General features: G+C 49.4%; 23 protein-coding genes across 23 annotated transcripts; 10 read left to right on the top strand and 13 right to left on the bottom strand.

The window, feature by feature from the left end:
- Window positions 1-4,328: 4,328 nt before the first annotated feature.
- FSUBG_5649 (Rho-GTPase-activating 8) lies at window positions 4,329-7,021 on the bottom strand (the record flags this gene model as incomplete). Its single annotated transcript, XM_036683767.1, has 3 exons — window positions 4,329-5,173; window positions 5,230-6,670; window positions 6,794-7,021. The coding sequence occupies 3 exons, from the start codon at window positions 7,019-7,021 to the stop codon at window positions 4,329-4,331; spliced, it is 2,514 nt and encodes an 837-aa protein (XP_036538783.1).
- Window positions 7,022-8,853: 1,832 nt separating this feature from the next.
- Window positions 8,854-10,374, bottom strand: FSUBG_5650 (uncharacterized protein; the record flags this gene model as incomplete). Its single annotated transcript, XM_036683769.1, has 1 exon — window positions 8,854-10,374. One exon carries the CDS (start codon window positions 10,372-10,374, stop codon window positions 8,854-8,856), a length of 1,521 nt encoding a protein of 506 aa, XP_036538784.1.
- Window positions 10,375-11,571: 1,197 nt separating this feature from the next.
- FSUBG_5651 (uncharacterized protein) lies at window positions 11,572-12,387 on the top strand (the record flags this gene model as incomplete). The annotated part of the gene is made up of 1 exon (XM_036683770.1): window positions 11,572-12,387. The coding sequence occupies one exon, from the start codon at window positions 11,572-11,574 to the stop codon at window positions 12,385-12,387; it is 816 nt and encodes a 271-aa protein (XP_036538785.1).
- A 311-nt stretch (window positions 12,388-12,698) lies between these two features.
- FSUBG_5652 (tyrosyl-tRNA synthetase) lies at window positions 12,699-14,061 on the bottom strand (the record flags this gene model as incomplete). The annotated part of the gene is made up of 4 exons (XM_036683771.1): window positions 12,699-12,971; window positions 13,037-13,272; window positions 13,327-13,393; window positions 13,444-14,061. 4 exons carry the CDS (start codon window positions 14,059-14,061, stop codon window positions 12,699-12,701), a joined length of 1,194 nt encoding a protein of 397 aa, XP_036538786.1.
- Window positions 14,062-15,289: 1,228 nt separating this feature from the next.
- Window positions 15,290-16,922, top strand: FSUBG_5653 (membrane dipeptidase; the record flags this gene model as incomplete). The annotated part of the gene is made up of 4 exons (XM_036683772.1): window positions 15,290-15,593; window positions 15,650-15,862; window positions 15,915-16,287; window positions 16,346-16,922. 4 exons carry the CDS (start codon window positions 15,290-15,292, stop codon window positions 16,920-16,922), a joined length of 1,467 nt encoding a protein of 488 aa, XP_036538787.1.
- A 217-nt stretch (window positions 16,923-17,139) lies between these two features.
- FSUBG_5654 (30S ribosomal S13 protein) lies at window positions 17,140-17,611 on the bottom strand (the record flags this gene model as incomplete). The annotated part of the gene is made up of 3 exons (XM_036683773.1): window positions 17,140-17,451; window positions 17,508-17,552; window positions 17,609-17,611. The coding sequence occupies 3 exons, from the start codon at window positions 17,609-17,611 to the stop codon at window positions 17,140-17,142; spliced, it is 360 nt and encodes a 119-aa protein (XP_036538788.1).
- Window positions 17,612-18,165: 554 nt separating this feature from the next.
- FSUBG_5655 (peptidyl-prolyl cis-trans isomerase B) lies at window positions 18,166-19,149 on the top strand (the record flags this gene model as incomplete). Its single annotated transcript, XM_036683774.1, has 4 exons — window positions 18,166-18,490; window positions 18,553-18,679; window positions 18,741-18,892; window positions 19,010-19,149. 4 exons carry the CDS (start codon window positions 18,166-18,168, stop codon window positions 19,147-19,149), a joined length of 744 nt encoding a protein of 247 aa, XP_036538789.1.
- Window positions 19,150-19,491: 342 nt separating this feature from the next.
- FSUBG_5656 (trm-112) lies at window positions 19,492-19,953 on the top strand (the record flags this gene model as incomplete). Its single annotated transcript, XM_036683775.1, has 2 exons — window positions 19,492-19,677; window positions 19,756-19,953. The coding sequence occupies 2 exons, from the start codon at window positions 19,492-19,494 to the stop codon at window positions 19,951-19,953; spliced, it is 384 nt and encodes a 127-aa protein (XP_036538790.1).
- Window positions 19,954-20,310: 357 nt separating this feature from the next.
- Window positions 20,311-21,300, bottom strand: FSUBG_5657 (ER BIG1; the record flags this gene model as incomplete). The annotated part of the gene is made up of 4 exons (XM_036683776.1): window positions 20,311-20,450; window positions 20,506-20,754; window positions 20,807-21,141; window positions 21,206-21,300. 4 exons carry the CDS (start codon window positions 21,298-21,300, stop codon window positions 20,311-20,313), a joined length of 819 nt encoding a protein of 272 aa, XP_036538791.1.
- A 328-nt stretch (window positions 21,301-21,628) lies between these two features.
- Window positions 21,629-22,334, top strand: FSUBG_5658 (nucleolar 12; the record flags this gene model as incomplete). Its single annotated transcript, XM_036683777.1, has 2 exons — window positions 21,629-21,841; window positions 21,909-22,334. The coding sequence occupies 2 exons, from the start codon at window positions 21,629-21,631 to the stop codon at window positions 22,332-22,334; spliced, it is 639 nt and encodes a 212-aa protein (XP_036538792.1).
- A 278-nt stretch (window positions 22,335-22,612) lies between these two features.
- FSUBG_5659 (TPM2-tropomyosin) lies at window positions 22,613-23,311 on the bottom strand (the record flags this gene model as incomplete). Its single annotated transcript, XM_036683778.1, has 3 exons — window positions 22,613-22,775; window positions 22,877-23,181; window positions 23,294-23,311. 3 exons carry the CDS (start codon window positions 23,309-23,311, stop codon window positions 22,613-22,615), a joined length of 486 nt encoding a protein of 161 aa, XP_036538793.1.
- Window positions 23,312-23,778: 467 nt separating this feature from the next.
- On the top strand, window positions 23,779-25,135 carry FSUBG_5660 (uncharacterized protein; the record flags this gene model as incomplete). The annotated part of the gene is made up of 2 exons (XM_036683780.1): window positions 23,779-23,992; window positions 24,051-25,135. 2 exons carry the CDS (start codon window positions 23,779-23,781, stop codon window positions 25,133-25,135), a joined length of 1,299 nt encoding a protein of 432 aa, XP_036538794.1.
- A 1,379-nt stretch (window positions 25,136-26,514) lies between these two features.
- FSUBG_5661 (histone-lysine n-methyltransferase H3 lysine-4 specific) lies at window positions 26,515-30,411 on the top strand (the record flags this gene model as incomplete). The annotated part of the gene is made up of 3 exons (XM_036683781.1): window positions 26,515-27,198; window positions 27,278-30,254; window positions 30,308-30,411. The coding sequence occupies 3 exons, from the start codon at window positions 26,515-26,517 to the stop codon at window positions 30,409-30,411; spliced, it is 3,765 nt and encodes a 1,254-aa protein (XP_036538795.1).
- Window positions 30,412-31,235: 824 nt separating this feature from the next.
- Window positions 31,236-31,919, bottom strand: FSUBG_5662 (apoptosis inhibitor ilp; the record flags this gene model as incomplete). The annotated part of the gene is made up of 2 exons (XM_036683782.1): window positions 31,236-31,841; window positions 31,899-31,919. The coding sequence occupies 2 exons, from the start codon at window positions 31,917-31,919 to the stop codon at window positions 31,236-31,238; spliced, it is 627 nt and encodes a 208-aa protein (XP_036538796.1).
- Window positions 31,920-38,096: 6,177 nt separating this feature from the next.
- On the bottom strand, window positions 38,097-38,775 carry FSUBG_5663 (glutamyl-trna synthetase; the record flags this gene model as incomplete). Its single annotated transcript, XM_036683783.1, has 2 exons — window positions 38,097-38,502; window positions 38,555-38,775. The coding sequence occupies 2 exons, from the start codon at window positions 38,773-38,775 to the stop codon at window positions 38,097-38,099; spliced, it is 627 nt and encodes a 208-aa protein (XP_036538797.1).
- A 1,611-nt stretch (window positions 38,776-40,386) lies between these two features.
- FSUBG_5664 (uncharacterized protein) lies at window positions 40,387-41,907 on the top strand (the record flags this gene model as incomplete). Its single annotated transcript, XM_036683784.1, has 1 exon — window positions 40,387-41,907. The coding sequence occupies one exon, from the start codon at window positions 40,387-40,389 to the stop codon at window positions 41,905-41,907; it is 1,521 nt and encodes a 506-aa protein (XP_036538798.1).
- A 1,096-nt stretch (window positions 41,908-43,003) lies between these two features.
- Window positions 43,004-43,924, bottom strand: FSUBG_5665 (uncharacterized protein; the record flags this gene model as incomplete). Its single annotated transcript, XM_036683785.1, has 1 exon — window positions 43,004-43,924. The coding sequence occupies one exon, from the start codon at window positions 43,922-43,924 to the stop codon at window positions 43,004-43,006; it is 921 nt and encodes a 306-aa protein (XP_036538799.1).
- Window positions 43,925-47,620: 3,696 nt separating this feature from the next.
- Window positions 47,621-50,902, bottom strand: FSUBG_5666 (SREBP cleavage activating; the record flags this gene model as incomplete). The annotated part of the gene is made up of 3 exons (XM_036683786.1): window positions 47,621-47,692; window positions 47,757-48,574; window positions 48,631-50,902. The coding sequence occupies 3 exons, from the start codon at window positions 50,900-50,902 to the stop codon at window positions 47,621-47,623; spliced, it is 3,162 nt and encodes a 1,053-aa protein (XP_036538800.1).
- Window positions 50,903-53,546: 2,644 nt separating this feature from the next.
- On the bottom strand, window positions 53,547-55,697 carry FSUBG_5667 (urease accessory protein; the record flags this gene model as incomplete). Its single annotated transcript, XM_036683787.1, has 3 exons — window positions 53,547-54,402; window positions 54,453-54,524; window positions 55,522-55,697. 3 exons carry the CDS (start codon window positions 55,695-55,697, stop codon window positions 53,547-53,549), a joined length of 1,104 nt encoding a protein of 367 aa, XP_036538801.1.
- Window positions 55,698-56,403: 706 nt separating this feature from the next.
- On the bottom strand, window positions 56,404-57,011 carry FSUBG_5668 (cyanate hydratase; the record flags this gene model as incomplete). Its single annotated transcript, XM_036683788.1, has 3 exons — window positions 56,404-56,425; window positions 56,482-56,921; window positions 56,979-57,011. The coding sequence occupies 3 exons, from the start codon at window positions 57,009-57,011 to the stop codon at window positions 56,404-56,406; spliced, it is 495 nt and encodes a 164-aa protein (XP_036538802.1).
- A 916-nt stretch (window positions 57,012-57,927) lies between these two features.
- FSUBG_5669 (uncharacterized protein) lies at window positions 57,928-58,962 on the top strand (the record flags this gene model as incomplete). The annotated part of the gene is made up of 2 exons (XM_036683789.1): window positions 57,928-58,013; window positions 58,062-58,962. The coding sequence occupies 2 exons, from the start codon at window positions 57,928-57,930 to the stop codon at window positions 58,960-58,962; spliced, it is 987 nt and encodes a 328-aa protein (XP_036538803.1).
- A 725-nt stretch (window positions 58,963-59,687) lies between these two features.
- FSUBG_5670 (rRNA processing EBP2) lies at window positions 59,688-61,045 on the top strand (the record flags this gene model as incomplete). Its single annotated transcript, XM_036683791.1, has 3 exons — window positions 59,688-59,912; window positions 59,962-60,670; window positions 60,729-61,045. The coding sequence occupies 3 exons, from the start codon at window positions 59,688-59,690 to the stop codon at window positions 61,043-61,045; spliced, it is 1,251 nt and encodes a 416-aa protein (XP_036538804.1).
- A 1,083-nt stretch (window positions 61,046-62,128) lies between these two features.
- Window positions 62,129-64,087, bottom strand: FSUBG_5671 (MYND domain protein; the record flags this gene model as incomplete). The annotated part of the gene is made up of 1 exon (XM_036683792.1): window positions 62,129-64,087. The coding sequence occupies one exon, from the start codon at window positions 64,085-64,087 to the stop codon at window positions 62,129-62,131; it is 1,959 nt and encodes a 652-aa protein (XP_036538805.1).
- Window positions 64,088-66,427: the final 2,340 nt, after the last annotated feature.

Consider the following 66,427-nt stretch of genomic DNA (forward strand, 5'->3'; position numbering starts at 1 on the left):
TGACTTGGTGCAGTACAGTGCAATCCGCTAAACTCGTAAGGTTAGGGGATGTGACCGCTGTAGACACTCCCCAGCTCGGGCCGTCCTGCTCGCCGAGCCAAGGGCGGTGGATGATTCCGTCATGCTCACTCAGTAAACTAAAGCCGCACATGCTGCACGTACAGTGCATAGGTAGGTAGTGCTTGTTAAGCCTAGTGCACCTAACTACCTTACCTATACCTTACTCTACACCAACCAACCATCTATCCCATCCACTCTCACCAGCACGCGACATCTACATCCGCTGCTGAACGAACCATCCTCCTCCTCACGATATTATACGAGATGCGCCGGTCGAACATACCCTCACGAAGCCCCTGAGACCACGTCCTACCACCTAAATAAGCATCTCCTCCAACGGTCGGCCCCACGCCCGCGGGGCAGCTTCTCACCATGTAGGCTAGGACATCCACCGAATCGACCTCTTGGGAGAGACATTGACCGTGTGCGCGCAGGTTCGAAAAGTCGCTCTACGACCTCATCCGGGGGCTACGGAACCACAAAGGCAATGAGAAGGAGTATATCCAGAAGAGCCTCAAGGAGTGCCGCGCCGAAGTTCGCAGCCAGGATATGGGTTAGTTCGATGCTATGTTTGGGAGAAGCTAGCTGTGCGAAAGATCTGACTTTGGCTGTTTAGATCTCAAGGCTACGGCGCTGCTGAAGCTCGTTTATCTGGAGATGGTCGGACATGACATGTCGTGGGCGTCGTTCCACGTCCTCGAGGTCATGTCGTCGCCCAAGTACCACCAGAAGCGAGTTGGATATTTAGGAGCTGTCCAGAGCTTTAGACCTGACACTGAGGTTCTGATGCTGGCTACTAATCTGCTGAAGAAGGTCTGTTGGCCACATACTGGGCTTCCTGATGCCTCCAGCTAACATCATGATAAGGATCTTGGTTCGACGACTCCAACGGTTATATCTCTCCCTATAGCCACTCTGCCCCATGTCATCACCCCCTCGTTAGCGCTCTCGACATTGCAGGACTTGCTACCGCGATTAAGCCACAGCCATTCCAACATTCGAAAGAAGACGCTAGTGACACTATATCGACTTGCTTTGGTATACCCCGAGGCTCTTCGTGCAGCATGGCCTAAGATCAAGGAGCGCCTCATGGACCCTGACGAGGATCCCAGTGTAACAGCAGCCATCGTCAATGTTGTCTGTGAGCTTGGTTGGCGAAGACCGAATGACTTTCTTCCTTTAGCTCCTCGACTGTTCGAGCTCTTGGTTGATGGTGGTAATAACTGGATGGCCATCAAACTCATCAAACTCGTAAGCTATCAGCACTTAAGCTCGTGCGCTGTTGTACTAATCTCTGTTCAGTTTGCCACTTTGACACCGCTGGAACCTCGACTTGTGAGAAAGCTGCTACCTCCTCTGACCAATATCATTAGGACCACACCTGCTATGTCGTTGCTCTATGAGTGCATCAATGGAATCATTCAAGGCGGCATCTTGGGTAGCTCTGATGACTCTGGTACTGATGAGATCGCAACGCTATGTGTTAACAAACTACGAGGCATGGTCATGATAGATGGCGATCCTAACCGTAAGTGCTCGTCTGTTGTTGCTTGAAAGCGGATGTAAACTGACCAGACATTAGTCAAATATGTTGCTCTACTAGCGTTCAACAAGATCGTTACCACACACCCGTACTTAGTATCTCAGCAGGAAGATGTTATTCTGGAATGTATCGACAGCCCCGATATCACTATCCGAATACAAGCACTCGACTTGGTCCAGGGCATGGTGACTGGCGACAATCTCGTGTCTATCGTGAGCCGCCTCATGAAGCAGCTCAAGTCGTCCATGCCAGCTCGTGACAAATCTCTACCTGGAACTCCTCCGAATGATCTTAACGAGTCTGAGGACGAATTTGCTGAGCCAGCCCCGAGGCCAAAGGCCGAATCCGCTCCTTTGCCCGACGACTATCGAATCGACGTCATTGGAAGGATTTTGGGAATGTGCTCCAAGGATAACTACTCGAGTGTCTTGGACTTTGATTGGTACATTGATGTCCTCACACAGCTTGTCCGTATGGCTCCCGCCTCTCGCAAGGTCGACGATGATCTAGGTCCAGTTGAAAAGGCCAGGGCCAATGTGTCCGAAAAGATTGGTGACGAGCTCCGCAGCGTGGCTGTCAAGGTTCGTGTGATGCGATCAACGGCTGTCAGGGCAGCCGAGATCATTCTCAGCCAGCTCAATACAGATACACCGCCAGGATACAAAATCACTTCAGGGGCACTCAAGTCAGTTGCGTGGGTCATGGGCGAATACGCCTCGCAATTGGCCGTACCAGATGAGGGTTTGAATGGCCTCTTGCAGCTCGTTCCCCGAACAAACAATCCTGAAGTTTTAACAACGACCCTACAAGCAGTCACAAAAGTGTTCGCCACTATAGTTGGGGATGAGAGTGAACCTTGGACCGCAGAGAGAAAGTCGAGGATATCGTTACTTATGGCGCGCATTATCCACGTCTTTGAGCCTCTGGCACTGCACCCTAGTCTTGAGGTTCAGGAACGAGCTGTCGAGTTCACAGAGTTACTGAAGCTCACGGCTGAAGCTGCTTCATCTCAACCGGCGTCGACAGACGATGTTGAGCAAGATCCTCCGTTGCTTCTCACTCAGGCTATCCCCTCGCTTTTCAACGGCTGGGAACTCAACTCGGTATCCAAGGGTGCTCAGCTGAACGTCCCAGTACCCGTGGGCCTAGACTTGGATGAACCCATTCATGCAAACCTGGCCAAACTACTATCAGAAGCCGACTCTATCACATTGGCAACAGACGACTCGGATGAGTTTGAGACATATTACCACCAGAAGCCACCACCTACAAGCATTGATTCATCTGCGCCAGCCATCAGCAGGATAGCTGAACCTACAGAGGAATACTCAGCTTCTTATCAGCAAGCTGATGAAGATACGTATCTGGATGCTGATATTGTTGCTCGAAGAAAAGCCGAGCGTCTCGAACGCAACAGAGATGACCCCTTTTATATTCCCAGCAGCAACGACACTCCTCGCACTTCGACCCCTATCCACAATATTCTCCAGAGCAGCAATGGGCCCGACTTGGATATCGACTCCATACCTATCATGCAACTAGAGCTATCAAGAGCCGGAACGCCGGCTGCACAGCCCTCAAGGCCACAGCCAAAGCCACGACAGAAAGTCATTATTGCTGCAGACGAGACACTCGAAGGCAGCGCTAGTGGCGGCCTTCGATCCTATGACTCGGAGAATAACTCTGACAGCTTCACAAAGTCCAAGGCTCGCAAGCCAAAGGCCAAGCAGACCCTACTAGGCGTAGACTCGAGCGGCATCGGCTCCTTCAGTCTTGAAGGCCAACCGTCAACTGGTTTCGACTATGAGCAGCAACAGCGTGAGGAAGTTGAGATGCAGCAAGCCATGAAAGAAGTCGAGCGACTCCGCCTCGAAATGCAGCGCGCGAACGAGCGCATTCAGGTGGCACAGGGCGTTGATGTGGAGGGCACAGTTGTCAAGAAGAAGAAAAAGAAGCCCAAGAAGGATGCTGATGCCGAGGGAGCAGAGGGCGAGGAAGTAAAGCCAAAGAAAAAGAAGAAGAGGGCTCCGCGGACTGCGGTCCTGGAGGAAGAAGGCGGTGATGATAGCAGTGCTCGTGGCGTTGAGTCTCCTGCTTCTGGTGGTGAAGTGGCTGTTGCCAAGAAGAAAAAGAAGAAGAAGCGCGTTGCTGAGATTCAAGACGAGTAGACGGACACAAGTGGTTTGGGAGTCAGTGAGCGAGCATCAGGCAGAAGGAGGAGGATCAAACAGATAATAATAAGTATCACAAAGTCTTTGAATCATTTCTCATATCTTGCCTTTTATGTGCTAGGCCGCTTTTCGCTCAATATTTACAACGTCTCAAGAAATTCATCAAGCCCAAACTGGGCCAATGTCCTGAAACAAGTCTCTTAACGAATAGGGAATCGCTGCCACATCATGATGTTGATACGGCATAAATACAAAAAATAGACTGGATCGTTCCAGTTCCAGTTCCACATCCAGATCCAGAAAAACGACAAGGAAAAAAGTACACCGATAGTTCTTTTTTGCTCATGTTCCATTAACACATACACATGACAAGGTAGATTAGACGGCCGAGTCAACCCGAGCCGCTCCCCTCTATTCCTGCAGTCCCGCTGTTAACCCAATCCCAACTCCGTTCAAGATCAAGATGAAGGCGAGGCTCTATTTGGACCTGTCATGGTTCAGAACCGAAACTCCGCCTCCAACCGCTGTCTAAAACTTGGCTCCGTGTCGTAAAACTAGTCCTCCATCGGAGCATCTTCAAGCTGCACGCCGCGGTTGGATTCTGAAGGGGGAGTCGATGGTACCACAGGAACTCGCTTGCCACCAACAAACTTGGTTGGTGTACGTCCTGTGCTGTCACGGCTGTCTCGCTTCTCCGAGTCGGCATCAGACTTATCCTTCTCAGCATCGCCATTTACAGGGGCAGTACCATCGGGCTCGGGAACTTCAAGACTCTGTCTCTTGATAACTCCACCGAGACTGGTGCGGTGTCGGTCGACAGCCGATGTTGGGCTGGCAATAGGGAATCGGGTCTCTGGTCCACCAGTGCTTCGGTCTCGGCGGTGACCACGGGGGCCTGGCGCAGGGCTCTTATCACGGCCGCGGCTTGCGTTGGCCTTTTCAAGCAGAGCTCTATTCCGCTCTTCCATAAGGGCCTTGCGGTTGCTTTCATCGGTACTGATAGCTCGAGGGCGGTTGTTGCTGCCAACAGAAGTGGAGTGTGTAACCATAGACATACGCTTCAGTGCACTGAAGATGGCGTCCTTGTGTGCAAACAGATCTCGGACCAGTCGGTACGCATGCTTCTCTTCCATGGTGAGCGAGGTCTCAGTTCGTGGCCGCAGGATGCAAGGTGCAAGTGCAGAGGCAAGAGATGCAACGTAAGCTTCATCCGCAGAAGTCAGGTCGATCAAGCGAGTGAAGTGGTTCATGCAAGCATCGAGAGTTGCAATATTGGTGAGGCGGAGTTGTGATAGAGTAGACTGGAGAGCAGCAATGCGAGAGGACTCATCAGCGTCAGTAGATGGTGTGGAGTAAATAGTTCGGATAATCTCATAAACGTGAGAGGAGACCAGAGAATCTATATGATGTTAGTTTACGTTATAGAGATGGGGTTCATGGAGCTTTTGCACTTACCAGGTAGCTCCAAGAGATAGACCTTGAGCAAACTGGCAACCGTGGGGATATCAAATTCATCAAACACATCAGGAGAAACAGGCTTGCCGTCATTGACCTTGGCGCGTAGACGGTGTGATTGTGATAGCGGAACTTCCAGCAACCACACACCTCGCCGAGCCTCGTCACCTTCAAGATCAGGGTAATGGTGGTCTAAATAGGTCAAGATAGTGGTAACAATCATGGGCACGCGCTTCTTGTCAGCCCTGGCGCGCGCCTCAAGATCGATACCAAATGTCTGCTCATCGACCTTATTATAATAGTTCTCATAGACGACCACCTTGGGCACGAAACTTCCAGTGCGGTAGGTCTCGAGAAGATAACGTAGATCGCTCTCGGGCTGGACGGTCTCCTGGAAAAGCATCATCTGGTCTACAGTAGACTGCAGGCTTGGGATAACGTTTCCAATGGTGCCTGAGAAGTCAAGGATGACTGTCTTGACAGCCTTTAGACGGTCAAGCTCGCAACGCTCAAGGAACTTGAGGTGAAGATGAATAGCCTCCTCAAGCTCGCATCGAAGCTGGTCAAGCTTGCGCACGCCCTCGCGGTACTTCTCATCGGCCTCGGAAGCCTCTCGCTTAAGCCGCTGGCTAGGGGTCTCGTTAGGGTGAGAGTTGTTGAGAACATTCCAGTTGGCAAGATATTCGCTGACAGTTCCAACCGGAGAATCAGCGCCCTCAGAACCGGTAGAAGCCAGTGAGAAAGTGCGGTTAATAGACTTCTTTTCAGGAACACCAGCCATTTGGAAAGCCTTGGGTCGCCATTGATAAAACATCTTGGAGCTGTTGGCGAATGTACTTCCCACATTACCGATGAGACGAAGGAACCCGTTGTTAACAAGATCTTGACCAATTCGCTCGGCATAAGCCACGCCGATGTTGCCCATGCTACGCTGCAAATATTCGACGATGTCGGAGCCGGAGGACGTGTTGAGATATGTTCCTAGAATTGGCACCTTGGTCTCGCCCATCTTGATGCTGGAAAGCATTTGGGAAAGAATCTTCTTCACTTGCTCGGGCTGATAAGTGTCGTCGCCAATTTCATATAGCTCTTCCTCCTCGGGCTCCTCCTCCTTATGAGGCTGAACCTTAATCTCGGGAATATTCTGATTGCCTTTGGGGCTGGTTTCAGGATCCTGGAAAGCAAGCTTATTTTCCTCTTCGAGGTCCTCGACTAGTCGGCATTTGTTGAAATAAACGGATCGGAGCTTCTTGACTACCTCAGCCTGGCGATCGTGAGCTTTGATGCGTACTTGCAGCTCATCTTGAGAGTCCTGAATACGAGCTTCGTGGGCGTCGCACCAGCGGGAGAAGGGGTTGACAACGAGGTCGCGGATGCTCTGGGCGATGCGACGGTGGTTGCGAGCAGCATCTTGCATCTCATTTCGCATGCCATCGAAGGCCTAGATTTTGTCAGTTGGTAAGCTCGACCCGGATATTGACGTTATCGCATAGTAAATCTCCACAAGTGACTGTGGCGCAGACTCTGGGCAGTTGGGAGAGGATTCAGAAGCATGGTATCGTACCTTGCGAACGGTAGCTCCGTCATCACGGCTGAAGCCACCAGTGATCTTGTCGGCCGATGGAGCAATATCACCAAGTCGCTGACCATACGTCTCCTCGGCTTCGGCGCGTAGGCGTGCGATGGTCAGAACCTGTCTGTTCTCATGAACACCTTGTTGAAGCTTGCTAAACAGGACACCGAGTCCCGCAGCGTAATCGCTCGACCAGAAGGAATCAGCGAACCCCGGCATGATGGTCTGCCTTATCCAGCCCCTTCGATTGATGTGGTGATTATGTGGTCCCTTTTTTCGATTCTATCGGAGGAGGAGTAAGAGCCAAAAGCTCGCTATAGCGGTGGAAGGATTGCCGGAGATCGACTAGCGATGTAGTGGGTGACGTAGGCGTAGACGTACGCAGGAACTCGTCGCGATCGTCGTGAAATAAGGGGGGAATTGGGCGAAAGGATGCCGCAGTTTGCGTTGTGCAGGTGATAATCTGTCGTCGTATCTGCTGCGTGTCTCTGTCTTGCGTAGACTAGTTCGGTGAGACGGCTGCTGCCGATGCAGGGGGAGCAAAGCAGTTGATTTATTGTTGTGCGAATTCCAGGGATCGAATGGGGAACGACAAGACACCTACGGAGTACGGAGTTGCAAGTCGAGACAGCTGTACAGTACTCTGTATCTTGGTTCGTCAAACTTTCTATCCCCTTGGCTGACACTCTCTGTGTGGGCAGGACAAGGCTGAATGGGGGAAAAGATCGGGCGTGCGTGTTGACTGGATCGGAAGCTTGCGAACTGGGGTCCGTCCGTGTGGGAGAATTTGGGACGAGATGATGGTTTGTTAGCTTGAAGGAGGCTGGCGCCGGCGCTTTGGTTGGCATCCGCTGTCTGACTGGCGACGTGGAGGGGGGAGGGGGGAGGGGACGGGTTTGTGCTAATTAACAGGGGACTTTGGATGTAGAATCACTCCTTTTGGGTGTCATAACATCAGATCAAAATATTTTGTTACTTGTGGTGATGATCTATCATAAAGAAAGAAGTTGGAAAGATCTAGCTTCATTGTTTGCTAATAGAGAACCTAGGTACAAGTAATAATTTATGACAGCCCAGCAATGGTCAGAATGGCAGGAGGTGGATCATGTCTTTCTTTCCTGTCTTCCATCCATCCATTCAATCATCAACAACCGAACCGAGCTTAGCGAATCCACCAAGATGAACCAGGAGGAAGGAACGATAGAACGGGCAACGTTCGTTGAACACGAGCGTCTTTGTGTTGCTTTAAAGCCGTTGATACTACCTAGGTACGTACGTTAACAAAGTTGCATTAATTCACTGATGAACTGTATAAAGGCAATTGAGAACTCTAAAAGAGATTCAGCATAAAGGAGTCGTACGCTTTCTAACTCTGACGGACTGGTATTTTTATTCTCCCCTGTCATCGCCAATCTGAAGTTCTGTTGCTATTGCTACAGGCTGTTGAGAGGAACATGACAGCCACAACCAGAGACGCAATCGGCATTTGTGGCCGCTTCAGAGGCCTCTCACTGGGCAACAGCTGTCGGTTGTTAGTGGATTCGACGCCCAGCCACTTGCTCAGGGCTGAGGTTAACCCCTGAGGATAGTCTCCTCGTAAGTTGTGGGGACGGTACCTAATTTTAGAGGCACGTTTCAGAAAGACATTCCTGGGTATCTTAGTTCAGGGGGGTCCGTGTCAATCAAAGCAGGATATTCTGGGCTCTCCTATGACGACGGAGACAAAGTCTAGGCCTGAAGATGCTGTTAATCTCGCAGCTTCATATGTGATTTTTCCATAAAATTTAACCATATTCGTGCTCTCTTGATTCACACATAATTCTCCAAGAATAAATGAACTAGCCAAGCACTTGTCGGATCTTGCCAGCTCTAGCTCAGTACCTATTCTGGAAGTAAGCCACAAGCTACCATAGTTGGAAGCTAAGAACCTAAGATAGAGTTCTATAAAACTGAGATCTTAGACTACAGCTATTGAACAGAGCCTCAGCATGTACGGAGTAGTGCTGCTTCTTTATTATTCCCGAGCTTTGCTATATCTATCTCAATCTTCTTCACAACCAAGCGGTAGGGAGGTCTTCACCATCTATGGACAGGCTACTGATGAACGGCGAAGCGACTAAACGTTCCCGATTATAAGCCCAGTCAGATCTTGGAAACTCCTTGTACTCAAGTACAATGCCAACCTGTGAGAGCAAATCTTCGGTATGGCTTTCATCGAACAATTTCTTGACGTCGCACGTCACTTGTTTCAGCCTAGGGAACCGACCCTGCTCTCTTCTGAGATTCGCAAGTCCATACAACCCCTTCTGTAGACGTTCTGGAGGTGAAGGGAAATCTGGCTCCACAAGAGTAAGAGACGTGACGCTGGGTGGGAGGAAACTTGTGAGGGACTTCTCATCAGGAAACTCCAAACTCTGAGTGTTGTACACTGCGTCGCTATTGAGGAACAGCTCTTGTAAGGCTGCGAAGTTCTCCAGGTGAGGCATCGGGTCTATCTTGGTGTCTCGGCTCATAAAAGCCCGTATACGAAGGTCAAGATGAAGCGACTCTAGACTTGTGCAGTGCTTCTCGAGGTGTCTGACAACATCGCTTGCCTGGACTTGCCAGTTGTAAAGCTCGTCAATGTGCAAGGAAGTAACATCTGTGGCTTCATATGTGAACGCCTTCAGAGTCCCGGTACACGAAGGGAGGATCTTGGCGAGCTGGTCGGGACTCAACCTGAAACCTCTGAGGTGAAGTGCCTTCAAGCTCGATATTTCAGGCAGTGGCAGCGATTTGTAGAGAGTCAGAGCTTCGAGACCTGGCGAAATAGGAATAAGTTGTGATGAAAGCCATTTCAAATCAAAGGCCCCACGGAGCTCGAGGTTTCTCAAGGGAAGACTGGCTACCCCAAGGACCTTCAATGCCTGCATTTGGTCATACAACTGATGAGTTGAAATGTCAAGAGCCAGGTGCGAGCATTTGGGCAACAAGGCAAGCATTATAAATAACAGCTCAGCTGACAGAGTACTCGCATGTAATTTTATGTTCTTCATTGCCTCTGGAGAATGAGCTTTGCCGAGAATGAGTCCTCGAAGGAATGCCTCACGGTAAGGTGAGGTATCCTTTCTTTGGTCCCAGATATCCGACAGCTCCAGTCCTCTCACCTTGGCTACTTGTCTGAAAGCCTCGTGGGCATGTTCAAAATCAATTGATGAGGCCCCTTGTGTGGAATAGAAGAGGACGGCTTTGGTAGATGAGGCGAGATGGCGTTGTGAGGCGATGGTCCTTATGAAGAGGGGCAAGGATATCTGGGTCAAAGACTTCCGTAAGGGCCAGAGAAATACATGATGAAGAATATCCTGACCGATGTCACGAAAGCGTCTTGAGACGAGACATAGCGACGCCAGTACCTGGCGATCTTGGCGGTAGTTGCTGTTGAGCTGTTGAGTGTTATCAGTCAGATATTCTTTCTTGCCGCGACAGTGTAAGCAGAAGTAGCCAAGGATTTGGCGTAGTAACTCTGGAGACAAGTTGGCAAGGTTGGGTATGTGTTGATGGTTCTGAGGGTCTTGGGTCTCCGTATGGCGCATTGTATCTACTATAGGTAACGTGTATGATGAGAACAAAGATGAACTAATGACTGTTGTGAAGGCCAAGACATTGAACTATTGGCAATGGAGAGGGGGTTGTATGTAGAACTTTAACCGCCAACTCATGGAGCAAGTACTAGTACAGGCTATCTGAAACATTTTAAGAATTATCCTCTCTTCTATGAGATAGCCTTGTACACTATCCCAAATAGATAGCACTTTATTTAGGGTCTATCTGATTTTCCATGCGTTCTGAAGTTTTGTTATAACTCTTCTTCCCTTTTACCGAAGTGGGAAAGGATTGACCTATTTTCAGGGTATCACAAAGACCAGCCAACGTCAAGGGGTCGATCAAAGACGAGAGAATTGGTCTGTTGATTTATTTATTAGTGCGGCTGTCACGTTGCGACTCAACAAAGACCAAATAACTTGATGGCCGTTGCCTTTTACAATGTACCTTAGGTATCATTCGACTTGGTTCAACCCTGTCGTTACGTAGTATCTGCTTGATTGCCTTGCACGGGTAAATCTACGATCTTCGGATGATCTACATCACGTGTATCGCTTCTTGCCGAGCCATCAACTCCATCTTCAGCTTCAGCTCGTAAACTTCCATACCTACCTACCCAGAGCAAAAGCAACCAAAAGGACCCTTGTTAATGCCAACGCAATAAGGACCATTTATTTCCGGTGACGTCGGCCAAAAACTTACGATGCTTCCTCTAAACGAACCGCCCTTAATTGGCGTCTCCTCCCCCTCCAAACCGATAATTGGTCACTCCCCTTCACTACTTAGCGCTCGGGGACCTGCGTCCCCCACTCACACCCTTCCTTAGGTTCTTTGACCATGTCCTGATGAAAGTGCTTTTCGTAGTTGAGGTTCCAAATGGGGACATCGTCTCTTTTCGCCAAGGGACCGGCCAACCTGAATTGGTCCCAGAATGGGCCCTGATATTCAATTTTGAGGGTTGGTCGGTCCCCTTATAAAGGAGCCTGCGTTCTGGAAAGGGTGAGGTCACTTCACTTCCTTTCTGGTGTAATTCATTGTTTGTCAGTTAGTTACCTTTGTTGTTACTATATAGAGAGCTTGCAGTTCACTCTTTTACTGCAACAAGACTCACTACCGCTCATTCATTCTTCCATTCTATTATATTCAATTCTCCTATACTAGGTATCCGTTACATTTCTTCTCTTACAATGCCTTCAGTCAACACTTTTATGACCGCCCTCGTGGCTGGTTTTGCCATCGGAGCTCAAGCCGGTCCTTGCAGACCTCATGCTTCAAGCTCTGTTATCCAGTATCCTGTTTCCACCACTCAACAGACCGATGCTAGAACTTCTGCTGCCTACACTGATGCTGTGAGCAAGTCTGAGACCAACACTTCTCCTTCTACTACCGCTGTGCAAGTCACCAGCACCACCAAGGACGAGTCTGAGCCTGCCACTGTCGCCGAGACGACTTCTGCTTCTGCTGAAACTCTTACGAATGGGTCTGCCTCTCCCACTTCCGAAGCTGAGACTACTGAGCCTGCCGCCAAAACTACTGCAACTGCTAAGGAGGACACAACCTCTGCTCCTTATACCACACAGGACTCTAGTGCTGCTCTTTACACTACAACATCAGTCCCAGAAACCACTTCAAAGCCAAAGACCACTCTCGACACCACTACCGTCGCCCCTACTACCATATCCAAGCCTATCACAACTACCTCAGAGGCTTACACATCCACCTCCGCTGCTGCTGCCTCCAGATGTCCTGCCCTCTCTGAGCTCACCTGCGCCAAGACTGGCTTTTTCAGCAACGCCGACAGCAATCTCATCCAAGTCTACTACGATTATACCCTTAGCCAATGTCAGGAGGAGTGTGACAAGACTGACAACTGCAAGACCATTGGTATCACCACTAGCAACCAGTGTGAGCTCTACGATGCCGCTGTTTCTGCCCTTGGGTTTGAGTTCAGAGAGGGCTGGTACTACTCCGTCTATGATGCATGCTGCTTCAATGGCGAGTAGATAGGAGACTGAGCAGGCATGCATCACATGCGCAGGTAAATATAATCACTATATATGGGTTGATATAGGGTGTTTAGGAACCTTTCTCAGCTGGAAAAAAACCAATATCTCACTCAGATAGTTTTAGCACTAATTTATAATTCTTTACATGTTTCAATATATCATTTCATCTTAGTCTTTCTACTTGGCTACTGAACGCTTTTGTTTATCTCAGACTCTTGCCTAACATCATTGAATCGCTAATCGTAAATGTGACCCTGTTTAAACTTTGGAATCTGTTTCTTCTCTTTGTTTCATTTTTGGGGTTTTTCTTATGCTGTAGGGTTGGCCTCAGTCGCCTGTACGTCTTTGATTGTCAAGTCTTCGGCTTTCTTTGTCACTTCGGCCTCGGCATTGTCACCGCCCTTGGCTCCGGGGAATCGGGTGCCCCTGTTCTTGACCTTCTTTTCCTTCTTGACGGGTGGGGGGTAGGCCTTCAGTGTGACCTCCTGCCACTCTTTCGAGGCCTCGAATTCAGCCTGGATAGGGCTCATAAGCTCGTGGAATCCCTTAGTCACAGCAGCCTTCAGGTCTTGGGGTGTCAACTAGAACGCATCGTGTCAGTAACCATCTCCAGTAACAACAAAATCATCCATTAAGGAGAGCATACCACATCGTTTCGGTAATCATCGTGAACCTTCTGGATATCGCTGTAGATCAGGGGTTCGCCTTCACGTCTCTCGACCTTGAACGATCGAGAACCAGCCTTCAAGCCAGAAACTGGTAGCAAGACGTACTCCACAAGTGCAAGTACACCGTTGCCCTCAACCTCCTTGGGGACACACTCTGCCTTGCGAATCTTCTTGGCCACAACGTCAGGGGGGTCAAGGAGGTCGATCTTGCTATCTAAAGTCATATATTAGCATGATTCAGATCAGAGGCATGCGGCGAAGCGCTTACTCTCATCGCTTGAGCTCATCTTGTTTCCGTTCAAGCCAGCAACCATGGGGTTCATGAGATGGGCACGCTTGTAAAGTCAGTATACTGTAATTTGACCAAAGAAGGGCACAACCGCACCTTTCGGTATCCGAGCTTGGGCAACCATTCAGTGGCAGCTGTGAAAAGCTTTCTCTGATCGACGCCACCAAACTGAACATCGCAATCGAGATACTGCTCATCCAACACCTGTAGTAGAGGGTACATAAGACCACTTAGAGGCGCATTGCCAGTCTGCTTGACGACCTCGGCACCAGCCTTCTTGGCATCGTGCTCGGACACCACCGAGGCGAGCTTGTAAAGATCCATCACATAGTCGGCGGTTTTTTGATAGGAGCTTCCAAGGACGAAACGCAGCTGATCGGTAGGGACTCCGCAGGCCTTGAGCATTTCAGTGATAACGAATTTGTAGTATTCGGCGCGCTTCTCCACGAGCTCAATCGGGGCCTTCAGGTTATCGAGGAAGCCATGGATGTCGGCAAGCAACACAGTGACTTCGCAGCCAGCAGCGAGGTACTGGGCGATCTTAACGGCGGGCACGAAATAACCACAGTGAGGGCGCCCAGTTGTAGCAGTACCCCAATAGATTTTGGGGTTTTTGCCCTCGGCCAGAATGGACTCGATGATCTCGGGATTGAGAACCTCGGCGAGGTTCTCCTTGATGAGGTTGAGCCTCTCTTCTGTTGACTGACTCGACATTTTGCGTACCTGAGGAATTGTACAGGAAAGACTGATTGACTTCAGGCGTACCCCTCCAAAAGTCGACGTTGGGAGTCACAACCACCCCGCCGGAATCGGAATCTGGCTTTTCCGATCATAAATTTAGACCATTTTAGACTGTAGGTACTAAGTTTGTCCATCTCATCATACCTAACTCTGAATACTCTGTAGATTGGTCTAAGTTTTGTAACATAGGCCAGATTTAATACAACCTTTAGAGCTTATCATAAAGCTTCTTCATTTCAGTTATCCCAAGAGAAATAAATTATTAATAGATGTACATCAGAATTGTACTCTCATCAGGAAGAGAACGACTTTCATGATACCTCCCTGCAACTGTGGAAAACGGTGTCTCCGTTTTGGTTACGGTGTCATAACGGACGAAAAATGGGGCTCAGAATTGCGCTTCTGCCTCTGGGGTTCTCCGTAGTAGCGTATCCTTAGTGGTTGCACAGCATTTGCATAACTAAGTAACATATGCATAATTACTAGGAATACCTTAACGGACATCTCGGAACGGCAGAGCAATGTAAGTACCTGCGAGCGCTGAGGCATCCTCTACCTTTCATTCGAAGCAGACAATTGTGTTCAAACCTTTCAAGTAGTTGAATTGAAACCTGACTACTCTGGCTATCCCGCAGTTTTTTTGTGATCTTTCTCTTGCTAAGTATTATGCAATCCCCGATGATCGGGAGACTGAGTGCATCAGAATGGTAGAAACGTAAGGCAATGAGAGCCAGTTGATGGAGTTTGTTGGCGATGTCTTCTCTCGTGGTTGATACATGAAGCTATGCCTTATGGAGTTAGTGTCCGCTGCTCCTCTACAGAAATGGTTAGCCTCTCCATGGCTTGGCCAGAGGCCATCCAAATCCAAAGGTTGCCAGTTCGAATCATATTTCGGGGAGTTCTTTTTCTTTCATTTTCTTAAATCAAGTGTAAAGAATCTTGCTTTATAGACTAAGTAACCTATAAATCTAATAACATGTCTCGTATTTAACTCAGCTGTCCTCTTCTTGTTCAAATTGAAACCCAGGACAACTGACAGATAGTCTGAGCGTGCCGTATTTGTCAGCCCGGGAGTTCAGGGCGTTACATCTTTATCCCTGTGCCCTTTAACTTTGACCAACTCAACGACTTCACATCACTTTGTTATTCACATCAACCTCTCCTTACATCGATTCATTATTCATTTCATTTTGTCATTACAATGGGGCGGCAGGAACCTCTCCTATCTTACAACACCACTCGGTCATCGAGAACCAGGGGCGCAAACAGATCAGTCAAGGGAGGATTATTATCCCAGCTTCATACAGGCTCACATCATGAAGCTCCCTCTACACCCAAATTGACACCCCGAAAGGCTATTATAGCTATCTTCTTGGCACTTTTAGGACTCAGCCTGTTGCATCGACCAGTCAGCAATCGTTACAATGGTGTTCCTCGCTATGGAAACGGATTGCGAACGCCCGAGGAGCGAGCACGACATATACTCAGCCATACCCCATTGATAGGTATGGAAATCTGCATCCTTGTCATAATCAGATGTGTATTGACTTAGTAATTCCAGATGGGCATGTTGACTTTCCAATCGTGCTGCGTTTCGCATATGGCAACCAAATTTATGATGACAACTTCACCCAACCATTCGAGCAGGGTGAGCTTCCTGGACATGTTGACTTGCACCGTCTTCGCCAGGGCCAGAGTGGCGGTGCATTTTGGAGTCTGTTTGCTCCATGTCCATCAAATGGCTCCGACTTCTCTGACAAGAACTATGCTTCGAGTAAGTTGTCATGGTTCTTGATTCTCATGTGGCTTGCTAATCACATGTATAGGCGTACAGTTCACATTGGACCAGATTGATGTCATGAGCAGGCTGCAGGCGGCCTATCCTAGCCACTTCTCTGATAAGGTCGACAGCTCCAATGCCTTTGAGGCCTTTAAGCAGGGCAAGCTCATCTCACCCTTTGGTATCGAGGGTCTACATCAAATTGGCAACAAGGTGTCTAACCTCCGTCGTTTCCATGAGCTTGGTGTGCGCTATGCTACCTTGACTCATAACTGTCACAACAAGTTTGCCGATGCTGCGATTTTGTCAGACCCTGACCGGAAGGCTGAGCCATTGTGGGGAGGCGTGAGCCCCCTGGGTCGCAAGCTTATCGCCGAGATGAACCGCATCGGCATGATTGTTGATCTTTCTCATGTTAGGTATGTTGGTGTTGGTCTCACTTCCCACCATGAACTTAATCCTAACCAAAACTGCCAGTGAGGATACTATGTTGGATGTACTAGGCGGCAAGGATGAATGGACTGGCTCTGAAGCCCCTATCATCTTCTCTCACAGCTCCGCCTGGAGCGTCTGCCCTCATCCTCGAAACGTCAAGGACAATGTTCTACAGCTCGTCAAGAAGCGGAATTCCCTAGTCATGGTCAACATCGCCCCTGATTTCATCTCTTGTGTTGACACCGGAAAGGAGAATGGTCTTCCTGAGTTTTACCCCCAGAACTCGACACTTGCACACGCAGCTCAACACATCATCTATATCGGTAACCTGATCGGTTACGATCATGTTGGTATCGGTACCGACTTTGACGGTATTCCATCTGTTCCTGAAGGCCTTGAAGATGTCACCAAATATCCTGATCTGATCGCCGAACTCCTTCGACAGGGTGTCAGCAATGTTGATGCAGCCAAGGTTGTTGGAGGTAATCTGCTGCGCGTTTGGAAAGATGTCGACACTGTTGCTGCTAAGTTGCAGGCCAAAGGACAGCTGCCGCTGGAGGATGATTTGCCAAAGATGAAGTTTGACGAAGCTCAGGAGGTCTCGTTTGAGCATGCGTAAGTTTGGTAATGCCGCGCTTGAACACGGCCATATAGAATTCATGTCCATTTGATCGTACATTATATATACAAGTCTTGTATGACAAGGAGATAGCCTGGCTTATCGTGTCTCCTCGGTATAATCTCTCTAGCATTTAGACATGCCATAACATCCTCTAGGGAGATATTTGCCAATATTCATACCCAATTCGAGGTAGCCCACTCTTCTAATGATGCGCTTAACCTCGTCGTTCCACCCTGTTGAGTCTGTTGGCCGTCGCCGTCTGTGTCCTTGTTCGTTGACCACGGACTGGCAGACCCATTGCGTGACGTCTACCCCGGTATGAGCCCATATCCTTTAGTCGTCGAATATTCTCCTGTAACAAGCGGCGTGCGTCCGTTTCGATGGTCATTTGTGATAATTCGGCCGTAATGTGAGTGACGGTTCTGGGAGCGAGGGATCCGACCTTGGCGAGCTTGTGAATCGAGTATTTCGCCATAATTCGGGCAGATATCGTGGGCCCAAGAGCGTAGAAGGACTCGAGGGCTTTCTGTCGGAGGGTATGGTGTGAGATGGATGAGAGCACTAGGTGACTGCCAGACTTACCTTGACGAGCTTCTGGTCGCCGAAGCTGACTCCTGCAAGGAAGACCTATTTACTGTTAAACTCCAATTGTTTGAGGGACAGAAAAGGATGTGCAAACGTACCATGGTGACGGTTTATCGTGGGTATCACAGTCGCATACCTAGATCTCCAAACCGAAGCCGACCAGAGGTACAGTTGGAAAAAGATGGACAATTCGGTAAAACTCGGGTTAATTGTTGTACAAGGCGGCCACCAGGGAACTCCAGCACGGCGGGGTCCACTGGGAGAAGTGAGCCGCGGCAGGGGAATGAGGCTCTGACTTAAAAGTTAGTGTAACACTATGTCGAAGCCCGTGTTCATCATGTCGAATCTTTTCTGTCGCCTCACGGCCCTAGATGGGCAGGGCACCAATGAAAGAACTCGCTCTTCTGGTGGCTTTAGCCGCTGAAACATGCTGGAACGCAGAGTGAGCTCTCCACTCCCAGTCCGGCAGCGGGGACCATCTGCAGGTAGTTTAGCGTTTAGGTCCCCCAATTGCGCACGCAGCGGGGACCAGCTCCCCCCGGTCAGTGGCTATCTCTGTGGTATAAGTGTCCCTTCCTGTCCCTAGGTCCTCTCCAACCTTTCCCTTTCTCTGCCTCTGCCTTTGTATTCTTTGATCATCAGAGAAACAACAATCATGTTCAATCTTCGTCGCCTTTTCGTGTCGGCCCTGGTCCTTGGGCTCGGCCTCCTCTTCCTCGCCCAGACAGCTGAGGCTGCCAAGGGCCCCAAGATCACCCACAAGGTCTTCTTCGACATTGAGCAGGGTGACCAGAAGCTCGGCCGTGTCGTTATGGGCCTCTACGGCAAGACTGTCCCCGAGACAGCTGAAAACTTCCGCGCTCTGGCTACTGGCGAGAAGGGCTTTGGTTATGAGGGTTCTGCTTTCCACCGTGTCATCAAGAACTTTATGATCCAGGGCGGTGACTTTACCAAGGGTGACGGCACTGGTGGCAAGTCTAGTATGTTGCGATAGCTTCGTCTCGGTCCAATCCATCCATCAATTGCTAACATTTGCCTTCAGTCTACGGTGACCGCTTCAAGGATGAGAACTTCAAGCTCAAGCACACCAAGAAGGGCCTCCTCTCCATGGCCAACGCCGGTCGCGACACCAACGGCTCCCAGTTCTTCATCACCACCGTTGTCACCTCGTAAGCGCAACTCCATCTCCAACGAAGCAATTACAATCACAATGCTAACAACCATGTCCAGGTGGCTCGATGGCAAGCACGTCGTCTTCGGTGAGGTCCTCGAGGGCTACGACATCATCGAGCAGATCGAGAACACCAAGACTGGCGGTGCCGACCGACCCGTTGAGGCGGTCAAGATCGCCAAGAGCGGCGAGCTTGATGTCCCCCCTGAAGGTATTCACGTTGAGCTCTAAGAGGCAACACTCTTGTTTTGCACTTGTCCGTTGCCTCGCCCTCATTGATAATCCTAAAAGGCCGGATTTGCTGATGCGTAGCCTTCGCCTCAATTAGACCTTTACGGCACATCTGAATTCGCTGCGGAGGAGGTTTCCGCTGGCTGGTCTCCTCTCCAGAAGGCTGGCCTCTTTGCCGTTGTTGCTGGTCTTGTCTTTGTTGGACTTCGCCACGCCCGTCAGCGCTCTCGATTCTAAGCGACTCGAGACTCAGTATTCAGTAAGAGACAATACAACACCGACCATATCAAGACCATATCTGTGTTTCGATCTATACCGACTACTACTCTTCCCTATCAATTGTAGAATTATAGCCTAAATTTATTGTGAATTGGCACTTACTCCATCTTGTTAAACATTGTAGCACGTAGCTCTAGAGAGAACATCCCTGTCACGTGGGGCTCACTTCACCACCAAGTCCCTCCCCCGCCATAGAAGAAAAAAAAGTTGTGTAAGTACAAGACAACATCAATTTTTCCATTCTCGATCTCGTACACGACTATTTAACAAACCTTCTGCTCATCTTTCTCCGAAACCAAGATGAAGGTCCTCAGCCTCAATTTCCTCACTTGCGCCGTCAAGGCCTGCAAGTCCTCTAAAGACTCATACCCTCTTCACCCAAAGGACGCTGAACTCGTCCAAGACGATATCGAGTTGAACCCTGACATGATCCTCAATGTGCTGCCCCGTCTTGACTGGACGGCTCTTTGCACAACGGCCTCTGAGGTGAGTCAGCGAAAACAAGGCGACCATGAAACTCGCCGTGTAGTGTTGAAACTAGTTTCTGACACTTTCATGTTACAGTTGGGTTTCCCTCAGCTCCCTGAACAGCCTCCCACAGCAGTTGAGCTTCGGGCTGATGAGAAGACCCTCAAGGATCTCCACCATCTTCTTCTCGAGACTCAAATGTCTGAGGGAAAGCTCGTTTGTGGCAACTGTGGACACGAGTATGCCGTCAAGGAGGGTATTGCCAACTTTTTGCTACCCAGCCACTTGGTGTGAAGATGACAATACGAACCAAAATTAGTTACGTTTGCAAGATTCCATTGGAGATGCATCACCACTAGAGAAGTCAGGTTATTATGACTAGAGGTATCATCACGGAGTTTGGCGTTGAATTCTTTAATAGCGTTGAATCGCATCTGGAAAAAGTACTCAATAAATTTGGGTCAAGACCCTTAATCTGGATCCCCGACCCTACGTCCTGTCTACAGCCGATGCTCGCAACATTACATGCCGATACTAACCCTCCCATCAAGTCGCACCAAAGGAACCCAAACTCCGTAATCTGATATACAAGTATCATTCCACATGGAAGACCGATACATGAACAGCGCTCGTTTATTCAGCACAAGTGGTTTACTGCTGCTTCTTTTGAGCAGCTGGGCCCATGTCCTTCTCAAAAGCGCCGTAGGAGACCTCGAGGCTAGCCAGAGCCCGCAGACCAACGCCAAGCAGGGAGAACAGCACAATGGCAGCAATGATTCCCATGAAGATACCTGCAGTTTATTAGTACGGGGTCAGGCATGCGCAGTTTATATTTAGGAAGCTTACCAGGAGTAAAGAACTGGTACTTCTCAAATAGACCACGGGTATCGCGTGTGGCGTTGCCAGGCTTCTCTGCATAGCCCGAGACATCACGCTTCAAGTCCATGTGCAGGGGCTCGATGAATTCGGGCTCGTAGATGGTCTTCTCGGACTTGGATGCGGCGGTCTTGGCCTTGGTGGATGGCGTGCCAACGAAAAGGACAGTGTATGAATCGTTCAACCATTGCTCACTCTCCTCCCACTGCTTGATAGCGTCTGTGATATGGTCAAAATTTGAACTCAAAGCGGCTTTCATTATATAACCGACCTTCCTCGTTCGTCAAGGCCTTGATTAGGGTGAAGTGAGGCGTAACCTTCTTTGCCTGCTCGTAACACGCCCTCTTAATGTAGTCCTGGATCGCAACCGCATCGATGGACTCGCCAACAACCTCGGGCACAATCAACTTGCCCTGGATTTCCTTGCGGCCGATAGCGTGGTGAATATTGGACATGGAGTTCGGTCGTCGAAGATCAGCGGCGTTGACACCCTCATGAGCAATCAAGAGGTAATTATCGGTCGGACATGAAGTCAAGAGGTCCTGAACCTGCTCGAGAGCTTGGGATCGCGTCTGGATGTGGTTGTTGCTGGGTGCATCGGAGAACCTTGATCATCATCATTAGTAGGGAGCTCCAAAGTATAGACAGGACACGAAGGCGCGCGTCATACTTGGAAGTAGAAAACATAACCAATGGCCACGAGTCTGAGAACGCGGCGGCGGAACTACTGAGCGCAAGGGCGCTGGCGAGAATCTGAAGACGCATCACGGATGATATTTGCTGGTTATGGGGCGTTGTGTCTGCCTATCGATTCCAGCTTGTGATGATACTGCTAGCATTGAGAGAGCTGATGCAGGAGTAGCCACCTTACGTAACTATACCGGTATATGCAAGCCCCCGCTACGTGCACACCTCGGTGAGAGCTAGGATCCATTCCGTTGTGGAGCTACCCTGGGAAAGTTTCGCGACAGTGGATTTTTCGATGTTCAAGATGCTGCTACCTATTCTTGCTATTGTAGCCAACAAAATAGTTTACTCGATACGTTCTCAATTTCTTACTCGCACTTCACGACTATCGTGCATATAAGCAATCATGTTCGCCAAACCAAGACCCAAAAAGAGCATTCTGCCTCCACCATCTAAGAAGCGAAAGATGACCTCTGCTGTCGAGGAGGTTAACTTCGACTTCGAGGCGCGACAGGAATATCTGACTGGTTTCCATAAGCGCAAGCAGCAGCGCATCAAGAATGCTCAAGAAGAGGCTGCTAAGAGGGCTCGCCAGGAGAAGCTGGAGTTACGAAAACAGGTACGCCCAAATTTTCAAGCGAGATTACGACTGTCAATATCGAATAGTACTAAATTATTCTACATAGATACGAGAAGAACGAAAACGCGATGTCGAAGAGCACGTCCAGACCGTAAACAGATTATTGAAAGAGTCGGAAGCTGCTGGAGCAGTTGAGCAGGAATCTGATGAGGAAGACGGGGAGTGGGACGGGTTTCCTGATCAGCCAGAACTGGATATTGTTGATCACGAAGAGGAGTACATCGACGAAGATCGTTATACCACTGTCACGGTTGAGTCTGTTTCTGTGACAAGGGATGGATTACACAAACCCCAAGTCGACGACAAGGACAATGAGGAGGATAAAAAGGTTGAAGAACCCAAGGATGATCAAAAAGGAAAGTCACGACGGGAACCCAAGAAGAAGAAGAAGAAGTTCCGTTACGAGACCAAGTTCGAGAGGCAGTTGACGGATAAGAAGCAGAGAATCAAGAAGGCAAAGAGGAGGGCATGATAAAGTACGTTGGAGCTCAATGGATTTGGACAACATAGAAGAATGTAGGAAGTGCACAATTGACAAAAGATACCCTTTGAGAAAAGCCAGCTTCAATCAGCTAGTAGTAGAAACGTAACATGACATGCGGCAACTGCTCCATTCGCTCATCTGGCCAACACCTGGAAATACCTGCAACCAAGGCATCATACAACTGGACGAGTATACTGATGTCTGCGGAGATGCTAACAAACATGGATCCTGCATCCTGCGCGAGTGCTTTAAAGGTTGAGGATAAATTAGATGTTGCCAATCTCGGCCTGGAGCTCCTCCAGCTCCTTCTGGAGAGCGTTGTACTTCTGCGACATCTCCTCGTACTTGGACTCCCACTGATCACGCTCGTTCTCAAGGGCTTGCACCTTTCGCTCGAAGTGTCCGGCCTTGACGTCGGTCTGTCGGAGCCTAGAGAATCGCTGTGTTAGCCGTTGTATCATTTATTGTGCTTAATTTGGATGGTTGTGGAAATGGCGGTAAGGGGGCTTTGCTAGGGGGGTTCGACGTACTTCTCGTTGGCCTCACGGAGTGTCTTGTCGGCATCCTCGGCCTCCTCCTCGAGAAGTTGCAGCCTTCGCTGAAGAGTTTCGTTCTGAGTGCCGTGCTGCTGGCCCTCGTCGGCGGCCTTCTTGAAATCCTTTACGGCATTCTCAAGCTTCTCGACCTCGCCCTCGAGGAGGTTGTTCTTGTGTTGGAGAGAGGTGATTTCCTGCTCCTTTGACAGGTTCTCTTGCTCGAGAACCTTGACCTTGCTCTGGAGCTCCTCAACCTTGCCACTGGCCTCGTCGGCCTCCAGACGGAGCTGGTTCATTTTCTATCCACCATCGCCATATTAGCATGGGTCGACCAACGATAGTTTACCCCTCCACAACGGTTCCTTTTAGGTTGCCATGGCGGGGTAGCAATGAACTTTTTGGACAACTAACCTCCTTGATGCGATCCATTTTTATAAGCGGCGAAAGGGTTGTTTAGGTTGAAGAAAAGGCTGAAGGAAAACCGGCGATGAAGACAGAGGTCGTGTTGTTCGGATGTAAGATGAAGCGGTTAAGTACCTATCAAGAAAGGGGAGGAGTGATGCCCCTCCACAGCTGCCCCGGTGGAGGCCGCGTCTGAGTATAGCCCCATTGGCTTGTGGCGGTCGTTGAGGTGTGGCGCTCACATGCCGGCACTTTCCACTGTAAACTCAGGGAACATGCACCCAAAGATAGCGGTTGCCCCGCCAGCCAGCACAGGCCGACCAAAACATCCCGGCCGCGAAGGTCCTGGCAGATGAGCAAATGACTCTTTCATCTTCCAACCGTAATTACCTCTTTTGATTAATGAATTCAATGACGGGATCAACATCTGCCTAATTCTATCCCGGAGACAGACAAAGATATACTGAATCCTTGATTCGCTCGTAGTAGTCATCATGTTGGCGGCGCATCGCGACCAAGAGAATCTGGTCGTTAGCCAGCAAGTTCCGACCAAACAGCAACACAATGCACGATTTCCAAAGACCCCATCTCGATTTCCTCAGCACGATGAGAATGCTCCCACAGCCTTTACTGGCAAGACCGGATTGGGTGGAGTGAAGACGCTGAACAAAGGCAATGGAACACGACAAGCCATGGTCACCCCAATGGGTACGCATGTTTCTTTCCAGGACAAAGAACAATATGCTAATCGGAGATGTGTTATTAGGCACCCAGAGTCGAGCTCCTCTGGGCAACAAGACCACCAATGCCAAGGCTAAGAACGGACAGCTTGGTGGTGTTAAGAACATCATCCAGGGTATTGAGCAAACGCAACTCAAGCCAACGGCACAGAAGCCCAAGCAGCGACCAGTGGATCTTGCACCTCTCGAGATTCGACTCAAGGAAGAACAGAAGCCCATCGAGCCACAGGAAGAAGAACCGGAATATGCCCCACCGAAGCCCAAGGATCTCCCATACGAATCGGACTGCTTCCCCAAGGACATGCTGACCCTCGAGGGCTTGAAGAAGGAAAATATTATGAAGGGATACTATCAGCATTTCTACAACCCAATCGATGATGATGGTGTTTCTCGACAAGACCGGGAGTTTGCAGAGACAATGAAGAATGTTGCTGCCAGAGCGGAGGAGACAAACAAGCAAGAGAGGGCTGCTCTGACCTTCAACATTGACGATCTTTCGGATACCGAAGTGCAGATCAAGGCGCCAGCACCAAAGGCTACTATTGCGGACTCGGAGCGGAAGGTCAAAGGTATCCGAACCAAGCAGCCTTCGAGTCTGGCATCAAGGCGCGCTGCCTCTGCTTTGTCCATTCACTCAGACGCCAGTAGCAACAGCAAGGCTTCGAGTGTGGCGCGAACAACAAAGATTCGGAAGCCTCTCACCTCTTTGTATCAGAGCAAGAAACCTGTCGTCAAAAGTGTGGTGCCTGCCAAGACATCGCCCGCAGAGAGTGCTACTGGCGTTGCTGCATCACGAACCACTATCGGCTACAACCGAGGTAGATCAACATCCTCAATGGTCAACGCTCAACGTCGCGGGCCTACGGCACCTGTTGGAACACAGCGTGCTGTCAAGCCCGTCCAGACACTCAGCTCTCTTCAGTCTGATCTTACTATTACCCCAGCTCGTCTCCGTCAGGTGGTAAAGCAGCAGCAGGAAACCAAGCCGAGACCTCAGTTCATGTCTATCTTCGATGAGGATGGAGATGATGATGATCTCCCACCTCTGAGCCAGCCGCTTGGCATCTCCGACGATGAAGAGGAGGAGTTTGAGCTGAAGCTGAACTTCTAACCCATCATCTTGTACTGTAAAAATATTCGGCGTTTGGGAAGAAGCTCGTCGTGGTATTAATATGGGCGACGAGATGGAGTTTGGAAGGTTCTGGATTGAGATGTCACAATAGCTATCCTTTTTCCTATGTCTACATGCCAGATGGTTCGAGTCAAAGTACTAGCTGCACCTGGCAAATATTGGCATGAATAAATTTGTTAATAATTTGACTTGACTAGGTACTTGGATGCGGTTTTTAAGGTAGGTTTTCTCATCTGTATAGAGTCTTGGCATGCATGTGAAATGGTACAGGTTAGGTCTGATGAAAACATTGTCTTGTGCCTCAGTAATTTGGCAAGCTGCATCTGGAATATCACGGAATTGATGCTATCTGCGTTGTTTCTCTTTATTTGGACTCGTAAGAAAAAAAAGTCTTGCCTTTGTTTATTGAGAAGAATCTCTTTCATCTTTGTTTTCGACCAGATGGAATCCTTGAACAAAGGCCTCGCTTTCATGCATGATGACATCTCCCTGGTTTTCAAATAAGGCACCTTTTTAAACGAATAGTTCGAACAAGGGCAAAGGGTGAACAAGATACAGATATATAAGAGGAGGCGCTGCATTGGTTATGACACACGGACACTGAAGCCCAATACCAAAGCACGAGGGAGTTTGCAGCAAAATAACGGACAAACCGATTCATCCAATACCACCCAAACCTGAGTCCACTGACGCGGTACCAGTGCCAGTCCAATACTTGAAGCCTTGTGGGACGCGTTAATTGGCAACCAAACACAGTAGCCCACCCACCAACCGTGTTGTATCAATCCAAACATAACATCCAATCAAAGTTACAAGAAACCTCCAAGCCACTCAAACTGTGGCTGGGCGATCCTCTCATTTGACACTGGACCTTACCGCTAGAAGTAACTCTACTCATCCCTGAACCAAAAGTCAAAGCAAAGCAAAGCAGACCGAAACGAACGTCAACTTCCTTGGTCGTCAGCCATTTTTTCTCATTCTCCCACCAATTTCCCCCCTCGTTTCGCTCGACACTCTGGACATTGCTATCCGTCATCGCGCCCACCTTTGTCGCGCGCATCAATCATTTGAGTCAGTCTGCTTGTTCACGCTCTGACGACTTTTTCTACTCCTTTACTGCTCGTAGAGTCGGTCGGTGACGCCGCTCCGCCACATTCAACCTCAGCATCCCTCGGTCGCGTGAAGCATTTCTCTCACTCCCAATTTCTTCAATTTCATCGCTACGTCTTTCAAAACAACCCGTCTGGAATCGCCGCGAGACAGACTTTGTCCCACCGTTAGGTGTACATTCAACGCTTCAGTTTAAGGATACCATGGTAAGAGCACGGGGGAAGAAGTAGGAAGAGCGCATCGTCACGATGACTCGCCCGCCAGGCGCGAGCTTCGCGCAATTCTTCCCCACAGCTCCAAAGGTAAAAGCACAGTCTCAGACTCGTCCAGACCTCAATAGAGATCGCGAACAATCCAAACCTGTGTCGACACCGGCCTCTATAACCGGCGCTTGCGACCCTACATCAACATCAGCTGTGCCAGACGCAGACGCGAATGCTGGCCAAAACGGCACTGTTTCATCGTCGGATACCATGCCCGTACAGCCCGAAGATACAGAATCACCATTCACAGACATTCCCAGCACTGTCGATTCGGCCAGCTCATACAGTAGCACGGCCTCATCAATATTTAGCACAACCGCCCGCCACGGTGCCGCGGCAACTTCAGCTTCGTCCCGTATTCCCACCTCGAGCCTTACTCCCATCGCTTCCAAAGATTCTCCCAACTCATTGGCTTCGGCCACCACAAAGCCAGACATGTCTACTTGTCTGACCGCCGATCGGGCCGCGAGACAGTCCTCCCGAAACTCACCCGCCGTTGGTCTTAATGGCTCGATATCAAACGGACTCCTTTCCAATGAGCGCATTCCGGCTCGAGATCCCATGCCCTCCGTGAAGGGCCTTAAGTGCACCTATGATCCGCTCCTCGATCGAGTACACAATAAGAGCGTCAGCAAGAACGCGAAGCCGACATACAAGGAGTTCGGTCGAGTATGTATAACTATAAATATCCCTCCCTAGGGGGGGCGTCATCTTTGGTGAAAGACTCATGGCTAATGAAAATGATTAGGACGATGACGCCCCCCCTAAAGACCCTCGACTGGCCAAGTCGGACGGCCGCCTCGGTTATATCAACACCGATTACTACCTCCCCAAATCGCGTTTGCGAACAGCACCCGAGAACATTAAGCCCTATCCCTATGATTCCAAGACCTCGATTGGTCCTGGTCCACCCACGCAGATTGTAGTGACGAGGTATAATCCGCTTGTTCCTTTTAGCAAAGTAACGGCCATTTTTGCTACCTTTGGTGAAATTGCCGAGAGCAGCAACAAGATGCACCCGGAAACAGGTAGCTATCTTGGCTTTGCGACAATTCGATACCGAGACTCTAAGCGACCCGACCGACCTCCCGTTTCTGCAATGGAGGCAGCTCGCCGAGCTGTACGGACTCGAGGTATCAAGGTTGACGCCGACATCGTCCGTGTAGAGTATGATGCGGAAGGACGCAGAAGCCGACGTATGCTTGAGGAGCATCTCAAGAGGGAAAAGGAAAAGTTTGAAAAGAAGGAACAAGAGCGGCTTGCTCTTGCAGCCAAAGCTCCCCCAACTGGTCCCAAGTCTGGAACTGCTCCTGTCTTCACTAGACCTCCCCCAACCGCTCCTAAGGGTCCCTCAGCACAGCGACAACCTGTAGTCCCGAGCGCACCACAACTTTCTCTAACCCCCTCGCAACAAAAAGGCCTCAATCTCGAATCTTCAAACCTTACCCAAAAACTCGCGGACGATCCATATATTTACGTTACAGGCGATAGTGTCCCAGTACTACCAAGTATTCTTCCACACATGAAGAAACGACTCAAGAATTACGGATTTGAAGAAATCCGAGTCGACAAGTCGGGCTATTTCATCGTGTTCCGCAACTCGTTCACCGGGAAGTCAGAAGCTGAACGATGTTTTCGCGCTGTTAACCACACCGAATTTTTCAATTATGACATGACTATGCAATTATGCTTACCTCGTCCCCATCGAGATGGCCCCTCGAGTCACCGACGATCCAGTGCAAGTCCAGAGCGAAAAGCAAATCCCCAGCCACGATATCGCGACGAGAAGGAAAGGCGGCGAAGAGAAGAGGAAGCAGATCTTGAAGAGGAGAAGAAGCAAAGAGCTAAGAACTTTGATCCGGTGATCGAGGCTGTGGAGGTTGTTAGACGTGAGATGACAGAGCATCTGATTCGACACATTCGCACCAAGGTCGCCGCACCTGCTCTCTCGGATTTCCTGGATCCTGCCAATCATGCCGCTAAGCGCCGGAAGTTGAACATTGAGCATCCTGATGATTTGCAGGAGATGGCCAGTATCGAAGATGGCAATGACAGCTCGCGTGTAGGAACTCCCAACTCCCGAGCTGATCCAATTGAGCGACAAACTGGTCGAATTGCACCCAAAGCCCTACCGAGAATTCGTAAAACCAAGGTCAAACAAAAGAACGCTTTTGTTGATCCCTTCGCGCGAAAACGACCGCCTGTTGCTCGAAATCCTTTCCGTTCGTTGCATCACCGTCTCAGAGGTCTCGACAGTGATGTCGAGTCCGATGACGACACGGACACTCGTACACTGTTGGCGCGTGAGACAGAAGAGGCTGAGTCGCGACCTCGTAGCCGGATGAGCACTGATGACGAGGCGTCCAAGGATGACTTTGTGCCATGGGAGCAAGGCGAGGACGATTCTATGACCGAAGCCAGCTTCGCAATAGCAGATTCTGCTCATTCCAGAAAACGGAAGCTGGCAGAATCCGTGGAATCGGCGTTCAAACGGCAAAAGAAGTCTGATGAGGAATTGTTTGGCGTTAGGCTTACAGCGCTTGGGTCGGGATTTGAGACGCGCGAAGGTTCTGCGGACATAATTCCAGAACCAGAAACAGGTGACGACATTGATAGTCGAATATCCCGCTCCGAAACGCCAGCTTCAGTAATCGGTAAACCTCTGAAGAAACAACCTGCCAGGGCAAAGAAGCCAAAGATTTTTGAGGAGCTCGAGGCTCAGGACGTTAAGACAGAGACAGACTCTCAACGTGACGAGGAGGAAGCTGTGGAACCTCCAAAGGCCAAGAAGACTGGACCGGACACCGAAAAGTTCACTGCAAAAGAAGTCGTCACGGACAAGTATGACGAGAAGCTCCTGTCAACAGAACCCTTGACTCCTGCACTGGCGCTGCCCGAAGGCGCCAAGCCTGATCTACCACTCTTTCAAGGACTGGGAATTGGTCAGAGCGACATACCTGACGTCTCCAAACTTTCCAGGAGGTTCACTGCAAAGGACATCGGCAACCCAGAGCTGTGGCTATGGACCCGTAACCGCATCAGGGAGCTCAACTCTGCCAACAGGACATTGAATTCTCCGGTCACCATCGGTGGCTACTATGTACCGAACCCTACTGGTTGCGCACGTACTGAGGGTGTCAAAAAGATTCTCAACTCTGAAAAGTCCAAGTACTTACCTCACCATATCAAGGTGCAGAAAGCAAGACAGGAGCTTGAAGCCCGCAACAAGTCGGGCAAGGATGCAACAAGAATCGCCATCGAGAAACAGGCTGCTACTGATAGTGAACGAAACAAACGCGCTTCTAATCGTCGCTACGTGCAAGACCTCAACGACCAAAAGAAGACACTCGGCCAAGACGCCGATATCTTCAAATTCAACCAGCTCAAGAAGCGGAAGAAGCCTGTCAAGTTCGAGCGCTCAGCCATTCACAATTGGGGTTTATATGCTATGGAGAACATTGCGAAGGATGACATGATTATCGAGTATGTCGGAGAGCAAGTTCGACAGCAGATTGCCGAGATCCGCGAGAACCGATACCTCAAAAGTGGCATTGGAAGCAGTTACCTATTTCGTATCGACGACAATACCGTCATTGACGCGACAAAGAAGGGTGGTATCGCGCGTTTCATCAACCACAGTTGTGACCCTAACTGCACTGCGAAGATCATCAAGGTCGAGGGAAGCAAGCGCATTGTCATCTATGCGCTGAAGGACATTGCCACGAGTACGTATTCCCCCTTAGCCGTAGCCATCGACACAATGCTAACAAACATATAGCCGATGAATTGACGTACGATTACAAATTTGAGCGTGAGATCGGCAGCCTAGATCGCATTCCTTGCCTCTGCGGCACGGCGAACTGCAAGGGCTTCCTCAACTGATACTATTATAATACCTTGAAATTTTGTTTTTTGCGAGTCTTTTTTTCGTAATGTCTTCTACTCTTGCATCATGCTACTACTATTGGCACCACACCGTCTTTGGGCGCACTACCCCTGAAAGCACAAAGACGTAAAATGTACATTGGGCCGGGATCCATTTCCATCATGGCGTTGGGAGAGAAATTGGGTGTGGTACTCGTAGCTCAGAGAAAGCTCGCTTGGTCAAACCATATGGGTTTTGGGGATGAAGATACTCACGTATAGTTGGGGAATGCTTTGAGCTGCTTTCGCAGTTTCGTTCTATCTTATAAAGTCGACGGAGAAAAGGGACATGGACTTTTGTTTGACCACCTGAAGATGAAAAGGAAAAGGGGGGTACTTGAGCTTTCGTGGGGCGTTCAACCGGCCAGTGCTAGGCTTTTCCACCTTGATCTTGGGTCGGTTAGGATCAGTGATTGCCGGGCTGATGCTACTGTATATACCGAGCCAACTCAACACAGATAGATGCGGAGTTCATGTAACTCTGGCGCAAGGAATGAAAGATGACAGCGGACTCAAGAGGGCCAGCATGTGAGAAGAGTCAAAAACTGTGAATTGGCATCGCTATGCTAGTAAGGGCTGAAGTGTAGGTGCTGATTCCCTACCTTGCCCCTTAATCAAAGTAATTCAACTATCTACTTTCTTTCTTCCTTCCTTCAAGGGTGAGTTTCATTCCATATGCTGAGTTTAGCATCGTACCCAGTCCATCTATCACATGCCCGGAGTGGTTGCCTTCTACCATGAGCCACTTGTAAGATATGTGCTTCTAAACACTCCTCGCATGATCAGTCACGTTCCTTCTTAACCGTGACAAAATGCTCGCTGAGATCCGGCGGAGCCCTCGGCCCAAGCATCCAGTCTTGCATTGCGAGCCATTCGCTCCAGTTGGATTCAGCGGCCTGTATCTCTTCCTCGGTAACGTTCTGCAGCGGTCTCAGAAATGGGACTGTTTGCCCATCGTCCATATCATATTGGGTTTTGACTCTCAGCCAGTTATCGCTCTTAGCGGCAAACATGTAGTTTCTGCGCTCACTTTCGTGAACCCGTCCAATTCCAAACACCCAATCGTCGCCAAAGAATCCATGGAGAACGGCAGGTGTATCGAATCCAGTCACTATGAGACGGCGAATGTAAGGAATGAGAGTGATTGAGGTAGATCCCAAGGGTAAACTTCCAGGGACTGACCCTCTGGAGGAAGATGAAGATGAAGGGGGCCCATTGCGGGTCGGCGTTAGAGGATGTAGGTTTCCTTTCTGGAAAGGGAGGAGAATGTTGACGCAGGCAGCGACAGTTTGAACTGCTGGGCTATACTGAGCATGGTCGATAAAGTATCGAAGACAAGACAGGAACTTGGGATGCCATTCGAAAATGTCAAACTGGTCTTGTTGGAACTACTAACATGTTAGTCTGGCACTAAGCTTTGGAGGCTTGGTAAGCAAACCACGTACGACTGGGAACTGCGTCGACATAATGGCCCAACGTAAGAGTTGTTTTATGACTTGTATGAGTGTAAGGCACCCGTTTTGCTGCAGACCTGGGAAGTGAGAAAATCCAGGGGGGCTCGAAAACGTGATGGTTGCAGATGATGAAGCGTCAAAGACGTAGCCAAAGCTAAGAGCGACTGTCTCGTACCCAAACTACCTCACACTGAAAAGGTCGACCCTCAGAAACACCAAGTCCTAGCCCTCACAAGAACTTCAGGGTCCAGAAGAAGATGATGACCCGATAGCGGGTACCTGAGTTCACTTGGCACCAATTCGTTGAATTGAACTGCGTTGAAACAGAAGGGCCCACGAGAGGATCGGCAGTATAGGTCTGGATTGGCAGAGACTAGAGAGAGTTCCACCAGTGGAAGTAATGACGAGAAGGCGGATATGACTTTGGTGGGGCGCGTAGTGTAATCTGAGATAGGTAGAATAGTCGAAAGAATAGATGAGCTAGAACTCCTAAGCTGGTGATTGGCCAGTTGAAGCACCGGGGTTCTTGAGTGGGTTGTATGGGCCCGGTGTAAGTCGACAATTAGTGAGGCCGAGGATGAGGAGCTAGGCGAGTGTCGCACGGTGATATTTTGACTTGTCTTGACTTGATTTGTACTGTGTTGTACCTCCAATATGTCGATATATAAGGTAGTAGGTATATTTGCTGACCCAAGCCAGATGCTGAGGTCGTCAAAACACACGAACCAACGATGTATAAATCTTAACCTGGTGTGTTTTTTGAGATGGCTTATAAAAAGTACGATGAGCTTTCTCGGATAGAAGTAGTTCATGCAATAGGAGATTTGCTGATCGGGCAAATAACCATGGTAAGGTATGCAAGGTATTTGCTGGAGGTTGATAGAATAACAGTAAAGGGTAATCGCAAAGGCTTAGTACCTAGGCCAGGGTGGATAGGTAAGGTAGGTAGGTAGGTATATTGTTTTTATCAGATGGTTGGGTAATTGAAGAAGGGGATGATGTGATAAAAATATGAATAAAACTAGGGTATGTAAGCACACGATGGAGCTTCGGTTGTCTCTTTTGTGTTGTGTTGATATTAACCACAAACAGATAGATAGAATGCAATGGGATGCAGCGAGCAATAGAGAGAACAAAGTAATACGTAAGGTAGGATACGTGAAAAGCAGGAAGGGTCTGGGCAGGTATTATATTTCCGGGTAAAAGGCAGGCATACCCAGAGTATTAGTACTTTCCTTCCCTTAGATTGTAACGCTCCAAAGAAGCAATAATAGATGGGAAGGCATGGGTCAAGGTTGAGGCGAAAAAGTGGTCAATCATTGAGAAATGAAGTACTGAGGTAGAAGGAGGAGGCAACTGGAAGGACCAGAGGTATGGAAGGCAAAGGGTAAGGTGAGGTTAGTTCTCCTTCCTCCGTCCATCCATCTCAACCTAAACTTAATTTATAATAGTTAGTCGTACTTTCCTACGTACCTTAACCTCCGCACATCCAATGTGTAGGTACTTGCTGTACCTTACAGGGCAGTTAGGTACCTCTCAGCCTGCCACACCCTCCATTACGTCCATAGGATACCTCTACAACACATTGGACACTTTGTTTCTCTGAAAATGCCCATTTTTGACCTTGGAACCAATGCCCAGTCAGGCCGAAACACGGGCAACTAAACTTCCCAGGGTGAGTGATGAGTTGAGGTTAAGTGACAAGTGATCAGTGCTAAGCGAGCCTCTAAGTTAGCACCTCACTCATCCTTGTCTCGGTTGTCTCAACTCTCTCAGCCCCCCTGCCCCTGTACAAACCTCACTTTTCTTCTTCAGCGGGAGGGGAGCAGCATCATTGAGCCTAGACACTGATTGATTGCTGCATGCACTAACTAGACTAGACTATACTGGATTGCCCGTCATTCACTCACCGACAAACTTCATTCGAGGGACTGTACGGGATCCCACCGCCCTCCAAAACCACCGATTCGATACCCTCTGTCTGGCTCTGGGGCAGACCCCACGCCTGTCCGAGTCTAGCTGTGGTGCTACTGCACAGCTACGCTGGAAAGGAACCTCATTTTCCGTGTCCGTATAGAGGTCCTGTACTGTACAGAGAGTAGCCAGTTTGCTTGGTACAGAAGGCGACGCATATCCAAAATGAGGCTCTTGACAATTGGAGCAGGAGAACGAACCATTGAAGCCACTTGCTACCACAATCCGCAATTAGAACTATTTCACGGCAACCTCGTCATGCCAATGGTTGTACGGGCATGCGCATACACGCTCATTCAAGCACATCAAACACTCGTCATGCATTCAGCGGTACTCTCTCGGCTGCCGCAGCCCTCACCAAGGTTCCAGGTACTCACTCCCGGTCGATCGACTCCCGTGCACGGGAGACCAGCGCCCACTCACGATAGCGCAGGTGGTGCAGGTCCCTTGCAAACCTGTGTCTTGCTGTTCACGCCCCTGTTCTTGTTAACTGCGTGTCATCGTCCGTGGCCCTGTAGTATCCATCCATACCTGGTTGCTGTTCCTTGGATGGACCTGACGGCGTTCCCGTCAAACGCGCTTGGATATCTAACTAAATTCTTTAGTCCATTCACTGGTCTGCTATATTCCAGCTCGCCAACTGCGCTAAGAATCGCTGACTTGAGTTCAATCCCTAAGCTCATGAGAGCTTATTCTCTGCCGTATACGAAAATCTTCGTGCCGTGCCTCTATCTGAAGCCCTGGTCTCTCCCTCTATGCTGTCTCCACCCCCGGCGCAGATCAAGAGCATGAACGATCTTCATGGGTATTTTAATATTACTCAACAAAGGTGATGGTTGGCCCACGAGACCTCCTCAGGTCCAAGACATTTAACGGGGGCCTGGAAAGAGGCTTGTCCGCTAATGCATGGTTCCCTCTTGTTCTAGGATCAGAGCTGAGGCGCAACAGGGGTCTAATGCTGATTCCAGCAACTTGGTTGGTCAATCCTCACATCTTTAATGTCTTTTCCAGATTGATAGGGGCGCGGACCTCACGACCCAGTTCTACGGTTCTTAGCTGCCGGTTCTCTCACAAACTAATGACAGCCACAGAGTACAGTCACCAGGTTGATCCAATCTGGGAACCACCCACCCGGTGTCAGTTGACTCGACGAGAACAATATCGATAGTCTCAATGAGGGTCCAGACAGCTCGGGCCAGCATCTCTGCCACCGTGCCCGACACCATCGAACTGTCCTATCGGCCATCAGTTCTCATCTACAGGCAATATCTAGACTCGAGAGGGCCGAGGCCCACTAACGTCACAGTTAGACAGTAACAACACAGACGTTTGAGTGACAGCGGGATGCACTCTGCCAAAGGTCATGAAAAGCAAACAAGGCAATGGCACCTTTCAAAGAAGGCTAGGGCCTAGTCCATGGGATGACTTAGAGAACCCTACAGATGGCATGCAATGGATGCCGACACTCTTACTCGGCATGACTCGTGCCGGGCCTGGCATTGTAGCGATGCAGATGAACGAACAATCAACCAACAGAGTGCAACGCTGTTATGGGCTCCAGGATCACGAAATTCTTAGATGACATGCGGATAGCAGACCCATCACATACTTTCCAATCACTACGGCCTGATAAAGAATTGTTTGTGGGTCTGCCTCAGCTCCCTCGCTCAACTACAGCTTCAGAACCCACGAGGATCAGGCTACATGCATCACTTGGCATTAGTCGAATGTATGTATTCCTGCTGGTCCGCATGGGAGGGAACCACTAATGCTAGCGATTCCAAGACAACTCTTTTTGATACAGCAGCTCTACTACATGATCGCTCAACTTATACAAGATCAGTTTCAGCGACGGAGTGCTGGCAGAGGGGTGCAGGTTCTGGGCCTCCCAAGAATTTCCAACCTAGGGGAATGACCCTGAGTGCAGAGCTTGGCCGCCCGGTTATAGCTGAGGAGTATGCAAGCGATGTGTGCCTCTAACTGTTCTGATTGGCTATCAAACCCTGGCAGTTCCAGGTATTCAAAGTGATTGAAATTGGCAGCACCCAACAGTCTCAGAGAGTTCAAGATTACCTAGATATGCAACTCTGCTCTGGCGGGCCGGATACCATTCCTTCGAGCAACCCCTATCAACAGAGTGGAGCATGGGTGATGCAGTTTTCAGCTGTGGCCTTTACAATACTGTTTCGATCTTGGGTCAAAAAAGCAATGTTAAGTCTGTCGTGGTCCAGAAACCCCAAGTATGTATTCGTACGTGTGGCTATCAGATCAAGCCGGTCCGGCGAGGGTAGTACGACTGCACTTGTGTAAGCGATATAACTTTAAAACCGCTGTTCATGGGTCAAACGCTATCATATCATATATATTGAGGCTGTTTAGGTCACGCATGGTGGTCCACAAAATCACTACAATTGTTCTGATAACGATTGATTGAACGATATGTATTTGGAACCGGCTGAAAAGCAGTAGGGTTACAGCACATCGAAACTCTTTGGCGAGCCATTGAGACGACATGCCTGATTCGGAGTGGCAATCGGGTATATTTTGTCAAACTACCGAGAAAAGGGTTTGACAGCCTCCCTTGCCTTGCCTAGGATGGTCCGATGATGCGACAACTGGAGCGAAGCGACTGAGGAAAAATGAGAGAGGCGTGAGCTCGGTGTCTTGATGGACAAAGGCCATTTAGGAAATCTAACAAAGCGTTAGATCAAGCCATATCATAGTATAGCGACTTCATGGTTAAACTTGAAGCTTCACGTCAAGGACAAAATTATGCGCCACTCTCCTACACATAGAAGTGGAACCAATCATACAGTACATATGAAGAGGATGCTTGGAGTCGGACAGTTCCCCTCCCAGCACAGCGAGCTCCTGCACCTGACATCATTGTAGCTCGCAGAGAAAATGGCCTTGTTGATCACATACGTATGTTTTTCTCGGAGCGATCATGTAAGAAACCGAGAGCCTCAACTGTCAATTGTCTTCCACAAAGGCTTGCCCTGCCTACGGATGGTGGATGTCCCGAGCCCAAGTTGGTTAGCGAGACACGAAACACGAAAGAGAGAAGAGAAAACATGGGGCGCGTGAAGGTTCCAGTAGGTCGGGAACATGATGAAAGGGAGGAGCATGAGCATGAGCATGTATGTGGCAGCCTTGGACGTGCGTGATCGAAGACACACTGGATCTCTTGTGCTACCGGTCGAAAGCACAAGTCGAACTGGCAGATCAAATATCATGTCAGACGAGCCACAAAATGATTGATGGCCAGAGGAGACAGATGCACAGTCGTAGGGCTGGCGGGTGAGGGGTGACGGATAGCCGCAGGGATCCTCCTATGGTGTCGTGTCTGACAAGCTACTAACTGGCTAAGGTCGGTCCCTCGGGGGGGAAAGAAACGAAACGAAACGAAGGAAACGATGAATCAAACAAAAGGTGGCTGGCAAAGATGACGGTTCCTTGGCTTCCGTCGCAGCAAACGCCACAACAGGGGTAGCTCTTGGGGTGACACAAACACCCGTTTCTTACCAAGATCTGCTGCCCCTGTTGAAATGATCTGCTACCGTCACAATGTCTCGGATCGGTAATGGGTCCCGGGGCCGAAATATCACGGACATGTCAAGTGCAGGGCTTGCATGGCTTGCATGCTCAGTCTCGTCACAATCCTGACGGTCCATACAACACAGCACAATACTGGCCCTTCTCCTTATCTGGTCGGACTTTGTGAGACAGCATTTTAGGGGTTCTTGGTGTCATCGATTCGACTATCTTCACTTTACAGTACAGTACAGTACAGTACAATACAATACATTACATTACATACATACACTCCACTGAACCAATCTGAGGCTCGGCTCCCCCTTGGACCAATGCAATGCAAGGAGGGTGGGATATGATACTCTACGAATTGTATGGATGCCGTGCGTCGTGGATCTAGTGCATCTTGGCAAGTCTCTGCGCCGCTCGTGTGCTTCATCTCGTTCGTGCAGGATCGTGACATGAGTCACTGGGCCTCTCCCGAAGATGCAGCACTGCAGGTTCTCCTTGGGTGCTTGGCAAGCCTGTCACATCTCGGATTGGAAACAGTACAGCCTGTCCCAAATATGTATGATAGTACGTAAGTCTTGTCTCGGTAAACTCGAGTGAGTAAACTGTTGGCCAAGGTGCATATTCGAAGCGTACTGTGGTGTAGTAGTGTACTTTATTGTATGTACTCTGTCAGCCAGCGAGTGCCTTTCCTATCAGCTCCTTGGCCCGGTCGCTATGGTTCATCTCGAGGGCCAGCTCCCGCCCCCTTTCACCCATCTTGCCCCATGTCTTCTGAAGGATGCCTATCATCTTTGCCTCGTCCAGATCCGACTTCTTCTCAAAGTCGTCAAACTGATCGTCGAGAAAGACGAGGCATGCTGTGTCCTCAAGAACCTGCGTCTCTTCATCCGCCTTGAGGTTCTCCTTGCGGATCAAGGCAGCCACTCGAGCGCGGTCCTCCTCGGGAATGGGGGGCTGAATCTCTGGAGAAGCGAGGAGCTCAGCAACTTGAGCGGCGGCTTGAGCCTTGAGCTTTGCTCTCCAAGTCAAGTAGCCGGGACGAGTCATTGGGTAGCTGCTTCGAGGGATCTCCCATCTGTGCATGTTTGTAAGCATTGGGACTTGGGTGTAGCTTCAGGCTCTCTAACCTTCGGAAGTGCTGTGCTCGACAGGCGAGCTGGAGAACGGGGCTGGCGTCAGGGCATCGGCGGGCGAGCCACTTGGTCATCTTTTGAGCGTAGTTGAGCTCAAATGGGATCGTGGTCCCATCAGGGGCTTCGACTGTCCTTGAATCTTGGGCATGAGCAGCGTCGATGAGCTCGAGGCCGCGGGCGTACTCGGCGGGGAGGGGAGGGAGATGGTCGGTCATTGTGAGGCCGCTGATGATAGTCTCGCACTGTCCAATTGCCTGCTCAGATGCTGTCCTGTACACTATGAGTTATTAGCGGACAGAAAAAAATAAGTTTCGAGAATGTATGTATATCTTTGAACTGTGCGTGATGTAGATGATAACCAAGTCTCGGATGGTGTTGTGAGATGAGTCAGCAGCTTTGGTAGGTGTCCTATTGGATCTACTTATCTTAGTAGTGTGCGTGGGTGCTGTGCTCCGTGGGACTATCTCCGAGGACCACGGTCACATCATGATATGGAAACAACAATAGACGATTTGACAATAGTTTTACTTTCCAAGCAGATTTAGGCAAGTTGTTCTAGGGCAATGCAGCTGTGTAAGAGTTCTAGTTGTTCAGTGGGACAACTGCAGTGGGTTATTGTTCCATGCGTCAGTGACAATGTTCGTCCCCAGATGCAAAAGCCAGCACAAACAAGGACATTCTGGCCATGCATTGTACACCCCACGTTCCCGAGTATCCAATAGAAACAAGTAAAGAGAGAATATAGGCCATTGCTCGGTCTAATATTGCCCTGTGCTCCCGTGCCTGGTGAAGGAAGCCCCCCTAAGCGTCAGACGGGCAATAAACTAGTCGAGCAGTGCAGCACTGACAGTGGCAAGCCAACTGTACATTGTTTCTGCACCTCGAGCCCAGCCTAGAAAGTATTTCATCTTGAATTTCGAAAGCGGCTGTGCTTGTTTTTCCTTTCTACCTCTACTCCTCATCACAGACCTTGAGTGTTTCCCTCTTCCTCAACATTCCCTTCAGAGCAATACTGCATCTACAAAGGACATATCTTGCAAAGGGAAGATAGTACCTTACTTTCTTCCCTCCCGTCGCTTTTCCTTCCCTTGCTATCACCACCCAGCCCGGTGCTGGTCCATTTGCTATCACCATTCTTTCTTGATTCTTCCTCGCGAGGCAACACCACGCTTGGTACTCATATCGACGCATACACAGGCTTGTCAAAGACTGTTGAACATCAGTATTGACTTCTCGTAATAGTATCGACATCACATAGGCGCAGTGATAGGCCCTTTGCTTCCGCGCCCTCGAAAACAGATGAACACACGCTTCCTACCTCTTCTCCCTAAGTGAACATACCACTCACTACTCATTCGAGGTATGCAGAGACTTGCTCAAGACTTATGATGATCACAAGTTAACTCGTAGTGACAGTATCGACATCGACACGCAATCGTCATAGTAGACCCGTCTCTTCGCAACACTCAACACTACTTCTTGATTCTGCTCCGCAGCACATATCAACTTCGCTTCTAGCCTCAAGGTATGTTCAAGGTCGGTAGAGACTGGCAAGCACATGGCACTCAATAACTTTCGGCGATAGTGCTGGCATCAACGCGCAGTCGTGGTTAACCCTTTGCTCAAGACACTTGGACCCTATCTCTTGATTTAGCTTCGGCACTCTACACCCCTCGCTGCTCATCCTAAGGTATGCATAGACTTAACAAGATGGGTTTGTTGAGAGCCAAATGCTAATTCGTGGCAGAGTGTCATCATCATCACCATTGGGGCATACTCTTGCATATATTCAGTCCTACCCCTGATATCAGGGTATCCGGCACATCATGCAGAGGTTTCCTATCCCGACGCCTACTTGGGCTGAATACAAACAGAATCAAGAATACTTTGATCGTTTATACCAAGGGCTCAGGGGTTCCTGGTATAACTACAACACTGCTGTCCCCGGCTTCGTTGAGTTGCCAGGACATTGTATGCCCCAACTCCCGGCTGTCAATCAAGCATCGTCGTCTCAGGCGGCCCCAAATCCCAATAGCACCACTATGCACTGCGACAAGCATCTTGGCAAGGACTGCAACAACGCCTGTTGTAAGCCCAAGCCCAAGCCCAAGCCCAGTGCACGAGGCCGCCGTGTAACAATTGCCACTGCCAGTGATGAAGAGAATGGCGTTGTCACAGACACCGAAGGCAACATCACGGACAGTTCCAAACCTGTCGTCAAGGGCAAGATGACTACTAATGCAAAGGGAAAGGAAAAGGCAGTCCAGACTGAGTCAGAGAACGAATCGTCTGTTGCTCAGGCTGATGATGATGCCTCGACTGACGCTGAGACGTCGGTCCTTTCATCCGTCGCCTGCCTCAAGGACCCCAAGTGGTCTCTTTCAGAGGACTGCCGCCTTCGCAGCATGAAGGAGGCCGGCGAGACCTGGGCTTTCATCTCAAGCTCTCTTTGCAAGACAAAGGACGATGTCCGAGCTCGCTGGAAGATACTCCAGAGCCAGTTGCGTCCCAAAGAAACTGTCGACACTGACACTGACAATGCCGCTGAGGAGGAGTCTGTCGATGACAGTACCGATGAGGACGGTGAAAACAATGAAGAGTCTGATGCGGATGACGAGGTCTCTGATAACGATGAAGATTCTGATGCGGACGACGAGGATTCCGAGGATTCCGATGATGACGAGGAATCTGATGAGGACGACAACGACTCTGACGATGATGATGAAGAGTCCGACGAGTCTGACGAAGACTCTGATGTTGACACCAACAAGATTTCTAAGTCCACTGTCAACAATAAGTGGCATACAGGTGTGCGTAACCTCAAGGTTGCCAGGGAAAATCAAGGGGCCAAGGCTCGCGCCCGGGCCAAGGCATCTGGGAGGGAGGGCTCATCTGCGGGTGAAGCCAACGAGAACGATGGGTATTCGTCGCTCTCCCGAGGCGACGCAAAGCAGATGAAGCATATGAAGGAACACGTCTACGGGGCCATGTACCCTCCTCATTTCCACCCACAGTCTAATGCCTACTTGGTCAAACGAGACTGCGCCCTCCTCGCTACCATTGACAGCAAGTATAAGCGATCTCGCTGGCTCGAAATGCAGGCCAATTTCTACAACGTCACAGGACAAATGGTCCCTCTTGTATCCTTCAAGGCCAGATGCGAGCGCGCCGAGGCCGAGAAGACGGAGCGCTCCAAGACCCGCGAACTCGAAAAACGCATGAATAAGGTTGAGGACTGGATTGCGAAGCAGGAACGTGAGCAGTCAGCCGACTCTGAGGACGCTGATGAGTCAGAGGACTCTGACGATTCTGAGGACGCTGAAGATTCCGACGACTCGGATGAGTGATTCACTCCACTCGGATTAGCCAACATCATGTCACGATAGGTGTGTTGCGTGAGACTTTCTGACGGAATTCATCACAGAGTGACTCCCGACGGTTGCGAGTCTCTACAAATAGAGACGAATATGCCCGGCCAAGACGATTAAGGTCTTGTTTCGTTATTGCTGTGTTTTTCTTGGTGTTCGGGGAGTAAAAGGAATAATTCGATAGATACCATCATGATGGCTCAAGTTACGTTTTGGTAACTTAGACGGGACAAATCTGAGACTCGGTCAATCATAGAACCACTGCGAATTAGAGAAGAACAGGAAAATAAACAAGCCGGGGGCAAATGTCCTAGGTATTTGTTTCTTGAGAAAAAGTAACATGCTTGCTACCATGGTGATAGATAAATCATCTATTAACTGCGTGCGCCCAGAAATGCAACCGGCACTTGGGCTTAACAACAAACTCCTTTCTCTATTTTCCTAACCTCGGTTCCATGCAGAACTAAAGCATAACCGTAAAAGCTAAAATTTTGTACAATATCTGATGATAAATAAATAGGGCAAGAACCCAATGCAAATGCACACAAAGATACAAATAGTTGTGGGTATCAAATAACAGGACAGAAGTGAAATAAGACCAAATGCGCGCTGAGGACAGTGTAGGCTGGATGGGCTGGGTGGGCTCTGGCGACAGGGGTAATCAACTGTAAATCAGCCGATTGGTAGGTATAATACCAGAAGAATTCAGCAACACCTGTCTCCAGGTCATGTGCGTTCCGATCCTTGTGACAGAGTCACCATGGGAAGGCTTTGCTGTTTCATCAGCAAGCTAGTGCTGCCATGGCCTAATGCAAAATTGCGCTGTTCCTCTCAATGTCTGAGATGCCCACAGGAATGTGGTTTGATGTGGTGTTGCGGAACGGGCCGTTCAGCGTGAATCAAATTCGGGGCCCCTTTAGCGTGAGGCGACTTAGACCCGAGCCGTGTTTCTGCTCATCTCAGTTGGTGTCGCTCAATTGCTTCGGAGCCGTTCGTCAAGCTACCCCAATTATCTCGAGTTGTTTTGAGTACTGTGGCCTGTGTTGGGTACTGTGAGAAACTGGCCGTACCCTCTTCAAATGGGGTTCTCCATTCCTGGAGGGGGAGTGGCTCTTGGTATGGGATTTTGGTTCAACACTGGAGGTTTACGTAGAGTACCACTGGTGCCGAGACCACGTTTCATCATCTTGCCCAGGACCGTAACCAGCTCGCAAGCATCACCAAACATGTCATCGTCCATTCCCTCCGTGGCATCGTATACTTCCGCGATGGTGTCCTTGGCAACTTTCCGACTTCCTTCAGCGTCGTGAACACATTCGTATAAGAAGGCAGCATATTCAGTCTTGACTGAGAGGCGAAGAGAGTGAGAGCCCCAGAGCATCGAGTCGGCAAGCTGGATAGCCTCCTGAAAATGCTGTTTTGCCTCAGGAAGGTAGTCTTTGGCTGGGATGAGAAAGTTGGGCGATAACGTAAAGTTTTGATCTTCAAACCCTGGGGGAGGCAGCACTGGCCCTCCTTCAAGGGGGTGAGTTGGTTGAACAGAGGAGGGCCTAGATTCAACTTCCATGTCGGCAGCGCGTCCCTTTCCCTTATCCAGGCGCGGCGTCAATACAGCAGTGACATCTGGCGTTTGTCTTCCCAAGTTTGAGACCGAGGGTGTGTTGCCAAAGAGAGCAAAAATATGTGAGAAAGAGGCACGAAGTTTGTAGGCGAGGACCTTGAGTTCGACATAGTTGCCAACCATTGGTATGACATATTGTTCAAGCATTACCTTGCCCTCTCGGGAGAGCCATATGATACGCAAGACGCGCCGTATCGCGTTAGGTGATGGCTCATAGTCAGGCCGGCGCTGTTTCTTTGCGGCAACAAGCTGTTCGGCAAGGTTGAGAGACAAGCCTAGAATCTTAAAGAGCATGCTGGCCAAGAGAGGATTGTCATTCTCGACAGCTTTGGCAAGCTTGCCGAGAAACTTCTGGTCGACTTCAGAGGACGCCATGCAGCTCAGCCCGTAGGTTCAAGGTGAAACTTGGGTATAGGTGGGCTAGGTGTAGAAGGGTCCACGACTGAGACTAGGGACTTTGCTTTAGTTTAGATATATCGACTAGGGCGACAGAGGGGAGGGGCGGCGAGGGTGGAGGGAATAGCCTCGCATATGAATCAAAGCACGGGTGTCAAGCGTCATAGACGACAGCAGCACATGCGACGAAAGAGAAGCAGGGAAATATGAGAATATGGAGGCAACGAGAAGGAGGTTGGCTGAACTAACCGTTGACGAGCTCCACAGCTGCAGCAAAACGCACGGCGGGAACGACGCGAAGTGCGCGCAGGTCGTTGCAGCAGCTCGCACGATGCAGCCCGGATGAGAGGCAGCCAGAAGAAACTGGGACTCGCAAGGCAGAGCCTATTACTTGGTCTGTAGAGGGGCGACTCTACGGGGACGGCGAGCCAAGTTGAAGGCGCGCAAGACAGCTGGCAAGCTGTGATTGGGTCCGATGCGTATTGGTGATTTTGCCTCGAATTGCAGTGATTAGATGAGATTTGGAAGATGCAGAACGACAGCGTCAGGAGAAGAACGAGTGACAGATGACGCTTAAAAGGCGCAGTATCGACCAAGGAAGCTTCCTGAAACCAATTGGCCTAATCCGAGTTGAGAGTCGAACTGTACGTGACGGCGCATACGCATCGACTGTCAAGAATCCCGGTGTTGATCAACTGCGGATGCCTCAACGTGCAATGACGACGAATGAGAAGCAGGTGAGTAAAACGCGAGATTGCGATTGAGGACCAAGGCCAAAGGGACTACAATGAAAAGCTCGATAACAAACGAACGAGAGACTAGCAGCAGGAAACAAACGCAGAATTAGCGGCACCGAATAGCATGGCGGAAGAACGAACGACAGGATGGCAGGCTCGTTTGAAGGAAGTTATACGGCCAACCACTCGCGCGCGGTGTTGAAGACGGACGGGAGCGAGAGTGACCAGCAAGCAAGGACAAGCCGAGGCGCCTCCAGGTTCAGCGAATGACTAGGGCAGGCGGTGAGCAGAGCGGGTAGCAGACAGTCCTAGTCCTGGCAAGACGGTCAGTGGGTTGCTGACGGGGGGTCGCTGTTCAAAGCCAGGCAGGTCTGAGAGATGGACGGACAGGCTAGACCAGGGGACCCTGAACTCCAAAAGGCACCGCTATCAACAGTGCACCACTGAGCGTGGAGAGTATCGACAAGGGTGGGAGGGTTCCAGAGCTTGTCTAGTCTGATCGGACGCTTGTTTGAAGATAATGATGAAAGATGGCTGACAGGTGCAAGGACGATTTTTGATAGTCTCGAGGTTCCGTTCGAGTCTGATTTCAAGATCCGGTAAGTTCTATTGCTTAGTAGTGATATAAATGTAGTTGTCTCGAATTCGATAGGTGGTTGAGTCTGTTGACAGGGTAAACAAAACTTGCTCTCGCCAAGTCGATCAAACAAGTGATATAATAGGTACTATTTTTGTCGTTCCAGATTGACGTCGTTTGAATGGATCTTTGCCTTTCTGTACAAAGTTGCCAGATGCACCCCGGTCGACTTTGAAGTGACACAATTTGAGGAATTGAAGATTCGAATTGTAAAGTGAGACTAGAGAGAAGATTCAGAAGTGACACACGCGCCACAGACAACACAGCACAAGATAGCGCAGCGCAGCGCAGCACAGCACACAAGAGGGTAAAAGTCGACGCGGCACGACGCGGTACGTTTCGCAAAGACCGAGTGAACCTTACTTTGGTAGTCTTGGTAATAGAAGTGGAAAAAAAAACACGGACCTAACGGGCAGGTGAGTTAGGTAAGTAAACGTTAAGAATATTCGAAATAGGTCAAAGTGCGAAGAGGCGGCGGGACCGATGTATAAGGAGGCTGGGGATATCGGCAATGTCAAGTCATGTCAAGTCATGTAAGGAAGAAGAAAAGAAAAGAAAAGTCTGAGAGGAAAAAGTAAAATACAGAAACATCAGCGTCAGGTGGAAATGAGGTTCATGTCCCTCATGCATGCTCTTTCCTACCTACCTAAACACGGCATGAACACTGACAATTTTGGGCACAAAAAGGAAAGAGTCCTTGGGTAGGTAGATAGATATCCTCCCTTCCTTCTTTCACTTCTTGTGGCTTGTTCTCGACATTGGCCCATATTTTGAGTTTTATTTCCTAACTGGGCGTTTCCGTTGCGACCGGGGGTCTACGTACTAATCTACTAATCTGTCTCTCTCCTCTCATTGCAAAAGTTAAAACCTAATAAGGCACTTGGCTACGAAGGCAGCTAAGTAAAGTAAAGTGAGGGTGGGTTACCTTCGAATGAGAAGCTTTCCAAAGTTAATCTTAACTTTTTGAGCACATCCACCTGCGCAAATGTTGCTCTGCTCCCCGTTGGACTGTGCAGTCACAGTTCAGATCTCAACGGTCTACCCGACTGGGAACATGCTTGACCAAAGACACAATTACAAGAACAACACTGAGTACAGTAACTAGAGAGTGTTCAAAATACATACACTGACCCACGGACGGGGATTATCCCGAGACCTGACCCACCGCCTTAAACTAGAATGCACTGCGATGCGATATTCCAACATCAGCGTCTGTATGTGGCTCAAGCCTGATGACCATAAAATTCATGCATGACGATGGAGAGCCGTTGGCTGTTAACTTTACGCAGTATGAGGCAATATGACCCATAGTTGTCTGTCTGTAAGACTCGCTTGGCCTTGCTTGACATTGTCTCTATCATTCTTTGTCAGGCTTCAATGCAGCACAAGTGTAGTAGATACTGCCCAAGTAACAACACAACTCCTAACTCACAAGTATAACATATACCTAATCACCGCTGCTTCTACCCTCTACCTTCTCTCATGGACTTCAACTTGGCACTTGTCTTGAATCATACTCATCCAATTGTTCTCATTTCTGGTTGTATGCTGACTTGACCTCTAAATGTGATCCACGTCCCTTCAACCAATCGTCGTCTACCCTGCACTCCCCAGCCACCCGAATTACAACTCCCACCATCCCTTCGTATCTTTTCTTCCACTCAATCATGATCCGTCCGACTTCGCGGGTGGCCTCTCCTTATGCGACCGCCCTCTCGAACACGTAGCTTATGCAGAATCCAATTACTCGTCGCCTCGATCACGCTAATTCCCTGACGATTTTGACTTGCACGTTAACTATGAGCCCCATATTCAGCTACGAAGAAGTCTAGAATCCCAACCTCTCGGTTTTTGACAGCATCCCACTTCACGTCATGTTTTTGCTTCTTGCTCCCCGCTCAGCTCCGAAATTCCACCAAGACAGACACATGACGGCAGCGGTGAGTCTTCCAATCGAGCTGCTGGGGCGCCGTGTCCCATAGCTTCGACAGGTTTGTTATCAAATACCATTTAACCTCGTCCACCTTCGAAAGAATACAAGCAGGCACAGACAGTAATCGAGCACTGAAAAATAGAAACATGTATTGCCACAGTATCTACTCCCCCTAAACATTGAAACCGTTTCCAATCATCTATGGTATCCGCACCAGCCTGTTTGTGTGCCTTCCCCTGACTCCAATCGAATATTCCCAGCTATAGAAAATGACTCCGTTGCGCCTCTCTACTCCAACCCAGACGTGTGCGCCTAAACCCACGACAGTCCTTGCCTGTCAAACGCCCGATATTCTGAGACAAAAAGCTCTAATCCTCGTTGGGAAGCTTAAGTCCAAGCTCTAGGTCGTACCAGTGTACCTGGCCTTCGACGCCTGCTTCCTATATTCAAATGTTCCAAGCTCTTATCTACCATATCGTTCTCAAATCGCTCGTGCCCTCCAACTGTAACCAGTTTCACCACATTGCCAAAGCTAAAGGCAACTGATCGCTGGCCGACTCGAACCATGGAGCCAATGTCTGTCACGATCAAGTGTCCAGCTCTCTCATTATCTTGAAATAATGGTCGCGTCTCGTCAGTTCTTAACTGGCCGCGCTGTGGTGCGGTCCAAATCTCCCAACGACCAAACAAATCCCGTCCTGGTTCTTTGCGCGGGGATCGGTGTCGAAGCCCGTCTGCTTTGCGTCGTCCGTTGGTTTCGACATCTGGAACTCGGTTTGACTTTTGCCGAATGCCCACAACACAACCGTCAGATAGAACACTCCATGAACCAGGGTTCTCTATATGTCTTCTTGTTTCCTTGACTGATTCCCACGCACACCAGCCTCCAGCTTCGGGGACCACAGAGCTTTGGTAATAAATCATGTCATGCTCTCCAGGAGGGACGAAGTTTTGTACAATGCAATCCCCTGACTCAGCTCCAGTATAGCATAAGGTAAACCATGCAAGGCCATGAAGCCCTGACTGTGAGGAAGGCCGGGTGAAGAAAGCACTTTGAAGTGAGCGCTGGGCCATGGGTTCCGTTGAAAACGTATAGACAAGATTGTAGTCTTCCATATCCACGAGATGAATACGACTGACTCCTGCAATTAAGAAGAGACCCAATGACGAAAGAGGCACTACTTGATGAACTCCATCGTGTTCAATGCCCTCGAGATGAACACTTCGAGAATTCCAGGAAAGCGTCTCTCTTGTCGCTGCATGAACACAGCCTCTTCTAGATGCGGTGATAATGGCAATTAATGGCGCTGCCTGCTTGCTCCCTGTTCGATCGTTGTATTAGCGCATTGACCAACTCTCTACAATGAATATTACTTACGCTTCCCGATCAGAGGTTTAACGCATGTGAGTGGACTTTTACAGATGCCGTAGTCTGCCCCCTCTCCGGCTTCTGGCATGAACTCGGCAAGTGTCCCGTTTCTGCGTACGAGGACCAGTCGAGGAATATGGCTGTTTGTGTCGGACGAGCCGAAAAAGAAGGCCTCGGATTTCTGGCCTCGAAGGTTGACGGAGAGCGGAGGCCCCCAGACTTTGTCTTTTATGTTCCATAAAACTATCTTGGAGGGTGATAAGATGGCCAACCACTTGGAGTTGTCATCGATAGTCATGGCGAGCACAGGAAAAGGGGCATCGTCTGAGCGGCAGCCATCAACAATGGTGTATGGGAATATGTCGTGGGGGGCATCCCAAATCTGTATTGTGCGATCCAATCCGACCGATACAACATGGCCATCAGCCGCTGCAGCAAGCATTACAACATCCAGTCTGTGCCCTCCGGTAAAAGACTTGACGTCAAGTGTGGGATCCGTATCCGAGTGGCGATCATCATCCTCACTTTCGTCTTCCCACAAGAGAAATGTTGTGAGCAGCCGGACACTCGCAATCACGACCAGAAGTATAACAACAAATCGAGTGAGTTGGTGGTTGATGAAGTCATAAAGTGCCGGTAGTAGAGTCGGTTCCTTAAGATGAGGCATACGATCCGAACCATTCATGACGAAGACAACCGGCTCAAATACTCTCGCAACGTAGCTATGTGCCGTGGGTTTAATGATACTGATGATTTCTTGAGCTGTTTCGTGATCCTGTAAACGAAGCCAGGACTTAGGACTGCGTGCTTGGTGTATGGAGTCCAGAGGGTTCTGTGACGAGCCATTGCTTTCTAGGGCGCCGTATCCTCGATGAAGGCGTGAAAGGAAGTTAAAGACAGTGCCTTCCTCAAAAAAGTGCCATTGGGCGATGAGAACGAAACCAAGCATGATGATAGTGCCTGCTATGCGTGTCGACAAAGTTGCTTTGCCTTGTAGTACAAGTTCCCACGTTCCACGAGGCTTAAAATCAGAGCCTCTACGATTATGACGCATCGAAGCTTTGGCAAGCGCATCACTAAGCTCGGTACGCCGGACATCAACGCTGAGAACAGACAAGAAGAAGGTCGAAAGGTAAAAAAGATCGAACACAATCGCGACAGCGGCAAATAAGCAGAAGGCAGAAACGCCAGGGGACACCCAGCGTGAAAGCATCAACAGAAGAAACACGTTCTGCAGTGAACTGGTGATAGCTGTGTGGGCGGTTTCTCCAAATGCATTGCCAATACGGCTGCTTGTTGAGTCTTCAGGAGGAGTCAGGATGACGGCATTGATAAGCCTGAAGATATTCTCGAGACTCATGGAGAGAACAACAAGCGGGTAAGCTGCTCTTGGGATGCGCGATAGGTCAAGTCTGAAGATGGCGCACACGGTGAAGCTTGACATGACAGAGAAAGCGATCTGGGACACGACCGTGACAATGAGGCCAAACTTGGACTTGAAAGCCCTCAGCTTAGATAAACTCATGAGGAAGTAGATTGACGTTAAGACATACGCGATTGCGAGAATAGCTGTATCTTTGCGAGATATTGGGCGAAACTGAAACTCATAAAGCTGGCTTGAGGTTGACCGACCGTCAGATGGGTAGATATCCCATTTATTCGAAACCTTGTCAGGTAACAAGCCGGCTTTTCTTTCCCACTGTTGGCCAACGGGCGAATCTCGTAGATAAATAAGAGTGATGACGAGAGCATCTGCAGCAACGAGACGACGTTCCTCGAATCGTTTTCCACTAAAAACGATGGAGTGTCTGAGCGTGACATTGACTGATGTGGACTGGGTCTTTTTGTCGTTGACGGTAGCCAGGATATCAGGGTCGACCAATATGTTCTCCTTTAGGCAGTCCCAGTACTGAAGTGGTGAGTGAAAGAACCAAGACTGGTTATTCAAGCCGTTGATAGCATGAAAAGCATCCCGTTGAGTTGTCGAGAGATCGACTCCCGGTTCTGGTAAAGAACGGACAACATGCCGGGCGCGGATTGGGCGAAAGTTTTCAGTGCTTCCAAGCAACTCATTTTGCAGTTCCAAGGCAGAAACGAGCAGGTCTTGTTCCAATGCCTGCATATAACTGCCATGGACCCAGATTGAGCGCATCATGACATCGGGACGAATTCTGGCACCATAGTGTAGTGGCTGAGCCACAGTCCAAGCATGATGAGGAAGGTTAGAAGCGCCGTTGACGTAGTCACTTGTAAAAAGGTAAGGGATGGGATAAGTTAGCATGGTGGCCACGACGACCGAAATGAGGAGAGTTGCGACAACATGGCTGGCGGCGTATGATCCATATCGATGAAAGGCGCGGCGTATAGGATGAGTAGGCGCGAGAACCGGAGCTTCCGTTGTTCTGCAACAGAATGTGAGCTGAAGACGGACGACGGAGCGGGGAACGGAGACGGAGAGCGGACGGAAGCACGGTAGGGATCGGGGCAAATAAAACTGACCCTCGGAGTGGGTACAGGAAGTACCAAATCATGAGGACGGCAGGTGAAATTGAAGCCGCCTATCCCATGTGTAAATTACTGATAGTGAGAGTGAGAGAAAAGAGGCAAGATGATCGGGGGTTAGAGTGAAAGAAGAGCTTAAGCTTAAGCTTCGAAATGTCGTGGAAGACGGCTGGCGTGACATGGACCAAAATGTCTGTTGATAGATTCGAGTTGAGTAATTGTGGTTCGATTCACCAAGGCGGACGGGGCCGCCTGAGAGGACCAAAGGCCAGTCGTTGCTCGACAGAGCAAAGGTGAAGCCAGGACCCGCGGAAGCGACCAGGGCGCGTTGAGGCTCGTGTTAGTTAGCGATCTCCGAATCCCACAAGCGTCTTTATTGTCGGGTCATGCCAGGCCCAGGGCAGATCAGGTCACGAGACTTTGAAGATGCTTGGGAGCCGAACTTGGGAGGACAAGGACCAGGTGTGGCTTTTTGGGTAGATCGTGGCTCGTACAATGGTAAGGTAAGGTAGTATCGAGATTCGATGGTCTGAGTGTTTGCGACAAGGTGTTGTAGGGGATGATCTCAGGGGTTCTTCTCGTTCATAGGGTACCTGATTGAGCTTGTGATCGAGGAGGTGATGTTGATAAAGGACGCAAGAATAACTGACGTAGGTAGTAGGTAGCTACGCCATGAGAATGGAAGTGGGAAACCCAACGTACTAAGTTAAAACTTAGGTTGAAACTAAGACGGGATGGATAGCGGCGATGACACCAAGGCGCGATGCTAGACCACCAAGCTACTGCCCTGGATCGATCTCCGAAGTCGACCTAATAAAAGCCATAAAGTCAAAAAGGATGGGCGTGCCTTCCCGTATCAAGGTGAGATTGAGTTCCGGGTGGGTATTGGATGTGTAAGAGAAGGAGAGGACCGAGAGAGGAACCTCAAAGTCGAAGGAATGAAGAAATCGAGACCATGGCCTTGATTGGAAATGGGATATCCCGGCAAATCGGAGATCTTGAGTCTACTGTAGAGGCTCAGAATTGAAGTAAACCGCGAATGGCAAGTGGAAGGGAGATCGACAAGACGCTAAGGGTTGGGTCTTGCTCTCTTTTTTTCCATTGGTATCTGCAGTATCGAGGCGGCAGGAACCTAAGATGCCTGTGCATGTACCTCCCCTCATTACGAATAATTGTCTTCCATTTGGTTGATGCGTTTTAGAATAAAGACCCTGATTCACCGAGACGAGCACCTTGGGTTTAGGGGGATAACGCGGGAGAAACACTACTGAAACAAATTGCTGATGGGTATGACGGGAATGCACCCGAGCATCAGCTGCGTCTCCCAGCTATTCTGTGCCCAAGAAAGAAATCAACGCAACAAAAGGGAAAAAACAAGCCAAATGAACCCAGGAACCAAGGCCCTGGACCTGAACCTTGCAGCGAGACCCCCCTGAAAGGCTTAGGTCAGATCCACCAAGTGTCCCATTCTGGATCTGCTTCCCGTTCTAAAGCGGTCCTCCACCTGGACTTTGGCTTGTGATACTTGGGCTGGTTGCACAAGAGCAATTTAGGCGTCGAGGTGAGATGAAATAACACGGAAGACACGGGTGAGTATTGATGAGCCATCAAATAATCAGTCACATCTCAAGCCTCTAAAACTGCCAATGCTACCCCTTAAAGTAAGGAATTGCACTTGATACCACCCAATCGCCCTATTCTGGCAACCACTTCATACCCATGTCCTTGCTTCCCGCCTGAGCAATATTCTAATGGGAAATTCACAAAAGCAACTTCAACTTTTTTCCGTGTCATTGACTCACTTTAGTTCGGCACCAACTCCACCTCTACCTCTACCGTTGCCATGAGCTGCTAAGTCATTTTCAACGCCTTAATACCTTTCCTGGAGCCATGCTATCGCCATGTGGTTTTCGTTCTAGAGGTTTCACTTCATTCAGCCCTGATGTGCGCAAGGGGGGGCATGATATGAACTTCTATCAACCTGATTTGTCCCACACGAGACGTGGCATCTATTCTTTCAGCTCGCAGCCCCTCTGTCTAAGCTCAATGCCCCTCATTGGGGTCGGTATCGTGTGAAGGAGAGACAAGAAGCACCAGTGGAACACATCCTCCGACCCATCTCTGCCAAGGGGAGGGGGCGTTGACTCTGCTGTGCCCGATGGCTTCGCGAGACAACTGTGCTGGTCATCGTTGCCGTTAAGTCGGTGACTTTTGCCTTGGTCTGAAGCTGCTGAGATATGTGATTGAGCCTTCTGGGGAATACATACCCTAGTTATCTTATTGCTACACTCTTCTCAAATTGTTGAACGCTAAACAGAGACTACTCCCAACACAATCGAAACCATACGCGAGATGCAGTCATGACGCTTTTGATTGTATTGCGATTCTAAATTTTTCAAACACAAACTTGCTGAAGCAGAGTATTAGAGGCCTGCTCTTAACAACTTGGCCTGTTCATGTTCCCGAATCTTTCTATACGCCTCCAAAACATCCGCCCTAGCCTCCTGCAACTCCTCTCTTCTCTTCAGACTGCCCGCAGCCTTGGGAATGTTTTCGACATCCGCAGTAGCATCTTTAATCTTGATCTGTTTTGTCAGATTCTTGTTCAGCTCAGGTGGGGCTTGCGCCTGGTCGTGCACAGCAATCTTGGCTTCCGCTCTCTTCTTCTTCAACTCCTCCCAAGGATCGTCGACCTTTCCACCCTTCCGTCGTGCTCGCTTGCCTGTTGCTTCATTGAGTGTTGCCCGTGCAATTGCTGCAGCACCAGTAGGGTCTTCGTCGAGTTCGCGGCCGATTTCTTCGTCTGCTTCTTCCTCTTTTTGCTCTTGAATCTTTCGCTCCTCTTCTCTCCATTGGGCGTAGAGTTTGTGCATGTTTCTCTCCTTTCGAGTGCGGTAGACCTTAAAACCCTGCTCATCCTTGCCATCCTTGATGGCCGTCTTCTTGGTGAGGCCTGCGACTGGTAGTGAGGCATCGACTCGCTGAGCAAATGCCCTTAGATCTTCGCCTGGACGGATCTTGAGATCCTCTGCCTTTTGTTTTGCGGTTTTCGTATCTTCACCGTTGTCGAGCCCAGATCTCACTTTCTTGCCCTGTGCGACAGACATGAGTCGTCTAAAAGCTCGAGGTGCATCGTTGTCCTTGCGAGCCTTCTTGCCCTTCTTCGTCTTTGGAGCAATATCTTTTGTGTCTTCTGCCTCCTTTTTCCCCTTTCCTGTTGTCGCCTTCTTCTTTCCTACTTGTAAAGGTCGTGCTCTTTGAGTCGGAGGGAGATTGAAGCTATGAAAAGTCAGTTGCGCCTGTGGAATCGAGATTAAAGATTGACGTACTCTGCTTCGTCATCTCCCCTCTTTCTTTTGTGCTTGTGAGGCATGTTGAAGTACACGGGTATATCTCTGGACCTATTGAGAGTTTTGCCTGACTTGAAAAATGGGATTTCTGCAGTGGCGTCACTGAAACGTGCGTGGTACGGACAATTGCTGAAGACAAACTTTGGAGATGCAAGTTGCGAAAGTTGAGTTGCACCAAAAATTCTCTTATCGATAAGAATCCCGTACCGCCAAGCACCCCCACGGTGCCCATAATATATGGTTCCTGCTTTAACAGATGCCAAAGAATAGCATAACCTCGGGATTCAAGGCTCAGTACATAATACAACTTCTTATTTATATTAATATCTAGTAGAAAACGAGTTTTCTTTCTCAATTTCGGAGTCTTGGAATGATATTTGTAGGCCGAAATCTCTCATCCTCGCCAACGTCTAAGTGGATCCACTCTAGAGAACTTCCAGGCTGGGTTATTAGGTAGACAATGGATTTGCAGTTATGATGCCAATTGTCAAGCTGAACAATTGAACAATATTCGTATCTTAGGATGTTCCTGTTTTTCCTTTTTAGGACTATCCATCTTGCATCATTGAGGCTGTCTGAGAAAGTGACTCTTGCGCCAGTACGGTAGACCAGCCTCTAAGTGAGGTGGGTGTAAGTGAGGACTAGAATGAAATGGTCTGGATGATATATGGAAATCATGTCAAATTCTTACAGGATAGGGCACCAAAGTTAATTCAAAGGCTTGTATTTAAGAAAGTAGTAAATCGTCCCCGTCCTCCTCCTTATAAGCGTCCAGATTCCACCTCGCGACTGATGAAACCGGCCAGCCCGGTCTAAAAATGGCGTCCAAATGTCGGCGTCCCGTCACTCAGAGCCAGGTAAACAAAAGATTAATCAAGCCAAATGAATCCTCTCCTTGCCGAATCATCTCCATCTTCCTCCAATTTGTGATCTGAGAGCGAAATGCTCAGCCAAGTACTGGTATTTTGCATTTGTCGAGTTGTCAAAGTTCGCTCTCAGAGGCCCAGTGGGGTTGTGAAGCCGTAAGTTGATGAAAAAAGTCATTTACATGACAGTGCAGGTCAGGGGGTAGCCGGGGGTTTGACCGTTGGCAGCTGGCTTCTTCATGACGCTGCAGGTCAGGGGATAGCCAGGAGTCTGGTTGTCCTTGGTAGGCTTGGCCATGACAGTGCAGGTAAGAGGGTAGCCGGGGGTCTGGGCGGTGGTGTTCTTGGTGGAAGGCATTTTGAAAGTTGGGGTTGAAAGACTTAGAAAAGTCGGAGAGTGTTCTGTGTTGAGAATGGTGAAAAGAGTGTTTATGTGTGTAAGTGAGTGATTATTGTGCGTTGATGAGAATGAGATGTGAGGGAAGACGACCTGGTCTTTATACTTGACCCTGACGGAATTGTCGTGGTATGATTATCTAACATAATGGCGATAAACGCGATGTTCGCGAGGAGTTGCAGTGTTGGCGTTGAAGCCTGTGATCCGTGCAAAAATGCTTAATATTGTTCTCGAGATGGTGTTGCTGCCAGACAAAAGAGTATCCGCCGCTAGCCCAGCCACCAAACTGTCACCGGCCTTCGGACTTACCCCTGGTTCGAATTATACGTTGAATTGGCTTTCAGACTGTTTCCAATACCTGAAATTCGTTCTAATAGTAGTATCATGTGGTACAACGATTGCGAACGCACGGGGTTTGCATGCTGGTATTCCTTTGTAGAGTGCTTAATATTGTTCTCTCGCTTGGTATTGTTCCTTGCTATATCGCCACTTTTCCCCTGCCAAAGTTGCTGGAACCTTACGGTGCAATTGAGTTAAGGAGGCTTTGAAATTCTCCCGCTGACCCAATTGCAGCAATTGATATCTGAATGGTCATTCTTCTAAGTGGCACGATATGCGTCAAGGCCCTGCCGAGACCTGCCAACCCAGTTTCAAATAAGAACAAGACTTAGAAACGACTAAAGGGAAGCCTATACATGTTAGTTAACATGAATTCAATGCTAAGAATAGCTTGTGGCTTGCTTACCATTTGCCCTTCAATGTGATAACGACCCATGGTGAGCCCGCCTCATCCACCTCCTTGTCCACGGTAGTCGAGAAGCAAATAGCACTCATGATTCCATCTCCGAACTTCTCATTTAGAATAGCCTTGTAGGCATATCCATAGTTTTGAACAATCTCGTACAGTCGGTAGATGAGAGGCTCGGTGGGAGGCATGGGTCCAGCCTGGCCACGGTTAGGGAAGCCCGTTAGCTGGGCAGCCAACGTCTCCTTTGGGAGGTCAAGGATCTCTGATAGCTTCTCAACATCCTCAGTCGAGGCGGTGGCCTGTCCGTAGAACAATGCTGCCACTGCAACTTCGCTACGGCCTAGGTGCTTTGCAATTGCCTCAAAGCTCAGGTCCTTGGCGGCCTTTCCGTCAAAGAGAGTCTTGGAGAAGGCTGGAAGCCTATCGGCGATCGTAGACTGTTGTTCAATAAGTATGGTTTCGTTTAAGATTGTATCACAGTTGAGTTATCTTACATCCAGAGTGGCGATGCGTCCTTCGTTGGCCATTGTGACTGTAGAGGTGGATGTGATATGGTTGTTGATTGTTGTAAGAAGAGAGAGGCTCAGTCACAATATATCATGTATCGGGGAAAGGTATTAGGTCAAAGTCAAGTCATGGCGGAGATGTTTCCATTCCTGATACAACTTGCGGGGTTATCGATCTCCATGACGTGTCTGTCGATGGGTTGCACTAGGTAATATCAAGAGTTAATTCGGTGATATTCCGGAGACTCGGAAACCCGATTAATCTGGATGTTTTTGAGCGGATCACAAGAATGATTAGATACGGAAGTTGAATGCCGTGATATCTTCTTAGTATAGTGGCCTCGGAGTATGGTAGACGACTTAGATGGCAAAGTGTAGAAGATCCTTGTAATAGAAAATTACTTGCTTTTCATAGGTGGTATACCATAACGTCTATAGGTTCACCCGCGGTAGCCTTTTCATACATAAGGTAAGTTATAACTGACTAACTTTAGTAGCTAATACCTTAACTCATTAGCCCACCCGAATTCTGAGACTCGCTGACATCATCATCACAAGCCTCAAACTATCTCGACGTCCCAAAATATCTTCATTGAACTCCAATTACAATGCCCATCTCACAGCTCATGGTCAATTGTATCACTGGGGCAGTCACGATAGCACGATAACATACAGTATGCCTAACACAACATACCGAGATAGTGACCTATTATGCAAGTGTCAACAGATCACAAAATCTTCCTTAAACCTGGGAAAGCAATATATTAAGCAGCTTCATTCCAAAGTAAGCACGAAGAAAATCTCTCCCTGATACATAGCAGGTCTATACTTCTACTTAGTCGTCAATCTCTCAATGCAATCATCATATATGCAACAACCACAAGAAATCGCTAAAACGGCAATATACTCATCATCCCCAGGGCAAAAGGCAACAAGAATGGTCTCTAGAAATGGAGTCTGTCGCCTAAAGGCCAGAAGAAACCCCTATATCCTTACCTTTGGTATGACAGTAGCCGCTATCAGGTAAGTCTTAAGCTCTACTATGCGTTTTCTTCTTCTAACTGCAAATAGTTTAATAGCTCTGATGTTCGCTGCTATCCTTGCCACCACATCCATGATCTGGCCTTATACTCCTGAAGTACAGGCAGGCAGTCTTCACATCAGACGTGACTCGGGGCCTGACGACCCAATTCCTATACCATGCCACTCGCATAACGATTATTGGAGACCTAGGCCTTTCACCGATGCTATCACGACTGGCTGCATTGGCATCGAAGTAGATGTCTGGAAGGTTGGGGATGAACTTATGGTCGGCCATGCCAAGGGCGATCTATCGGCCGAAAAAACTTTGGCGTCAATGTACATTCAACCTCTAGTGAACTTACTCAAGGTTCGAAACCAAGACAGAGACCCGGGACTTCTACCTCAAGGCGTATATAACAGCGAACCCAACCAGACTGTGGTGCTGCTGGTGGACTTGAAGTCGAGCCCGGATACAACATGGCCACTGTTACTGGAGAAGCTAGAGCCGCTTCGTCAAAGGGGGTGGTTGAGCCATGTCAGCGACGGCAAGTTTGTGTCAAGGCCCATCACAGTCGTGGCAACTGGTAAGACCGAGTTTCGCCTGGTGAAAGACGCCAACCCTTCACACGACGTCTTCTTTGATGCACCACTCAAGAGTCTAGCCGAAGGCCAATACGACCAGACCAACTCATACTATGCCAGCACCTCGTTAAAGAAATCGATTGGCAATCTTTTGGGGCCAGGGAAGCTGGAGTTGATACGGAATCAGATCGCTCAAGCCCATAGCCGAGGTCTCCTGGTTCGATATTGGGGTATGCCGCCAATGTCACCGACCGTCCAGAGGCAAGTTGACAGGAAATTGCTTAACGAAGGCGTTGATGTCATCAATGTAGATAGTTTGAAAGAAGCAAAACGTACTTTGGATGAGATGACACACTCAAATGACTGAAGAATGTCACCGGAGTTACTGAAGACAGACTCGATCTTCTAGAGACATCGAGAAGAATATAGATACTGGAAGAAAGAATATAAATAATCTTAATACAACTTTGGATTGGTATTGCAAGATCTTAATCCTACCATTTCTTCCATTGCTCAAGCGTGTTTAGGACTACCAATAAATGAAACACTGCAGTTCAATTCTAGTCCAATAAATAGACTTTCTAAGTGAAACTAAGAGCACCAGCATTGGGACACCCTGAAATAGGTCGTTGGCACATATTCTTAAGACTTTGCCTTAAGTCAATGAAGTTTAGGTCCTGAGTGAGTTAGTGGACAAGACCTCAGGGAGCAAGAAAATACCAGACCTTGATACAAGGTGTTAGAATAAACTCAGCAAGAGGTATACTATTTTTTTCCTACCTTAAGGTAGGTAGGTACTCAGTTTTATATGTACGAAGTTACCTAACCAAGGTACTAAGTCTTTTTGTCATCTAGGATCTAAGTCCTGAGTCTTCTTTCCTCCCCTAGACAAGATAGTTAGCATTCATTCATTGGCAATAGGCGACCCCCAAAAGAGGAAATATCCCCACTAAAAAAATGTCAAGGCGGTCAAGACAGTCCCGCGGCAGAATTTGGAGATTTTTCCTATTAGCACCCAGTAACATTTGCCCAGAAGCTTTGCGCCGACTACCAAACACGATAAAGTCGCATTTGACATTTACATACGCAAAAATGGTCACAAAAAGCAAACTAAAGATGGCTCTCGCCGCCGAGAAGGGCACAGACTTCAAGAAGCTCAAGCTCCTGAAAAAGCAGAAGGAGGCTGAGAAGCGCAACGCTGCTGCTCGCGGGGCAGACAAGGACGACGAGAAGAAGAAGAAGACCATTGAGATTGAGGCTGAATTTGAAGACGATGATGAGGATGACGAGGAGGAGGATGATGAGGAAGAGCCTCAGGTTCGTTACGAACCATCTCGCGCTCGAGAATTTGACTAACAGAATGCAGTACGATTTGAACGCCATCAACGACAGCGACGACTCAGATTCTTCAATCGAACTCGAAGAGAAGATTATTCGCAAGCCAAAGAGAGATACACTCAAGAAGAGCGAAATTGCAAAGTTGGCTGCTGAGAAGAAGGCTGCGGCCCAAGAGGACGACGACGACGAGGAAGAGGAAGAGGAAGATGAAGAGGATATCCCCATGTCTGATCTCGAGGACCTCGAAGATGAGGACAAGGAAGACATCATTCCCCACCAGCGCCTCACAATCAACAACACAACCGCTCTCCTAGCCGCGCTGAACCGTATCTCCATTCCTACAGACAAGTCCGTCCCATTCGCCACCCATCAGTCCATCATCTCAACAGACTTGACCTCTGAGGCCATCCCCGACGTGTCAGACGATCTGCAGCGTGAGCTCGCTTTCTACAGTCAGAGTCTCGAGGCCGCTCGCTCTGCCCGCAAGCTTCTGCGAAAAGAAAATGTCCCCTTCTCTCGTCCTAAGGATTACTTCGCCGAGATGATCAAGGAGGATGCTCACATGGAGAAGGTCAAGGCTAAGCTTGTGGAGGAGGCGTCTAACAAGAAGGCTGCCCAGGAGGCTCGCAAGCTGCGCGACCTCAAGAAGTTCGGAAAGCAGGTACAGGTTGCTAAGCTCCAAGAGCGACATAAGGCCAAGCGTGAGACTCTTGAGAAGATCAAGAACCTCAAGCGAAGTAAGCATTCCCGCAACTCACCACTTCTACCTGACTCCTTACTAACAACCATGTTCAGAGCGCTCAGAAACCGGTGGTGCTGGTCTCGACACCAAGGAAGCCGATATCTTCGACGTCGGTGTCGAGAAGGAAATGAAGGGTCACAACCCTCGCGCAGGCGCTGGTCGGGGCCAAGTCGGCGCCGGAGCCAACCACAAGCGAGCCAAGAAGAACGAGAAGTACGGCTTCGGCGGCAAGAAGCGCCATGCCAAGTCAGGCGACGCTATGAGCTCTGGCGATCTCAGCGGCTTCGACCCCAAGAAGATGAAGGCCGGCAGCAGAGTTTCCAAGTCTCGACCCGGCAAGGCGAGACGGAAGGCCATGGGCTCTCGGTAAAGAGAGGGAGAGGCATTGTGTTGATAATCGTTGGTGAGATTAAGGGCGAGAATGGCTTGCATGATGCATTGCCGTTGAAAAGAAAGGCTAGAGACGAAGTACAAGGGCTGGCGTTTAGGGTCCTCTTGCATGTAAATCGAAACCATTTGGTCAATATTCATATTTCCTGTCACAATACTATTCATACTTGCACAATGTGATTCATCTCAAAGACTCGGACTCGATCGGCTTCGAAATCTTTACGTTATGTCTACAAAGTGCTCGAATTAGTCCGCTTCATCATGGTCAGCCACTTCAGGAGCCAGGTATTTTGAATTTTTGGTCATTTCATCTATACCCAAAGGAATATATAGCAGATTCTGATTTCGACTGCATATCAAGTCTGAGCAGTCCCGATAGCCTCCAAGATGATGCCCTTTCACGGGCTCAATCACCAAGCAGGCTGCACATCCAACCCTGTTGAACATGCAAATCAGTATCCACTGAATCAATTTTGCAGCCGACTCTGCCCGTGTCGTCTTTTTGCGAATCATCATCGCCTCCTCCGTCGTTCTCCGTCGTCAAGTCATATCCAGGTGTCCATGCCCTCGAAAGTGGTGCCATCCGAGAGCCCCCAGCAGTCAAAAGGTATCTATATACATAAACGAGCACTATTGTCGTCTGCTTAATGCTCGCTCGCGGTCGAAAACGCCAGAGCTCAGGGATATATAACCCCCGAGCGGTTGCAGCCACACCAATAAGAAATAATTAGAAAAAGGGAACCTCCAAGGTGAGAGAAGTGTCAGATATAAGACAAAGAAACGTTGAATGTGCAATGACATGCGATGATGCACCCAAAGCCAATGACCGTCAATGATGCCCAACCCCGTACGCCCATGAAAAAGAAAGCAAAACCAGTGGTATCGAGAAGAAACGCCATGCGCTCATGACACGCTTTGCTGTGCAATGCATTTGCGACCCTTGAAAGAATAATGCGTATGAATCAAGCATTGATGCAGCAGGATGCGCCGAGAAGATGCTGTTATGAATTGATTGTCGTTGTCGTGTAAATCATTGTGCTGAGCCACCGCCAAACGAACGACCTTACTGTGTGGCCGCTACACACCAGTGGCGGTGGAAAGCCCATGCGCTCTTCTGGCACTCTTTGCTGCAGTATTTGGTGCGTCGGCATCGACGACACTTGGCAAATTGGCGAGTGTACTCTTCCCACTTGCCGCACTGGTAGTATGCACATTGGCGGATGCCTCCGCGTGTGTCATCCTTTCGGCAGAGGTTTCGCATAACAACACCGGCCCAGTACTGCATATCAGTGCTGTGGTAGCGGACTGTGAACTTCTCGACCAGTGGGAAGAGGTTGAAGTCGTTGGGGAGCAGGTACTCCTCATCGTCGGCATCTTCATCGTAGACTTCGTGTTCTTCCTCTTCTTCGTCCATGGCAGACATGTCCTTATCAATGGCAGCGAGCTCCTTGCCAATCTTAAGGCGAGGAACGAGGTGGCTCTTCTGGAAGTAGGAGCGAAGCCCACAATACTTCGAGACATAGGCAAGAAGCTGCAGAGACATGAGCACATCCTCTTCTCTAGGCATCGCAGCGACCATCTGAGGGTTGGGAACAAAGTTGCGGTCGAGGAGATATCGAGGGACGGTAGTGGCGGCCAGAGGGGGCTGAGGAGGCGTGTTCAACGTAGGGCGGTTAGGTGAGAGACCAATTGCAGGAACCGGAGCTGGGGTGTTATTGTTGGCAATACTTCCGTCCATGGGGCTACGGTGGTTGATGTTGAAGGTACTGGCCTCCTGGTGGGTCTCGGAGACAGTTGGCGTAGCCAAGTCAAGAGCTGTACCACCGAGCATAGTGTCGCCATCTTCCATGGTGATATCCTGGATACCAACAGCTGACTGCAGGTTATCAGTACCAGTCATCTCCGTCTCAGGTGACTCGTCTGACGGCATGCTGTCTCCATTAATGTCATCGACATCGGCAGTCGAGTTCTGATGGCGGATCGATGGGCGTCTACGAGATCGTTGGGAGCCAAGAGCAGATGCTGGGCGGACAGTGGGCGATCGCATCTGGGGCGGTGGCAATGGCGTAGTCGGGGATGTGGGTTGAGATAACAGATCTGAGCCGAATGGTGCCATCGACGCAAGGCGATCGATATCACGAACAGGTCTCACAAAACCCTCAAGAGTCTCGGCGGCAGGGACTGCAGTTGCAAGGGGCTGCATGGCCTGACGGGGGGTCGAAGTTGTGGCGTGACGACTTTCAAGACCTCTCAGGGGCTGGTGACGAGATGAACCCCAAGACGTAGATCGATCTGAAGAAGACTGGGACCATTGAGAGTTGCCCATAGCAGTATCGGCGGGTTGTTGTTGCGTCTGCTGCTGAGGGGCGGCGGTGGACGGCCCAGCGTAAGAGGCTGAGACATCAATGGATGGCGGTGGGCCGTGACGACGAGATCGCTGCTCGGTGGCATCGACACGAGAACTGGATCGATGACCAAACGCAGAGGCACCTACTGTTGTGGACGAAGACGATGCAGAGGCAGAGGCCGATGCTGGGTTGGAGGATGAAGCTTTAGGGGTTGAACGGTGTTCATGGCTTCGGTGACGGTGATGGTCGTAGCTCTGCTTCTGTTTGGCCTCCTCCGCCTTCTCGCGGCATTTATCAACAGCTTTTGTATAGTTGTCGAGGATGGTAGCGATGACGGGGACCATGTCAGCCTCAACAACTCTGGTGCGGACGTTTTCCGTGCCTCGGACGCCGATATTGACAACACACTGAAAAGCAAGGTTCCACTTCCACATTCCCATCATGTCCTTACTACGACCTTGCTTCAGAATGCAGACGAGACGCTCGATGCCTCCATCGACGGTGAGGATGTCACGGATGCGAGCAGAGGATGTGGTGAGATAGGCGAGATGGTTGAGGGAGTTGATGAGGGGGAGGGTCGAGGTGCAGTCGAGAGCACGGCGGTCGTATAGGGCGGTGGTGATACCGACGGACGCCTTGTTGACGTTGGGGATACTGAAATTGACTTCCCTCATGTTGGCGGTTGATGATGTTGAAGGATGGTTGAGACGGGTTTCGGGGGTATGATATGGGAGGGATTATTAACGACCCCAATTTGTCGAGATGGTGTGGCGACCTGAAGCCTAACGACAATAAAGCGAGCCAGATTCGCAACGTTCAACAGACAACACAATAGGAAGCGAGGTCGATGATGCTATGGACAAGCCCCTCGATGGGGGAACTGGTCAAGGTAGATCGAGTCGGACAGGATTTTGAGGGTATCGTAACGGATCGTGACGCGGTAGAGCGAGTCTGGCGCAGGATTACTCGTGAGATTGCAGGGGAACAATTTCCGACGGCCAAAGGAAGAGGTTCGAGGACAGACGTTATAGATGGAGGATACGTACAACACCAGTAAACGAGAAAAAAAGGAAGATGGAAATGAAGAGGGTATTTGGGGGGAGATGGTGTTGGAACGGCTGCAGAGGTAAGTTAATGGGAGATGGGAGAAAAGACGGAGTGGAGAGTTGGTTGAAGGGGATGGGGTGAAGAGTGAAGAGGCTGGTTTGGTTTGGTTTTAGGCGGGTTTTGGAAGCCCAGGCATTCGGCCGATGAGTCCCCTCCACTGATGAGGTGCTGTAAGTGACCTATGGTAGGGGGGAGGCCGAATTAGGCGGGCTTGCCAGGGGTGGACACTCTCTGGGCGGGTTTTTGGGGGAGGGTCTGTGTGTTTGTGTGCGTGTGTGGCGGTGGAGAGATCCGACAGACAGCGAGACAGACAGACACCTGATGAGCTGCAGCAAGCTTAGGTACAGTAGGTATGTACTCGTCTTGAAGGTGATGAAGATATCGAATTGCTCAGGTCTCGATTTTCAGGATGTATCTTAGAATTGAAGAGTCATCGATGAGGATGACGAATCAGATATGGGGATGATGAGTTTAGAAGAGGAATCGATAGAACTTGGTGAGGACTTTGGAAGATATGGTTACCAAAAGGGAGGATCGAGTGGATGTGCTGTTACAGCGTACAGCTACAGCTACCGTATACCTAGGTAGACCAGTATAGACCTCTCTAGGTAGCGGCTCCAACATTGGATGGAATAACATCTTGTTCACAGCAAATAGTTTCTCCTTTTTACTTGTTCATCACTCGCCTCTTCAGTCAACAAACCCCGAATCTACCGCATGAGAATGGATGGGATTGTGGATCTTGGCAGCAGGCAAATATGTAGGTAGGTGGCTGAACTGACACTGGATGGACGGGATGGCAAAAAAATTGTCGAAACTCGGACACGGCGAGGCTACTAAAACTATCGAAGCTGACGGGTGAGGTGAGCACTGAGTAAGGTGACTCAAAGCTCCAAGACAAGCTCATCAAAGAAAGCTCGTGCATTTAGTAGGCCCCAAACCTGGGTTTTCTGTTGATAGCTGAAATGAGAAGAATATGCAAATGCCTTGGATCTGTCAGTTCAAGTGAGGTTGGGACCCCTTCTGAGTGGTTTGATTTTGATTACATATAGCCACGGGTGGAATTGTTTCAGGCGTAGCTGGAGATTAACAAGGGCTTTGGTCTCCCTTCCCATGTCTTGTCGCTTGTGTCCTGCCTGTCACTTTGTCCTCTTTGCTTTTGTTATTATTACTCAGCTCATAATTGATTAATTTATCTCAGTAGTAGTTAATACAATAGTCGGATCCGATTCTCGGGAACCCCTCAAACCTGGTCTCGTCCTTTGTTGAGGGGTTTCTCAGCTTCAGACACAGAATAAAAAAGGGCGATGGCGCCAAGACAGTGTCATGACTGGTATCAAGATGGATCGTGGCTCCATTGACGTGAGTACGACACATGCATAATAAACAACCTTGACGAACACCTTTATGGGTAAATAAATAAACCAGCAGCGAGATAATGAAGCTGGACAGGCTAAGGACAGGCTCTCGCATGATAATTATGATCATTTCTGATGCAGTGGCTTGGCTTGCTTTGTATGCAGATGAAACACAATGTTGTCACATCACGAGTTGGATCACGATAAGACGAAATCTCGGCACTTTCGTTCCAACAGTCGGTGACAGTTTCTTTAGTGAGATCCAAGATTCAAGGTCTCTCGCTGTAGAAAATCATCACGAGACCTCAGAACCTACCCTCATGGCCATGTCCACGAGGTAAACTTGTGTCGGGCCGCCAGCCAAGAAAAAGGGCGAGAGGCTAATTATTCGGGCTTAGGTCGCTTCGGCCGCGGGGTGCAAGACTTCTGACGTTAAATCAAGGTGCTAAGAATACTTAGTCTAAGGTCTCCTGAATCTATACTAAGTTTGCTTAGAGATTTTTGTCACCTAGGACGGAGGTCCTAAGTTTTATTACATCCCCTTGTTCG

The sequence above is a fragment of the Fusarium subglutinans genome (assembly GCF_013396075.1).
Source record: "Fusarium subglutinans strain NRRL 66333 chromosome Unknown NRRL66333_c0000057, whole genome shotgun sequence".
NCBI classification, from domain to species: Eukaryota; Fungi; Ascomycota; class Sordariomycetes; order Hypocreales; family Nectriaceae; genus Fusarium; species Fusarium subglutinans.